Source organism: Adiantum capillus-veneris, chromosome 29 (assembly GCF_014529385.1).
Source record: "Adiantum capillus-veneris isolate H3 chromosome 29, ASM1452938v2, whole genome shotgun sequence".
Lineage (NCBI taxonomy): Eukaryota > Viridiplantae > Streptophyta > Polypodiopsida > Polypodiales > Pteridaceae > Adiantum > Adiantum capillus-veneris.
Window position 1 is genome coordinate 59,939,488 of NC_140959.1, and position 72,089 is coordinate 60,011,576.

The window sequence follows — 72,089 nt, forward strand, 5'->3', positions numbered from 1 at the left end:
GGTGAACAAGAGTGTCCCGAGGTTGGTTTGGAACCAAATATAGAGAATGTTGAAGCACATAAAACATGGCAAGCATGAGTAAAAGCTTACAAGAAGTGGATCGAGAATTCAAGGAAAGTGATGCATTGGATTTCACTATGCATTAGTGACTTCTTTATACCACATGTGAAGAAGGCTCAATCTCCAAAGGAAGAATGGGAGATACTAGCAAGAATGAACAGCTCCAATACAGAACCACGAAAAGTTCACTTGAAGCAAAGGTTACATTGTGTATGGTGAGGAAATAGATCCATATCAGATTATGTGACAGAGAACTATAGAGAAGCAAGTCCTGCAACAAAAGTTCACTTTAACAATTATTTTTTTTGAGTAATGTAGAGAAGCATTGGCTACATCTAAATGTACCTAGATTTTTTGAGATGATAGGGTGGTAGTGAGAAGTTCATTTGTAACTTCTGTCAGCTGATCATCCTTGGCTTTGCATGCATCTGACAGTTTGGTAAGTAGCTCACCCAGATCCCCCATTTGCTTTTGTTGCTAATCTCTAGCAAGATGATGTTGTTCAGCTTCTACTCTCAACTCTTGCATTTGCCTTTGCAGATCGATGATGATATTAAGTCTGTCGTCTAACTCCTCTTGGAGTGCATCGATCACCATCTCTAACTCTTTGGCTCATGTGCTACGACCAAGTGCTGTTGAGTGAAGACTTTCTACCATCTCCTACATTTGCTTAGCATATTTGTTAACTTGCAGGATGACTTCATCATTGGATTACCAGTCTTCATTGCGTGCTAGCTGTCTTGATGTTTCTGCAGCCTCATGTGTGTCTATTGGTTGTGTCAGAACGGCTAGTTGCTGTTGTTGTTGTAGCTGTGGCTGTTCTTTTTCCATGGAGGTAGAGGGTGGTGCCTCAGTCTTCTCTTACTATGCTGTGGTAGAGGGTGGTTCCTCTGTCTTTTGCTCCTTTGGCTGCTCAAACTGTGTGGTGTCCTCTTTTGTTGCAGGACTTGCTGCCTTTTTTTGTCTCTAGCTCTTTCTCTATTGGCTGTTCTTGAGTAGATCCAGCTGCTCTTTGTGTAGATTCAAATTCTTGTGAAGATTCAGTGCCTCTTTGTGTTCTGGTTTTTGCGAAGATTTATCTGCCTTTTCATGTTCATCTTCTGCTTCTTTCGTTGGCTCATTTGTTGTGTCTTTAACTGCCGGTGATGGTGGTGGGTTCGGCATTGGTTGATCTTGGTGTTCAAAGACAGGAGAAGAGATGCGGGGAGACACATCACCTTGGGCATGTTGTGCTTCTCCTTGTGCAGTGGTCTCATCTACATGCTCTTGATGTTCTTCCGCCTCTTTTGCCTTCTTTGTTGCTTCTTTGGCTTCCTTTAGCCTTAAAGATTCTGCTTCTTGGTCCATCCGTTCTAGTACTTCAGTGGGTTCTTCAGCCTGCTTCTTGGTGTGATGCTTGGTCCTTGGTCCCTTAAGTCCACTAGGCACCCATTTTTTTGGGTCCTTTCCTTGTGCTTGTTGGCTGCATTTGTATGCGCATTTCTCTCTTTCAAACCGGGGTTGCTTTTTCACAAGCTCTTCTTGGTGTGCTGCCATGGCTTCTCTCTTCATTTCCTCCCTTCTTGCTCTCTTTTCTTCATTATCTGAGCTTTCACTACTGTGCATTTTCGGCGATCTTTCAGCCCATTCTTCATCAGGTTTGTAGGATCTCTTGGTTGATCTTATAGCTCGAGGAGATGGTTGGGCTGACACTATCCAAGTGTTTTGGTCTGGGGCAGGTGGTAGGTTGTCAGCCATGCTGATGGCATGGTATGCAATTCTTGTCAATACCTTTGGTGCACCCAGGTAAGTAATCTTTTCTTCTTTCTTTGTGCCTTTCAAAGTGGTTAACACATATTGTGCATGGTCCACCGATTGCATGGTTGTTGACTTGAGGACTTGCGTGAAGGTGGTGGCAACCTCATGATTGGATGTGGTATACCTTGGTGACCTTTTAGCAAGGAAATGAAAGTGTTGGTGGTATAACCTGACTGGCTCTTCAACCTGTTTGTGAATAAGGTCAGCAAAGGTGGCTGCGGTGGTTTCTTTGGTGAAAGTACCTTCCATTTTCCTGTCCCTTGTCCTCATTGTCATTCCTTTTGTGGGCAGTTTGAGTGCTTCTGCCACTATTTCCTTGGTTATCACCACTTCAACTTTATTCCCCTGAGGGTCAAAAATCTGTGCAGTTCCATCTTCTTTGATCGTGGATAAAAGCTCGTAAGCTTTTTGGAAATCCACACCGCACGGCTCCTGTTCATAGAAATCTTTGAGTCCTAGCATGCGGCTGGCTTCTTTGGTCTCAGGCTTTGCGGCGATATCATACACTTCTTTTGGTAGGAGTTGCAACTCTACCTAATGTCCCTCCTCACTCTTGAATATGCCGGTGAACACTGTGGTGTGATGCTCTTTGAGCTGTTCTTTTGAAAGATAGGCTGCCTTGGCGGCTTTGACTGAATCTGGATCCAGTTGGTATGCGGGTAGCTCTTGCAACTTTTCTTTCTAGTTGAGCTTCTTTTTGGCCCTCTCTGTTGCTTGCATGGCTCCTGTTCAGTGAATATAGTGTCAAAGTTAGCAAATTTGTTGGAATTTTCTCAAAAGTGTCCTTTAGTCTGAAATGATGACAATTTTACTCCAATTTTTTTCAAATCTATTTTTGAACAAGCATAGATGCATAAAAACATGCAAGGAACAAAAATGCTAAGTTCAAACTAAAAATTGCAACCAAAGTAAATAATTGTGATTATTTATAGTTGAGTAATTTCTTCAACTTTTTGCAAACTTGGCATCATAGGCTTGAAGTATATACCAAACACATGCTCTGAGTGAAATATGGGCTCATTTGGATGCATAGGGTGAAAATGGTACCAGATTTTGGCTTTAGGTCTCTAAAACAATAGATATAATGGAAATTTGAGATTTTGAGCTCCAAATTGGTTCAAACTTGGCTAGTGGACTTAACACATCATGTACTTTGGATGTATGATGGCAAAATATCAAAATTCTCCCATTTTGGCTAGAAAGTAGATAATCGCGATTATTAACATTTCTACCAGAATCAATTTTTTTTTGGGTACAAATTGGTTCTAGGCATTTTATAGACTCTCTGTATGAGATATGAGGTGATTGGAATTAGCAAATGTGGTCCATAACCCAGAAATGGGCTTGCAAAGACTTCTTTGCGTTTTTTGGCAATTTTCCAAGTTATAGGTGCTCATTTTGGCTCATACTTGAATTTTGGCATGTAATAGGTACGTACACATGATATGTGAGGTGATGATACAATTTCCAAGCAAAAATAGTGCAAAAGTAAATAATCGTGATTATTTATAGCAGTCATAAACTTTTTGCAAAACTTAAATTTTTTGACCTAAACACATTCTATACACCTAAAACAAGTCCTAGATTGAATTTGGTCAAGTTTGGTCTTGCTAGCATCACTTTGTGCTTTGTCGGCTCTAAAATGTCTGATTTCTGTGACTATACTACCTGTTGAGTTGGTCAATCAATTTTGAGGCTTTGGACTTGTCCGCAACATAGTCGTGAAGTAACTCATCCAATTCTGGCTCATTTGGAGTTAGTTTGACTCCGTATGTCGAATTTGATGCTTTGTAGCCTTCAAGCCATTTTCTGCTTTTGGAGGGCTTTGCTTGATTGATTTTGCTAAACCAATCATATACATTGTATATGAACCTCGTAGGCAAGCTGTCTGTGGAGTCAAATCCAAATTCTGGGATCTGCCAAAACCCTAGATTTTCTATTGGGGACCCCCTGAACCCCTGTCGAATGGTCAACTGATGATATAGAAAGGTTCTATTATGTTCGGGCATGCTCAATTCAAATCTCATCCGATTTGGTCGAGCTGACAGGCTGCTATGGTCAATTTTTGTTCGTAGGTCTTCTTGCACTTCTCGGATTCTAGGGTTTTTTCTACGGGTTTAGACTGGCTACCGGCCGTACAAAATGGACGATTGATGAGTAAAGAACTTACCCCTCATGTCTCGTGTGAGACGGTGCTGAAAACGGGCAACTGTAGACTCCGAAAAAGACGCGCGAAAGAGATCGAAAAGCTCTCTCTGCAAAGGCCACAAGTGGAAATGAGGTGGTTTTAGCCTACCTTGGATATCTATACCCGGACTTCCGGAACCAATTTCCCCCAGATTGCCTCCTTAGTCTTACTAGGCCATGATATCTATGTTAGACTCAAAAATTTCCTTGATCGGATTTCTGTAGCTCATTCTGCAAGAATTTTGCAAAAGTAGGTTTCGGGCCTAATTTAGGCTTCCTGCTTCCATCTTCTAATTTCATTGAAAATTTTTGTGCTTGTCCACCCTGTCTTTTTGATCACCATGGTGTCTTCCAGTTTTCCATCTGAGCTTCTTTGCTATTTATTATTAATTTTTAACCTATTTATTGAAAAAATCAAAGAAAATAACAAAATGCTCTAAAAAAGTAAAGTGAAAATCCAATAATTAAGAAAATAGATTAAAAAACACAATTTTATTGTTTTTGTTGGATTTCTCTATTTTAAAGTCTTATTATCAATAAAAATGTTGAAAAATAAAAAAGGACTATTTTTTGATAGTATATACACTATTTACACTCATCGAGTAGATATTATCAGTGAATTTTCCCTTGATGATGAATTATAAGGGCATCATTAGGTAATCTTGCAAAAAATTACACGTTAACATCTAACTTTTTTCTCCCTCTTCAGATATTGTCCTTAATTACTTAGTGCCCTTCCACCCCTCCTAGATGGCGTACTCCGGGACGACTGTGTGCATGGGTTGAACAATCGTATCTATGCATAGATGTGGTTGGCTCTACCATGATTTGAAGATCAATGCAATTCAAACCACTATGTTGTGCAAGAGCTGGGTCTTGAGTAATTAAATCAAGGGTTTCGATGTCGAGGATTTCTGATGCTGTCTTCCAAAGAGATAATCTTGTAGCTTGTGTGCTCTCTATTTGATTGTACCATCAGGATGCTTCAGCACGCTGATTGCTTGAGCTGTTGGTGCCACTTTTGATTGTTGTTGAGCTTTTTCCCGCCATTGGTAGCTTGGTTTGCTTGGTGTTGTATGGTGTGGTGGAGTCTTTTGAGACTTAACTCGCCATTGCTTGATTAGTTTTACGGTTTGTCGAGAAGATAAGTGCTCCTTTTTCTTCCAAATCCATTTCAAGTTAGGTTCCTTGCTCAGAGATTCTCGTCCTGTGTTTTTACCCTTGGAACCTTCTTTTGTTTTGTCGGTGATGTTTTGGGCGCCCAAATTTTGAATCGGCTTATCCTTAAGCTGTGCTTTTGGTACCCAAATTTCTTTGACTCCTTGCATGCTACTTGTAGCATTTGCTTGTTGAGGGGATGGAGAAGATTGATTTCTTCGTGGTTTGGTCTGTTGATTTCTCCCTTTTCATTCCTCCTTGCTTGGTGCAATTGGAACAATGAGTTGCACTCCTTTAGGTGTTAGCTTGAGCTAATTTGTATCCCAATCTAGTATTGCTTTGTATGTTCGCATCCAGGGAATTCCAAGAATCATCGTCTCATTCATGTGTTCATCTGGTAAGCATACAAACTGATGGAGACATGAACATCCATGTACTATCACGTTCAAGTTGACTACTCTCAATGTTGGGGTTGGGTTCTTGTTACATCCTTTGATTGTCACTATTGCTGCTGTCAATGCTTGACTTGTTGCCTTCTTGTACGTGGAATAATTGACTGCATTTACTCTAGCTCCTGTGTCAAGCAAAGCATTGGTGCTATGATTGTTGAGCTGTACTTTGATGCACAGGTCCATTCCATCTAACCAGTCATCATCTATTGAAACTGCATCTTTAGGTAATTCCCATTGTCGGTCATCTATTTCCAGAGTGTTGATGGGAATCGATATCTGTTGATTCCTCAGAGCAGCTTTCCGTTTGAGTACCCAAAGCTGAGCTTCCTCTTGGGATTCATCAATACCTGATGTCGTTTAATCCAGCAACTCATTGGTTAGCAACAAATTGTTTTTCTTTAAAAGACATCCACTAATCCAATTAGCCATTGGTTCACCATCTAGGGTGGACAATTTTACTTCTCCAGTTGGAGATACATCTTCAATGATAAACGGTCCGTTTCCCTTTTTCTTAAACTTGGGAATGTGTTGCTTAAGGGAATAGACTAAAACTAAGTCCCCTTTCTTGAATTTTTGTGATTAAGTGGGAATCAAAAAACTGTTTTTGTTTCTGCTTTTGTGCATAGATGTTAGCTATAGCAGTTAGACTTTGCTCATCTAGCTTTTCCAAATCTTCAAGTCTTTTTGACAATTCACATCCAGTCCACTCAAGATTCCTTGCTACCCTTAATGTCGGCAATAGAAATTCTATTGGCAGTATGGCATCAAGACCATAAACAAGGTTAAAGGGTGTAGCATTTAAAGTTGTTTTGAATGAAACTTGATAAGCCCATAGAGCAGCATGGAGATTCATTTCCCAGTCTGTCCTTCCTAAACTAACCACTTTAGCCAGCACCGAGCTAAGAATTTTGTTCGTATGCTCAACTTGTCCGTTTGCTTGTGGGTGATAGGGACCTGATTTGTTATGGATGACCATCAACTCATTAAGCAAATACTCGATTACCTCATTGAGGAAATGAGTTCCCCGATCATTGACAATTTCTATTGGCAGTCCATATCTTGTGAATACATACTCATATAAGAATGTGACAGTGGTTCTGGCATCATTCTTTTGGGTTGCTTTAGCCTCGGCCCACTTGGTCAAATAGTCCGTAGCTACAATGATATATTGAGCCTAGGTTCTATAAGCAGGTGGCTATATCGGCCCAACAAAATCTATACCCCATTTCGCGAAAGCTCTAGACCCCATCATTGGTCTTAAGGGAATGCTATCTACACGTGTTGGCATTTTTGCTTGTTGACAAGCATCACACCTGCAAACATATTCTTTGGCATCTGCAAAAAGTGTTGGCCACCATATGCCTGCCATCAAGATTGCTCTTGCGGTGGTCTCATTAGAAAAGTGACCTCCAACTAATCGAGCATGTGCTTGTTCTATAATCGGAATATACTTGTATTCATTTACACAAAGACGCAAATGCTGATCTTTACCTCTCCCATACAATTGGTTCCCAGTAAGAGCATAGTCTCTTGCTTCAATTTCAATTGCTCTTTGACGGTGTTTACTCATATCCTCAGGAAATGTTTGGCTTGATAAGTAAGTAAACAGATAGTTACTCCACTTAGGGACATGTGACATTTGAAACAATGTTATATGAGGTATGGGTGTTTGTGTTTGATATTGAGGACAGTCCTTTACAAAAGATTGAACATCACTCCTCATAGTCGGCCAAAATACTCCAAGTCTCAAGATTTGTTGCATAGTTTGGTCTTCCGCAAAGTGAAGTCCTACTATGGTAACATGTGCTTGACTTAGGTACTGTTTTTTTTTCCAGGATTAATGAATAAGAGCAATATTCCATGTCGATTTCTTTTGTATAGCCTACCAGCTAGTAATTGATACATAGCTCATTGCTCGATTAATCCGATTGTAATAGGAAGTGGTATTTTTGAATCCACTTGAGCTATTATCATCAATGACACCATGTTTTTTGACCATCCACGGAGAACAAATAGGCATCTAGTAGATCATCATCTACCCCTTTAGGTAATTCTCCTGAAACAATCCTTGACAAATGATCTACTCGTTGATGTGTAGTGCTCTTTTTCCCAACCACAGTGAAATCAAATTCCAGAAGAATGATGAACCATCTCACTATTCTTCCTGTGCTGCATGGCTTGTTGACCAAGTATAACAAAGCTTGGTGGCCCACAAAGAACACAAACTTGTTGGCTAATAGGTAATGTCTATACTTTTTAACGGCATAGATCATTCCTAATCCTTCCCTTTTGGTGGTGATTTAATTATTTTCCGCCATGTTCAAGTGTCGACTAGCATAAGAAATAGGAAAGTCAAATTTTCCGTCTCCTAGTTGAGCTAGTATACAACTGATAGCAAAATTGGAAGCATCTACATGTATATGGAATATCTTATTCCAATCTGGTTCTTTCAATATTGGAGCTGAGGTGAGAGCTTGCTTAAGCTTCATGAAGGATTCTTTACATGCCTCGGTCCACTCAAAGTGTGTAATCAAGCTATACATGGATTTTGCAATTATAGCCTACATGTAGATGAACCATCGGCAATATCCACAATGCCCCATGACTTTTTGGATTTAAGAAAATCCTATAAAGTCTATATTTTTCTGATACCTTTTTGAGGTGTTCAAAATGATCAGCCCGGATTGATGAATGTATGCATAGATCATCCATATATACTTCTAAGAATTTCCTAAGATGTTGTTTAAAAGCATGGCTCATTAACCTATTAATGTGGCTGGAGCATTAATTAACCCAAACGGCATAACCCGATAGACAAAAATACCCCATTCTGTTGCAAAAGCAGTTTTATGCTGATCTTTTGGGTCAACAAAAATTTGATTGTATCCCGAAAATCCATCTAAGAAGGTATAAGCTTCTTTTCTTGAAACTCATTCCAAAACATGCTCTGTAATTGGAAGTGGAAAGTTGTCTCTAATGGTAGCTGCATTCATTTTTTTGAGATTGATACACTCGTAATTTTCCATTCTTCTTGGGTACTACCACGATTGGAGACACCCAATCTGTGTGTTCAATTTTGTAAATGAAATCAACTTCCTTTAGTTTTTCAATCTCTTCTTTTATCTTCCCGGAAAATGTTTTATTATACGTGTATGGCCTTTGTCTACTTGGTTTCGCATCATCTCTCATGGGTATGGTATGTTGACAGATTTCTAGATCAACACCCTTGAGATCCTTGTAGGACCAAGTGAAGATATCTCGGTATTCTTTTAGCAAGCTTAGCAAGAGCTCTTCTTCTTTCTTTGTTAGGTCGTTTGCAATGTAAGCAGGTCTAGGCTCTTCTCTTGGTTCAACCAGGTCTAAATTTTTAGCGTTTTCAGGCCCTTTGTAGGACTCACCCTATTTTCGTAGTTCCCTAACAGGTTGTTTGACTATGATTTTTCAATTTTGGAGAGTATACTTTTTGTAATGGGATGGAACAGTCATTGCATCCTTACCATCCTCTTCCGTGGTTTCCATTTTGGTCGTATATATCTCCTTTAGAGCTTTTTTCAACTCTTGCTATTTTTTTTTCTGCTCAACTCGTGTCATGATTGGCTTCTTATCCTGTTTGTTTGCTTGAGTATCCTTCCTTGTTTTTCTCGATGTTTTAGACATTTTTGGATTTTTGTTTGAAGGATATCTGCCAGTGATTTTGTCCTTGACACAATCATTTGCATCTATCTACATCAAAAATTGTGTTCTACTGGAGACTGATGGCATAGGTCATGTTTTCATGTTTTTGGTGTCTCTTTTTCGCCTATACCATATTTGTCTTCTTGATTTTTGGTTAGGAAAGTCAAAAAACTTTTCCTCCCCTCCTTTCAAGAGTAGTTTAGCCCTCACATGTTGTTTTTCTGACCCCGAATCTTCTGAGGTAGCTGAGTGTTTATCTAACTCATTCGTTGCATCATAGTAGAGGTTTGAAAAGATTTGTTGAGCTTTCATCAAGTCCTTGGGTTCCTCATCTTCATCTTCAATGTTGAGGGTTGAAATCATTTGGATGGGAATTATGTCGTAGCCATCCTCATTGCAAAATTGAGTAGGCATAGACGTATTCACACATACATCCATTTTCGCTAAAATTTGAGTCCACTCGAATGGCTCAAACAAATGCTCTGGAAAGGGTTCAGGTACATAGGCTTCATCTGTGCAATCCCTTTCTAGAATACATTCTTCTCGTTTTAAACTCCCATTCTCTGAAGCACTACACATCCAAATAGAAGTGTCTTTGTTTAACCAGGATGGAAGCTTAGTTTTAGCCGAAGAGATTGAATCAAACTCTTATATGGGTTTTTAAGGTTTTGCGATACTTTGAAGCTTGGGTTTTTGTTTTTCCAGCATTTCTTGCATGATTCTTACCAAATTTTGATAAGCTTCCAGCTTACCTGCTTCCATGTCTAGAGAAGGATAGTTTTTTTATTTGTTTTCCATGTTTTAACTTGCTTTATGTCCTGCTTGGTAGGCTTCCAAGGCTGCATTAATAGGCTCAAAAATTTTATCAACCAAAATGGATCCTCCAGATTTCACAATTGTTTCCTTGATTTCACTTCCAGTTTATTTCACATTTTCTTGGAATAGCTTTTTTGCTTTCTCCTTGATTTAAACCCGTTGTTTTTGTTTTCTCATCTCATATCTTTTGCTTTTGCTTCTTTTGATCCTTTGAGAGGAAACTTTTGTATTTTCCGAATCATAAGAGGAGTTGTGTTTCTTTTTCTTAGCCTGGGCGCTAGTAGGTATCACTTGGACTACATTTACTACTGTTTTACCCTTGTTTAAGAGATTTTTATGACAATCTTTTGGAAAGTGTCCTCCCTTTTTGCAACATTGTATGCAATAGGCTTCAATTGGCTTGAGGTTTTTGTCAGGCTCTGGACATTCATTTTTCCAATGATCATCTACACCACAGTTGTGACAGTTTCCCATTCTTGTTGGCTTAATCATGGGTCTTACCATGGGAGGTCTGACATCTTGATTAGCTACATAACACATTGGTGCGAGCTCTGGTGGAGCATAAGTCACGGTTTCTTTCATTGGTGGTGGATGTGTATTATACCAATCTCCTTCTACCATCAGTGTAGATGGACTAGGCTCCGCATAGGGTGTAACATGCACTAATGCTTGTTCATCTATGACTCCTTTGGAGTGCATGTGCTTTACAGGCACTACATTATGTCCTGGGTATGGAGGTTGTTGACCCAACACAGGTTGAGGTCTTTCCATACCCGTTGGTGGTCTTTGAGCTTGGGCCATATTAGGCTAATATCTGTACATGGGTTGTCCTTGTGGCCTCATAGGCACGTACTGGACATTCCCATCATACTTTGGTCGGAAGAAGCACTTTTGGGTCTCATGGTTGGTCCATTTACCCTCAATTGCACCATTTTTGTGGCCTGATTGGTTGTCCCTGTTGAGGTATCCCTTGTCCTCGTCCCCTCATAAGTGCTTTTTGCATGTTGTTCATCATGTCGTTCATCCTTTTGAGCATATCTTCTATGGCTGAAAGTGGTGCTACAGCAGCCGTTCCCACTTGTGCTGATTTAGCGGATGTTGTTTTCTTGCTTTGGTTATCCTTAGGGACATCTTATTCATTAAAAATATCACAATTGTCTCCTAAGTCAATAGCATCTGACTCACACTCTTCTAGGGTTGTATGCCTTTTACTATAGAGTATAGCATGAAGTTCTTTGTTTAGCACTCCCTCTAGAAACAAAGATATGAGTTGTTCTTTTGAAGGTATCTCTAGCCTTGGGCATCTGGCAATGTATTGTTTCATTCGAGTTGCACAATCCCTAACAGACTCACCATGTTTCTGTTTAAATCTGTAGATTTGAGCTACTGTATTATGTTTGATCCCCGTTTTGGAACAAGCAGCTACAAATCCTTGAGCTAATGTGTTCAAGTCCATGATTGACCTTAGTGGAATGTTTTGGAACCATGTCAATGCTTTTTCTTCTAATGTCATTCCAAACCCCTCGAATTGAGTATGGAAATCGAATATACGTTCTGCTCTTAGCACTTGCTTAAAGCTTGCTAAGTGGTTGTATGGATCCCTTGATACACTGTATTTTTTAATCCATTTCTGAAAATCAGGTGGTCTGACGCGTCTGTTTGGTTCCACTCCTGGTCTCCTGGCAGTTGGTCCTGTTCCGAGTCCTTCAAACCAGTCTGTTGGAAATAGTGACTCATGTAGCCCTGGACTGGCCTTAGTGTCACACGGTTTCTACGTGATGAGGTGGTTCTGGTTTTTTAACATTACTTTCAGATGATCTCTCACGGTGTTCATCTCTTGGAATGGTTTCTGGTCCTTGGCCCAATATCCAATCCCTTATGGGATACCCTTGGTATTTGGTTTGTTCTACCTCCTCAGGAGTCATCATAACAAAGTTTTTGTTATAAAAATCCCTGAACAAGTAGGTTGGTAGATCTGCTGATCCCTTATCTTTGATCTTGAAGATATAGATGATCTTCATGGCGGTTAGTTGTCCTGATTTGGCATGCGAAGTCCATAGAAGATCTTTTACATTTCTATCCTCCCAACAATAGACTCCGATCCTAGGATTATCCATACTAAGCCATTTCAAAGGCTTCAATCTACTTGACCGTATCCCTCGAATTCTAAAGTTGGTGGTCCTTCTTTTGCTAATATATCTGGAATTATGGTGTTTACTTCTAACCCCCATTTGTCTATCATGTCAGGGTTTTCGACTTGCATTAGGAAAAATATGAACCCTCTAGGGGCCCTTTGGGATTAAGGTTAATTAGAGTTCAGCCAATAGGAAGAGGGTGGTGGACACACTCTATACCCTCAAAAAAGTAGGGGGACAAGGTAGCCTTACACCTCTTAATTGTCTCTTACCTAGTGAGAAGGTAAGGGAGGTGGCTAGGGGAAAGAGGGAGGGGGGAGGGGACCACTTTGACCTCTTTTCCTCCACTTTTTGGCCCGGATTTAAAAATACACTAAAAATTTCAAATTTCAAGTTTTCCCTCCTTAAAAGGTCCCCAAACCTATTTCATGGTCAAAAAAGAATTTTTGACCTTCAAAAGTTAAAAACGTGCACTAAAAAATCCAAAAAATTGATTTAAAAAAAAAAAAATCAAAACATCATTTTCACCCTCCAAAGTCTTTCCAAACCTATTCTATAGCTAAAAAGTGTTTTTCTCTCTCTACAAACCTTTTTCCAAGCTCTCCATTGCTGCAACAACCACATGCACCCCCTATAGTCCATCATTATCTCTCCGCTAGCTTTCTCCCACCTCCATTGTAGCACCAAGCAAGCTCCTCCTCCATCTCTTCCCCTTACCCACCACATAGTTTCACACCAAGCTAGCTCCTCTCCCTTCTCTCATCTCCATTACAACATGAAACAAGATTCTACTCCTCCTACTTTCATTCACTCACACTACATGGAAACCTCTACTCCCGAAGGTGAAAAAAGTATGAGCTCACATGAGTTGCATACCACAACAATAGGAGGTGTGAATATCGCGTGGGCATTGCAAGGGTTCATCTCCAACATAAAGATAGAATGGTAAGAAAACTACCCTTGTAGCTTACATTCAAAGCTTAACATCATCTCCATCTTTAAGTTTATCATGCTGGAGAGAATTAACCTCTTTATGGATTTCAGTGTTTATGCTTCACACCTCATAACACTGGGTGGTGCTATTTTGTTAATGACTTTGGTGCGCCATCTATAGTTGTGTAGCATGTGATTTGAGTCTCACAATGTAAGTAAGTTGTGTTATCTATGGAGAGTCGTCAAAGATTTTTCTTGTAATTTATTCTTCGCATAATTGTCATTAGATAATTGGAATGATATCATTTTGTACTTTATAACTTTGTGCTCACATAATCTTTTGTTTACTTACATATTCAACTTTTTTTAAGAGGACATGATCAAGCAACCATGTGCAGAGATGGAAATCACTCTATTTTTGTTCCTTGAGGAACCTTTCACTACCATGTTAAAAGATTTTGATAAGAATAGTAGGTGTTTTTTAGAATCTTGAACCAATAGAGACTCTCTAGGAGCTCTCATAGAAGCCATCCATATAGTACTACTATCTTCCCTAGTGTCATAGACACACAAATACTCAAGTGTATATGAATCTCTAGATGAGGAAGACAAATACTTGTAAGATAAGCCTAACAGCAACAACATTGTCTCCATTTGTAATAATTTTTCATGAGGCTGGATTCCTCTATAAATGCAATATAAATATGTTTTTTTGTTAAGTGGTGTCGCATTGAGTGAGAGTATTTAATTTAGATTACTGAAGTTTCATACAGATCTGAGAAATATTGTTTACTTTTATGGATATTTTGATTTGCCTGTACGATGATTCAAGTCGCAAGTCTTAATCACTTCACCTTGAAGAAATTCAAGCAATATTTTGATTTCAGTTTAATCATTAATGGTTATTCTTATTAAAGTGGATCATAAACTTTGTCAAGATGTCCTCATTTGGGGATGTTGAATATATATCATTAGCAATGTTTCACAAGAACACTAGGTGGACACAAGGAAGTAAAAATTGGCTCCTTGTTTGGTCGATTTCTAGTGTTTAATGTTTAGTGCACAGGATTTGTGAGGCCGTTGACATGGGGAGTTCACTAAAGTATATGTAACATAGCACATGTGTTCAACAGATGGGATTTTATATTCTTGTAAAGTTGCAGAAACATGTGTAGATAAGGCCTATAAGAGGTACTTTTAATCCATTCTAGTGAACGCACGTGATATAGGAAATTTTACATAGTGAATGCTCCGGACCTTTGAACACAAAGAAAGGGGGGGGAGCTCTAATTACATTTGAGTGAAAAGAAGTGGAATTTGTACTGTCATGTTGCATAAAGATTTGCTTTCACTTAATCTAAATAAAAATTGGTATCCTGAGGTACAGACAAGGCCATATAATGCAAAAAAAGGGGTGGCCACAAGAGCGCGTAGTGAGCCATCCAAAACTGCTGGATGGGCCATATGTGGGCCCTTGTGGCCACCGTTTTTTTGCATAATTAGGCTATTGCTGCACTCCAGAATCCTGGAAAAGATGAGATGAACCTAAAATTGAACTTTTCAAGCACATTATGCCTTCCTTCAACTCAACTTACTAGTTCCCTGCACCAAAAGGGCAAATCACATTGGACAGTATAAAAATCTAGTCTCATGCTGTATAAACATCTGGTTTCATCAAATATTAACATTCTTGCTATTATAAGGGGAAAACAAGGCCATATAATGCAAAAAAAAGGGTGGCCACAAGGGCGTGCAGGTGAGCCATCCAAAACTCTTGGATGGGCCATCTGCGCGCCCTTGTGGCCACCCTTTTTTTTGCATAATTAGGCTATTGTTGCACTCCAGGACCTTGGAAAAGGTGAGATGAATGTAAAATTTAACTTTTCAAGCACATTATGCCTTCCTTCAACTCAACTTACTAGTTCCCTGCACCAAAAGGCCAAATCACATTGGACAATATAAAAATCTAGTCTCATGCTACATAAACATCTGGTTTCATCAGCTATTAACATTTTTGCTATCCTAAGGGGCAAAAAAAGCTAGAAAATGCAAAAAAAAAGGGTGGCCACAAGGGCGCGCAGATGAGCCATCCAAAACTGCTGGATGGGCCATCTGCGCGCCCTTGTGGCCACCCTTTTTTTTGCATTTTCTAGCTTTGTTTGCCCCTTAGGATGGCAAAAATGTTAATATTTGATTTAAATTTAACTCTTTATGGCCAAAACCACTTAACTTAAAACACATGGATAAACCGAAAAGCCAAATCACTATGGAGACAGTAGACACAACTCTAATCATTTTGTCATTGCAAAGTCATCTGAAATGATGTGAGCCTCTACAACTTCTTGAATAGCCTCCAACGCTATTGCTTGCATTTTATACTGATTTCCATAGCTTTGAAGCACCTCCTTCACCGTGTGAACATATTTTTGATGCATAGCCATGATTCAAGTGTTAAGTGTTGAGCTTTTCGGTTGTTTTCAACAGCTTCTAGATTTCAATCGGCTTCGAATCTGTCTGGGCTTGTCTCACATGAATTTGTTCATCTCATCGCGTTCTTCGACCATCATGTGATGAGAAAAAATCATGTCTTGCTCGCATTCTCCAAAAATCAATGTGCAAGTTGACAATTTATTTAAAAATGATGTAAAACATACATTTTTTACTTTTTTCTTAATCTACGGGCTCCAACGAGCATTAAAACCATGGAATCTGAAAATACTCAAAGAACCATTGTTTTTTATTGTGTTAAGGACTGTATTTCCTACATACAAAACTTTCCCAAAATCTTGCCCTAACACCTTCAAAAGTGGCTTCCAAGGAGTGTACTCGGTCAAAATTTGAAACTGAAGAAAAACAATCAGAATGAACTCCTAGACTGTGTATAAACTTTAGAATAACCAAAATTTCCTTCAAAAAAAAGTTATGCTAAAAAATTGAAAATAGCCCCCCATTGGACTCCCCACAACGATAGAAGTCAAAGGGTTCAAGGAGAGGTATGGTGTCACAAGTGCATGGTGGGAATCTCATCGAGGTTTATTCCGTCAAGATCTCTTGTACTTTATCATGTCTTCTCATGTACAATCTTACCAAAAAAAAAATGATACTTTAAATGACTACAAATCTTATTTAACTTATCAAACAATCTAAAATATGGTAGACCAAGAGTGCTCTTACACATCAACAAACAAAAAAGTCCAAACTTCTTCTCATTAACTTTGATAAACATACATTTGTGAACAACTTCCAAGGGGTAGTGCAGTCATAGTTCTTACATCCATTCCATGACATGGTATGCTCATGGGGTGACCTATCATATAAAAATATCTTTGATGGGGGTGCCCTCATGTTAGGAAAGGGTGTGCTGCTGATGAAAAGTTGTTGTATTGTCCTACTAGGGATCTCTCCATGTTAGCATAGTGATTTTTGGTGTAGTGGGAGCCACATTGCTTGAGGAGAGCTACGCTTCATGTTATGCTAGTTCCTTGAGCCATTCTTGCATTAGGATGAGATTACCCACCTCTAATAAGGATGGATTTGAAGCACCTACCTGCAAGATGTAACAAAGAAGGCTGTTTTAGAGGAAAAGTGGTGACACTTGACCTCTCTAACCTGCACCCACTGTTTCTTGTAATGCCACTGTTTTGAGCTGAAGAGCTTGACATTCGTGCATCCACGAATGCAAAGAAGCACCTGCACCCATACACAACCAATTGCAATAGCCTAGCAAGCCTACTTCTCCCCTCCTAAGATATTGAAGAACCATACACATTCGTCTCACCGACAGTATGACGATCTTGGGATGACCTCTGCTCACCCTCACGTGCGGCCTTCGGTGCAAACACCGCGGACAAGCAATATGTACACTTTTGTTGTGCGGAGTACATGGTGGTGGAGGGATACAATTTGTGATGTCCGTGAGCACCATGGCGGTTGTTGCGTGAGGAAGCAAAGAATGAAAAGAAAGAGGGGGGAGGGAGAGGGAGGAACATGGGAGGAGAGAAGGGGGCAGAGGGAGAGAGACGGGAGGAGGAGGAGAGAAGGGGGTAGGGAGGGAAAGGAGAGGAACATGGGAGGAGAGAAGGGGGCAGAGGGGGGAGAGGGAGAGAGAGGGGAGGAGGAGGAGAGAAGGGAGTAGGGAGGGAGAGGAGAGGGAGAGAGGAGGAAGAAGGAGGAGAGAACACAGGGTTTTTTTTGGGGGGAGATTTTTTTTTGAAAAAGTGGACTTTTAGTGTTTGTAGGTTTAAAAAAATGTCAAAAAATGATTTTTTGATGTGTATATATGTTGGGAGGGAATTTTAAGTCAAAAATAAGTAAAAATAACTTTTTTAAAAAAAGTCAAATTTTGGCTCTTAGTGACCCACGTTTTTGCTGATGTGGCCACACCCCTTTACTCCCTTCACTTTCCAAAAGCTAGAGAGAGAAAGTGACCTCTTAGGTCCACATCCTACATGTGTCTAAAAAAAAGCTAGAAAAGTCTACTCAAAACTAGCTTCTTGAATGCCCTTGTCCCCTTAACCCTACACAACATTATCCTTAATCCCTAAAAATTAGGATTCCTTACAAGACCCATGCAAGGTTCATATTTCTCCTAATGGTACATACTGAGTCCCGTTTCTGTCCATGTACATTTTTCCTTGTTTGTTTTCCCTAATCTCTTCTTCGAACTCAATACCATGGTCATCAATGCAAATAACATAGTCCTCGTTAGGGTCCAGGTAAACCTGAGCTCCATGGAAGTTAGTCTTATAAAAAGAGAGTATATGCTTATACCGCATTGTCGTTACGATTTTCGAGTGAGTCGAGTAAGAAGACATTTCAGATGTTGAATCTGAAAAAGTGTCTGAGATTTCTTCAAGAATTGTGTACAAGGAATTGCCTTGATTCATGCTGTCTTTGGTGGATACTCTATTGTGTTACCATATACATGTGGTAGTGATGTTTGTGAACACACTAGGACCACCGGGGTATTTTTTCCCTCTTTAGGAGGTTTTTTCCCCTGTGCATTGTATATACGCCCATCACTCTAGGGCTATCTATCTTTCCATTGCATACTAAGTAACACACTCTCTATTGTGTGCCTTGAGCTTCCTTCATCTTCTCCAAGCTGTGTGCGTTTCTCTGCAACCCTAATTCCAACAATTGGTATCAGAGCAGGTTGCATCCTCCCGGGCTTAGTCGCCAGCTGCTCCAGCACATGCCTGCTTACTTTCTCCGATTTCAGTGAGCTTTGGAAAGCGTTCGCAGGTCGACAAAAATTTCGGGATAGCTCGTAGAGTTCACTCTGCTCAGATTTTTGATTCGGGCTCATTTCGGCCTCCGTTTCCACTATAGGCAGTATTGCACAGGCTATTTTGTCATTTTGTGCAAAATTTCTGTCAGCGCCGTTTTTTTCATAACAGGTGCCTCATAGTCTTCTACGGTTTGTGCTATATAGCACGTGTTGTTCCCACTCCATTTCTCCTATTTTCGAGCAATTTTCACATCAGGTGCAGCATTTACCATGGCTGACAACAACACAGATGTCTTCAAGATGTTTGCTGCTGAGGACAGGTTTGATGGGTACAATTACCCTATGTGGGCTCATATGATGCAACATGTTCTTGTGTCCAAGGGCGTTTGGAATATTGTGCAGGGCATTGATGTACGTCCTAGTTCTGAGGATGTAGGTGATGTTGAGGATGTTGCAGGTCTTGCTGCAAGGATTGCTGCTATTAGAGTTGTTTTGCTTACGGTAGAACAAGCTCGTTGGGATGTAAAGGATGCGCAGGCTCATGCATTGATTGCGTTGTCTGTGAAGCGCACCATTGTTCCTCACATTCGTTCAGCAAAATCTGGAAAATAGGCTTGGGATATTCTAGCAGGTCTTTATGCAAGCCGCAATGAAGCTAAAATTTCTTTGCTGTGTAAAGAGCTGGAGTCGAAGATTATGCATGAGGAAGATGATATGGACACTTTCCTTGCTAGTGTCAAGGATATCAATGAGCAGATTATTTCTGCAGGTGAAGTCATTTCAGTCAGTTCCCTTGTGCAGACTGTTCTTAATGCCTTACCAGATTCTTACCAGACTTTTGATAGTACTTGGAGACTTATGACCCAAGGAAATCCAAAAGTTGTCAAGTTTGATGCATTATGCACATTGCTGTTGCAAGAGTCACTTTCCAAAAAAAACAGGACTAGATAGCGTGCAGTTGAACAGGCTTTTATTGCTTCTCAAAGAAAGGGTGGTAACAGCAATGCAGCCACTTCTTATGGTTCTGTTGCTAGTGGAAAAACATATGTTCCCAATGCTTTTGCTGGTAGCACTTCGTCTAGGAATTCTGGTGATAAGGGCAAAAAGAAGATGCGTTGCCATTATTGTAAAGCTAATGATCACTTGATCAAGTTGTGTCCTAAGTTGAAGGCCAAAGAGGCTAAGAAGAAAGAGGGTGGTTCCACTACAAATGTAGCCATTGTTGAGTCTTTAGTGAAAGGAGACTGTGTTGCTGATGTTGATGTAGAATGGGCTTTTAGCGCAGAGTGCACTTACAATTCTGTTGTCCATGATGCATGCTTGTCAGTTGTTGTAGATTCACATGTGTGGTATTTTGATAGTGGTGCTACAAAGCACATCACCTCACATCGTGAATTGTTTACCTCTCTCGAGTCTGTCCCTCGTGGGAATTCAATCACTTGTGCCAACAATGCCTCTTATCCGGTTCAGGGAGTTGGAAAGATTATGCTTACTGCTGCAAATGGCAGTTCCTTCACACTTGTTAATGCACTTTATGTACCTGGGATCAAGAAGAATCTCGTCTTATTCGCACTTTCTAGACTTGGACTTGTAGTCAAATTTGTGGATGACAGATGTACAGTTCATGATATCAGTTTTGGTGATGAAATTATTGCATCTGGCCTTTTGTGCCGTGGTCTGTATAAGATCACTTTGTATGACAAATGTGGACAAAATTTTGCAAATGCTGTTGCAGATTCAAGGGCTATTTCAGATGCAAAACTTTGGCATGCACGTTTTGGTCATCTGAATTTTGTCAGTTTGCTGCGTTTGCAGAAATCTGATATGGTTGCTTTTTTGCCGCCTCTTGAAGCACCTGTCAAACATGTTTGTGAAGGCTGTATTTTGGGTAAGATGTAGCATTCTAAGTTTCCAAAGGATGGTTCAGTTCTGGCCACATGCAGGTTGCAACTTGTGCATAGTGATGTTTGTGGGCCCATGCAAACTCCGTCCTTGGGCAATTATCTTTACTTTGTGACTTTTATTGATGATTACTCCAGGCATGCATGGGTATTTCCACTTAAAGCGAAGTCAGAAGTTTCTATGTGCTTCAATTTTTTTTGGCTATGGCTGAAAATGTCTCGAAATGTACTATGGGCACCCTCCGTTCCGATCGAGGGCGGGAGTATATGTCTCATGAATTGAATGCATTTCTGGCTAGTCGTGGGATAAAACACCAATGTATAATGCCTTATACATCTTAGCAAAATGGTGTTGCTGAGAGGAAAAATAGCTCACTGACGAAAATGGCACGATGTATGGTCAAAAGTCAAGCTTTTTCTCATTCTTTTTGTCTTGAGGCATATCAAGCATGGCATGATAGAAAGCATTCAAATTGAGCACATGCATGTTTTTGGTTGTTTGGCATATGCTTTGGTGCCACAAACACAGCGCAGAAAATTGGATGATAAGGCTGTCAAATGTATTTTTGTTGGTTATAGTGCTAAAAGGAAAGATTACAGGTTGTATCATTCGCAAACAAAACGTATTCTGGTTTCACGGGATGTAGTGTTTGTGGAAGATTCTGTTCAGTCCTTGCTGTCATGTACTAGAGACAATAATGTAAGCTCACGGGACATTTATGACACTTTGTTGCCTCTTTTCAATGGTGGAAATACGAATGTAATTTCCAATGAGGAAAATGTACAGCCTATGGGGGTTTTTGAAAGTGTTACAGATCAGCCTATTACTGATGCAGATGTACATGATGTACTTGATGAGGAAAGGTCTGAAAATGAGCAGGTTAGAGGTATGCCAAAATGGCTGGTGCACACTTTGTGTGACAGTAAATTGGATGCACCTTTGTCTAGTCGTACTCGTTCAGAATCTCGCCATGCATCTTATGCATCAGATTGTTATGCATTGGCTGTGTATAGCTTACATGATGTTGAGGAGCCTCTGTCTTTTGATGAAGCAGAGAATTCAGAAAATTGGATGGCTACCATGCAATCAAAATATGATGCACTTATAGAAAATGACACATGGACTTTATGTGATTTGCCTCCTGGCAAAAAGGCCATTGGTACAAAGTGGGTTTACAAGTTGAAACGCAAGGCGGATGGTGAGATCGATCTCCATAAGGCTTGCCTTGTTGCAAAGGGTTATGCACAACAAAAAGGCATAGATTATGAAGGGACTTTTTCTCCCACTTGTCGTATGACTACTGTGCGTTTTCTATGTGCATTGGCAGCTCATTTTGGTTGGGATGTACATCAATCAGACATTGTTACTGCTTTCTTGAATGGTGACATATTTGAGGAAGTTTATGTAACGCAGCCTCGTGGTTTTGTCATAAAAGAACAAGAGGACAAAGTGTGCAGATGTAAGAAGGCTTTGTATGGGTTGAAGCAATCTCCTCGTGCTTGGTATGAGAAAGCTGACACTCATTTGGTCAAATGAGGCTTTCGTAACAGTCCAACAGAAAGCACATTGTATGTAAAGCGTGAGGATGATGTATTTCTCATTGTGGTTCTTTATGTCGATGATTTGCTGATCACTGGACCAAATGAGAGACATATTGCTAATTTAAGGCTGATTTGAATGCTACTTTCAAGATGAAAGATTTGGGGCTGTTGCATCATTACTTGGGTATACACTTTAAGCAGTGTGATGGTGGTATTGCCTTCTGTCAGAAAAGTTACATAGAGACATTGCTATGTAAGTTTGGACTTGAGGATTGCAAACCTGTTGCCACTCCCATGGAAACAGGTTTGAAGTTGAGTCTACATGATGTTGGCGATCTTGCTGATGTCACTCTTTATCAAACTGCTGTTGGCTGCCTCATTTATGTATGCAACACGAGGCTAGATATTCAGTTTGCAGTCTCACAGGTCATCAGATTTATGCAGAGCCCAGGGTCTAAGCATTGGTAGGATGTCAAGAGGATTTCCGCTACCTTAGTGGCAGTTTAAACCTTGGCTTGTTTTATCCCAAGGGGGGATCATTGCTGCCAGAGTTACATGCTTTTTTGGACTCAGATTGGGCTGGTTGTTTTGACACTAGAGTGTCCATGTGGTTTTTGTTTCATGCTTGGTAGTTCATGTATATCATGGTTGAGCAAGAAGCAACCTACTGTTGCCACTTTGAATTGTGAGGCTGAGTATAGGGCAATCTTCACAACTATGTTGAGTGTGTATGGCTCAAATGCCTAATGGCTGATTTGGGTGTTGGACAGGATACTGCCAACACTATCTACACTGATAGTCAGAGCGCATTGGCAGTTGCAATGAACCCAGTTTTTCATGCTCGCACAAAGCACATTGAGGTGCATTACCACTATTTCAAGGAGAGGCTCTCAGTAAGAGAGATCAGCTTGGCTTATGTGCCAACACAGGACAACCTTGCAGATCCTTTCACAAAGGCATTGTCTTGTGAGAAGCTCGAAGCTTTCCGCAAAGCTTTGGGCTTGCTCCCCTTTGTGGACTGATCATGTCCTCCGGTCATGGCACTTCCCTTTACTCATGTGCCAGCTCTCGTTCACCGCATCACTCCAGGGGGGGATTTGTTACCATATACATGTGGTAGTGATGTGTGTGAACACACTAGGACCGCCGGGGCATTTTTTCCCCCGTGCATTGTATATACGCCCATCACTCTAGGGCTATCTATCTTTCCATTGCATACTAAGTAACACACTCTCTTTTGTGTGCCTTGAGCTTCCTTCGTCTTCTTCAAGCTGTGTGCGTTTCTCTTCAACCCTAATTCCAACATACTGGAGGTTTCTCCGACAAATATGCCTTGATTTCCTTGTACATGACCAGATCTAAGGTTCATAAAGACCGGTGAAGCCCTGGATAGAGTACTTACGTTTGGATTGACTTGTCGTCAATTTCCACGTGACTTGATTGCAACCTCTGCTGAATTGTGGATTCCTCGTCTGCAACCTGATTCCTGTACAAATTTGATCAAGTTAGCTATTCTTCTATAAAGACAATAGAGTTTTTGATAAATGTCATGATTGGTCTATGTGTATCACTTCAAATCGAGCTATGGGAGTCAGCAATTGACTTTCAGATTTGACTTTAGCAAAAAATCAAAGGATTAATCTCTAATATGGAAACTGAGTGAACATGTACCAATTTGGATCCGATTGAACCCACAATTGCCCGGTGGATTTGTATTATGCTGGTCTAACACTTTACAAGTTCAGAAGTCAAAACTGATGTCTGTTAAGGCTACACCTCGGCGGAGTAGGATTTTGACTTTAAAAGTGCCTATGTAATGAACCTTAATATGGGGTGTGTCTTTTGGGATCTTAAGTGTAGGGATGTTTTATTTATGTCAAGAAGTGTTCGGCAATAGGCAATTTTTAGTTACGATGTGGAAGAAGATGTAATGGAAGATTCGTGTGGGATTAAGGAAATGAAAAATGTTTGGTCAACACTGTTGTCTTTTCTCTCGTTTTGTATTCTTGTCAATGTCTTATTCTAAATGCATAAAGGAAGCAGTGAGTCTTTTCAGAGTCTGTTTTTAAGTCGGTACTGAAGTTTGTAGCAATGGCATAATTTTGTGAATGTCAGAGTGTTTGTCAGATTGTTTGTCAGAGTAGGATGATGTTTAAAAGAGTGAGAGAAGGAAAATAATACACTGGCGATCATGGTGTTGGTGACGTATGTTCGAGGATGAAGTTACTCTCTTTTGTGAGAAGGTGGAGTGCCAGGATGAAGTGGAATCGCAAAGGTATTGGCAGTTTTTGTGACAGTTTGGTTTGAGGAGGTCAAGTGCCATTGGGTAATCAGTTCTGGATAATTTACCCCAGCCATCACATTCTTATTTAACAAGGTTGGCTGTTAGGCAGCGAGAGTTGCAGCAACAGGAGGAATAGCGTGAAACGGGCCAGGAGAATTTTAAAGACAGAGGTGTCCAAGTTGACAATTGGGAGGAAGCATCAGAGCCAACTACGGAGGATTTAGAGGTGATTGAGCAGTATGGGGGAATTTTCAATGAAGCTGAGGAGAATAGGCCATTACACCCAAGGTATGTTGGAGGTGAAGTGTTGCAGCAATTGTTTTTGACACGAAGAAGATTAGAATATGACCCTCTGGGCATTGGTGGAAATATTCCACGGCAACCATTAATACCGGGATCATCATCATCATCCTCAGCAGGGCAGTTATCTCCAAATCCGCAAAGGAATATGGCGGCAGCGGCTAGAGAAGATTTACGCGTCAAGTTTGGGACCTTCTCAAGGAAATCCAAACAGGACCTTGATTGCCACGTAGCTCAATTTGAGACAAGATGGCAGGCCAGAGGATTTGACGGAGTATATGATGCAACAGCCAAAATGCGACAATTCCAAGCGATGTTGGAGGGGAAAGCCATGTAGTGGTTGAGTAATTTCAATGTGGGGCATTTTGTGGATTATGATGCATTGAGAAATGTATTTCTGAATAGATTTCAAAAGGAGAAGACACCAAATTATGTGCTTAATAAAGTGAAGGGTATTAAGCAAAAGAAAATGTTTGTTGAGGATTATATTTAGAGGTTTAATCAGTACTTGAATAGGCTTACCTATGCAGAGAGTCCTATGGATGAAATGTTAGCCGGATATTATATGAATGGGTTGCGGAAAGAATTGCAGAATGCAATTGCAGGTGTTGATGTTGGAGCAGGATTGGACAATTTGGTAGCAACTGCCACAAGGGCAGAGAAGAGGTTTGGAGTTGTTAACCCAGGTTCCTCTAAAAAGAAGTCCAAAAAGAGGGAGAAAAAGGGTAAAAAGAAGAAGAGATCAGTAGATGATAGTAGTGAAGATGAGTCAGATTCCGATTCAGATTCGGATACGGATACAGACATAGATTCCGATTCCAATTTTAGTAGCAATTCAGACTCCAATGAGAGTTCAAATTCAGATACTGCTTCAAAGAAGGAGGACAAGAAGAGGAAGCATAAGAAGAAGGGTAAGAAGAAGGCCAAAGGGAAGTCTAAGAGTAGTACAATGGAAATGATGGCAGAGAAGAAATTGAAAGAGTTGGGTGTCAAGCCGGAGTCATCTAGCAGGAAGCTCCATTGTGACATTTGTGGAAAAGATGGTCATGTTACACCTAATTGTTGGTATAATCCAAATTTTTGAGGACCAATCCCAGAGAGGATTCAACAAAATTTGGCACAAGCCAGTGGAGTCTTTCTGGATACAGGTGTACAACAGAAGGTATTTAATAAGCAACCATTCTTGGGATGGAGACCACCTTTTAATCAGAATCGACCATTTCAGGGAAATTTTAATCAAGGATTTCGACCAAGGTTTGGAGGATACCAGAATTTTAGGCCATGGGGAGGAAATTGGAATCAGCAACAAAACTGGCAGCAGCCACAGGGGTGGCAACAACCACAAGTTGGACTCCACTAGGGTGATATCCGCAAATAGGGAATGCGCAGGTACCACAGTTGCCTGTACCACACGCACAACAGGTAGCAACAAAGGAAGAGGCTGAGAGCAATTTAGTTGGTGTTGAGGTTCTTCCGGATCATGAAGCAAATACGGTTTTGGTAGATTGTCCTTTTGAATGTAGTCCTTCAAATGATGTGTGGGAAGATTTGGATAGCTTGGCAGTTACATGTTCCAAAGCACGTCTTAAACCACCTTTGGATTGGGAGGAGCAAAGAGATGTAAGAGATGAAGCAGTAGAGGAAGTTCGGAAGTTGGGTCCTAATGAGACAATTTCTAAAAAGGTGCAAAAGCCGATGCAAAAAGTGGTCAATTCTGAATTACCGTCAGCAACATTGTTTGAAGAACTGCTAAATATTCCTATGCACTTTACATTAAATCAGTTGCTTTCGTTGGTACCAATTTTCCAAGATCGGTCTTATTCTGCAACCACGATGACAAAATTCCCCATGACTTCAAAAGCATTGCAGGAATCAATTGGGAGTTATCAAATCAATCCAGATGATGTGGATTTCACTATACCAACTGTGCGGCTCGAGTTTCATGGCCGTGTGTTTCCAGAAGTTATGTTGGATGGTGGATCCGGGGTGAATATTCTGTCGGAAACTGAATTTCAAAAGTTGACAAATGTGAAGTTGGAGCCTGCACCAAAAAGTCAATGAGGATTCCGATGAGTCCAAGAAGCCGTTGTTGACATCGATGAAACCAACGTTGTCTCAGACTATAAATTTAGCTGAGGAAGTTGAAGATGATAAGGAAGCATGTTTTATAAAGGCTAATCCTACAGTGGTTCCAATGTTTGAAGTGGATGTTGTGAAGATTGTAGAGAAGTATGTGAAGCAGGGAGAGTTGAAGAAGTCAATTAATAAGTTAGAAGCGGCAGATGTAGATCTGAAGTCAGAGAAAGAGTCACAAATTGGTCACAATAGTGAAGAAAAGGATCAGGATAATTCCGAAGGGGATATTGCACCCAAGGAGGCAATCCTCAGAGCGGAGTTTCTTTATGATAAATTGATGGAGAAGGTTTCCAGAGTCAAGGAGGATGAATTGCAGGATCTTGATTTGGGATCTCAAGGGAGTCCTCAAATTGTCAAAATAAGTGTTCATTTGGATGATGCATTTAAGGAAGAATTGAAGCAGTTGTTGACAGAGTTTATTGATGTTTTTTCTTGGGATTATTCTGATTTTAAGGGCATGGATCCGGCTGTGTATAAGCACAGAATCAATTTGAGGGAGGATGGAGTACCAGTAATTCAGCAGAGATATATAATGAACCCAAATTATGCTAAGCAGGTTAAAGAGGAGTTGGACAAGCTTCTCCGAGTGGGATTTATAGTTCCAATTGATCAAGCAGAATGGTTGTCACCCATAGTGGTGGTTCCCAAGAAGTCAGGGAAGATTCGTGTTTGTGTGGATTACAGGAAGCTGAATGCAGCAACCATTGCAGATTCATTTCCATTGCCATTTGTGGATTCAATCTTAGATGATGTAGCAGGACATGAGATGTACAGTTTTCTTGATGGATTTTCAGGGTATAACCAGATTCGGATGGCAGATGAGGATGTAGCTAAGACAACATTTATTACTGAGTGGGGAGCTTTTGCATACAAAGTGATGAGTTTTGGATTGAAGAATGGACCCCTTTCTTACTCCAAAGCAACATTTAAAACATTTGAACCCTATTTGACAAAGTTCATGAGGATTTTTATAGATGATTTTTTGGTATTTGGTGAGAAGATTAACCATTTGGAATATTTGAGGAAATGTTTAGAAAGGTGCCGTTTTTTTTGGATGTCTTTGAATCCATATAAGTGTGCAATTGCATCCAAAGAGGGAAATTGTTAGGGAATATCATTTCTTTAGAAGGGATTTCCATAGATTCAGACAAGATCAGTGCAATTCAGAAGGCAGTAGCACCTGTTAATGTGAAGGAGATTTCCAGGTTCATGTGACAGATTAAGTGGCATAATCGTAATTTGAGGTATTTGGTAGATGTCAGTGCACCTTTGACTCATTTGATAAAGAAGGATGTTGATTTTATCTGGGGAGATGCTCAGGAAAAGGCTTTTCAGTGTTTGAAAAAGATGTTGGTGGTATCACCTATTATTCAACCTCCAGATTGGCAGTTGTCTTTCCATGTGTTTGTTGATGCATCGGATATTGCAGTCGGAGCGGTGCTGATGCAAGAGAAGATCAGCCGATGGTTTAGACCAGTATATTATGCAAGTCGGATGTTGAAACCGGCTGAGAAGAACTATACTGTTACGGAGCATGAGGCTTTAGGGATGCAGTTTGCTTTGGAGAAATTTTGACATTACTTGTTGGGGAATAAAGTGGTCTTCCATGTGGACCATCAAGCACTTATCTTCTTGGTTAAGAAGCCAAAGTTGGAGGGTAGACTTGCCCGATGGATTCTTTTGTTGCAGGAGTTTGATTATACAGTGTTGCATACACCATGAAATCATCATGCAGTGGAGGATTATCTTAGTAGATTGGAGCATTTTTTAGGAGACACCAGGAGTGTCAGATCAATTGCCCAATGCGGATTTTTTTTCTGTAAAGGGGCAGTATTTTGACAATTGGTATGACCAAATGTTGCAGTTTTTGACAGATGGAGTATTGCCTTCTAATATGTCATCAGATCAAAGGAAGAAGTTTGCATTGAGAAGTAGGCCATTTTTTATTATTGCTGGAGCTTTGTATAGAAAGGGAGCAGATCAGATCATCAGGAGATGTGTGCCTGATGAGGAGCAGAAAGCGGTTTTACAGGAAGCCCATTATGGGACAACAGGAGGGCATTTTTCTGGAGAAATAACAGGGAGAAAGATCATGCAAGCTGGCTTGTGGTGGCCCTTGTTGCTTAAGGATGCACATCAATTTGCAAGGGGATGTTTGCAATGTCAAAAGATTGGACAACCTACTTCAATGGATAGGATGCAGGATCACCCAGTTTTACCTCTTGAACCATTTCAAAAGTGGGGATTAGATTTTGTTGGGCCAATCTCACCGAAAGCTAGTAGAACAGGAGCAAGATACATTTTGGTTGCAACAGACTATGCTACCAAATGGGTGGAAGCAATATCTTTGAGGGATAATAAAGCAGCAAGTGTTGCTAGATTTTTGTATACAAATATTATGACGAGATTTGGATGTCCCATTAAGTTGGTGTCAGATCATGGTGTGCATTTTTTGAATTCATTAATTGCAGAGTTGACAGCTACACATATGATTTTGCACAAGAAGTCAACCCCATATCATCCACATGCTAATGGTCAAGTTGAGAGTACAAACAAGGTGCTAGTGAGAATTCTAAAAAAGATTGTCTCAGAAAATAGAAAGGATTGGGATGACAGATTGGATTCAACTTTATGGTCGTTTTGAATAGCATATAAGGTTGCCACAGGGATGACACCTTTTAAATTGGTTTATGGGATTGAGGTTGTTGTTCCCATGGAGTATACGATTCCAAGTCTGAGGTTGGAAGTTCAACATAGGCTGAGTCTTGAGGATTCTGTGCTGCATAGACAGAGGGAGTTTTTGAAGTTGGAAGAGGATCGGATTCATAGTGCATATGCAGCGGATATTGGACAAAAGCGACAGAAATCTTGGATGACAAGGCAGGTCAAGTTCAAAATTTTTGAGAAGGGTGATTGGGTGATGTTGTACAATTCCAAGTTGGGACCACACCCAGGAAAAATGAAGTTAAGATACTTTGGGCCTTATCAAATTGTTGAAGAATTAGGCCAAGGAACATTCAGATTGAGGGATGTTATTGGTACACATGTTGTGAAACCGGTTAATGGTTTTCGGATGAAGAAATTTTATGGCAAGGTCCCTGAGATTCCGAGATGGATGGTAAACAAGGTTGAGGAAATTGGAGTGAAATGGGTACAACCAGTGTTGGGGTTCAAGGTGCACTCTTTGGGGAGTATAGACCGCCATACAATGTCCAACAGTGGGTTTAGGTTGCAGAAGGTTGTCGGATTTTGTTTTGGCAAAAGTGCGGAATTGGCAAATATCCGCAGTGGAATTGCCTTGGACGGTATTGTCCAGGGGTTATGTCATCGAGGAGGTCACCAGTTTGCGACACAGAATGTTTTTAAGAGAGATTCCCTTGAAGTGAATGGTCCAATCACCACACGTGTGCAGGGAATTAACACTCACTTTCAGAATAAGGACCATCATGGGGTGGTTAGCGCCCGGTTTGAGGTGAAAGGCCATACTCATTTTGCATGCATGTATCCCGCGTTCGTCGTCAAAAGGTGTTTTACCACTGTGCGTGCGTTTCCTATCGCCTGCGACGCCATGTCTTTTGAAAGCTTCAGAAAATAAGCAGCGCCTAAATAGCAGGAGCTAGGTGAGGAAGAGATGACGAAGACCCGGTCAATCAAGATGGCCATGGAGGAGTTGTTCCGCCCCCATAGAGAAAGTATTCAAAGCGTGGAGGACATTGAGGGGGTAGAATCCAGTGGAGATGATGCTGTGGAGGAGATGGAGGTCGACGAGATGTTTGATGTTCATGATCATGATACTGAGGTATGGCTGCGCCGGGTTGGTCTTTATGAGTATACATGCTTACCATGGGCTCTTTGGGAGAAGAATGAATTTACAGAGTCGCAGCTTTGCCACCTTAGGGAAAATGCTGGCTGTATTATGGAGGGAAAGGATATTTCCCCAAAGTTAGTGGGCGAGGTTTTCAAGGTTGCTCACAACCTGTTGTACAAGGCAAAGAAGGTGACGGATGCGGTGATGAGGTCTGAATTTGGGCAGCCCAAAGGCAATCGAAGGCAGTCGAGCTTATTACATGGTGCGGAATTGTGGCAAACTCCTCACTACTCACCTATTTTGGTATTTGGATAGGGTTTGTTTTTTTCTTGCAAATACCACATATATGTCCAAAGAGGCGTTTGCTCCAATTCATCATGCAGAGTAAGGGCAGAAGGTGGATTGGGCATCCTTCATTTTTGACATGCTACAACTTTCAGAGCCAAGGGATAAAAGGAGGTCACCGTCTATTTCCAAGGTAGCTCCTTACTTGCATGCAATTTTCTCTTATGTGCTGCAGGTACCTCTCACACCCGCACCATCGAGCTTCATTAAGAGTCTGGATATTCAGAGTTTGTGGGAAGCAAAGCGTTGGAAGTTGGATTGGGATATGCCTAGTGGGGATAGGCTTAAATCTGCATTGGGCCAAGGAAGTAAGTTAGCAGCTGGCATAGATGAAAAGGTGCAGTCATTAGGGAAGGTCACTATTTTCCCTTCTAGGACAGGATTGCAAGAGCCATACTATAACTATGTTTCCGCGGAAAGTTCACGAGGGTTCAAGGGAACAAACCCCGATGACACGGGCCTTTAAAACAACCTCTTTTGCTAAACCTACAAGTGTTAAAGTGGATGGGGTGTTTTCAGTTCAAGATGCTGTTCAGAGTCTGTCCGACTTGAATCGGTTTATCTACAATCAGGAGGCTATGATCCTCACCCTCAAGATGCAAAAGGCAGAGGAGGAACACGTTGATAGCTTGGAGTGTGAAGTCGGTTAGCTACAGAGCCGGGTGGATGAAGTATTGAAGGAGAAGACATTATACAGGAGGAGTTAGCTCGGGTCAGCGCGGATATGCGTAATCGCATTTCTGAGATGGCAGGAACTGCGCAAGAGTTTCAGATATGGGCTAATGGGCTTAAGGAGGCTACACAGAAGCAGTTTCATGAAGTGGAGGATAAGATTGCACATCTCATTGCAGATAAAAATTTCTTGATGAATAGGTTAACTCCATTGGTGGATTTGGAGAGGGCCACTTTGGATGGCCAGGGTGTCACACGGGTTTTGATCTCTGATGCAGATGTGGATGTTTTGAAGAAAGAGGTGTTTGATTACACCAAGGAATTGTGGCACCAAGTAGCAAGGATTTTTCAAGAGTCGAGGTACAAGTCATGGTTTGAAGCTGCTGGAGAGGATAAGGTCCGTGAGGAGAATGTCGTGCTGCGTGAGCGGAATGCTGAGTTGGAAATGCAATTGGAATCAATGCGCAAGCAGGATGGAGCAACATACTAGTGTTGAAAAGGGACCACAAGCTGCAAATGAGCAGGAACAACCTGAGGGTAGCATGGAAACAGTAGCAGAAGGTCCACTTCTAGTGGTTGAGGTGGATGCAGAACCGCTGGCAGTACAATTACCTATGGTAGAGGATGCAATTCTTGCAGTGGAGCAGAAGCAGGGACTAGATGTAGAAAACCAAAGTGGCTGAACATGGATCAAGGGATCATGGGTCCAAGGTCAACCTATGGCTCAAGCCACCGGGCTGTGCCAAGTGTTAAGGCTACACCTCAGCGAAGTAGGATTTTGACTTTAAAAATTTAATGAACCTTAATATGGGGTGTGTCTTTTGGGATCTTAAGTGTAGGGATGTTTTATGTATGTCAAGAAGTGTTCGGCAATAGGCAGTTTTTCAGTTACGATGTGGAAGAAGATGTAATGGTGGATTCCTGTGGGATTAAGGGAATGACAAATGTTTGGTCAACACTATTGTCCTTTCTCTCGTTTTGTATTCTCATCAATGTCTTATTCTGAATGCATAAAGGAAGCAGTGAGTCTTTTCAGAGTCTTTTTGTAAGTCGGTACTGAAGTTTGTAGCAATGGCGGAATTTTGTGAATGTCAGAGTGTTTGTCAGATTGCTTTTGTCAGAGTAGGATGATATTTAAAAGAGTGAGAGAAGGACAATGATACAATGTCCCTAAGTAGCAGTAGTAAATAATCGTGATTATTTACTTTTGCTAGTTTTTGCACTTTTTGGCTTGGTTTGGCAAGTATACAACCTGTTAATGTCCCTGAACAAGTTTCAACAAGTTTGGACAAAATCTGATCAAGTTTATCAACCGTTTTGTGTCCGCAGACTCTGATTTCAAGAATCTGGCTTAAGTCTCACTTTTGTGATCCGAATTTCACCAAAATTGAGTTGTGGGGTCTACTTGATAATGCTTGACCTTGTTGTATACTCAAATTTGCAAAATCTTCAAGTTTTGAAGCAGATGTAAATAATCGCTAGCTCTAGCTAAATTTTTACAAATTTTTGTCCCAAGTTTGACACGGATCTATTAAGCACCTCAAGTTAAGGTCCCTAGACAAGTTTCATCAAGTTTGGACAATTTTTGGTCAAATGGTCATCAAGTTTCTGTCTGTAGACTAACTTTGCAAATTTGGTCACAATTTTCAATCCAGTGATCCAAATCTTATCAAATTTGGTTTGTGGGCTTATTACAACATGGTAAAACTAGTGGTATGCTGACTTGGTCAAAAAAGTTGAAAAATGGGGTAGATGTAAATAATCGTGATTATTTAGAACTGACAACTTTTTACATCTTTTTGGTCAACTGAACATGTATACATGTTTATCACATCAATATAAGCCTATGAAAAATTTCAACAAGTTTGGACAGATGTTTTTCCAATTTAGACTCAAGATTCACAAAGTCAGTACAAACTTTAGTTTTTACCCAGTTTTTGCTAGTTTGGTGATCCAAATCTTTTGTGCCTTTACAAATGTTGTTTGTACACATGCAACCAGTCAATGGTATGAACCTTGGTCAAATCTGATCTAAAAGTTAATAATTACGATTATTAACTTCAGGCTTGAAATGAACCAATTTTTTTCAAATTTTCAATGGACAATCTTTTTATGAGCTATTTTAAGTCTATGAATCAAGTCAAAACTTAATTTGGCCTAAAATGTCAAGAAAAAGTAAATAATCTGAGTCGTGACCAACTCTTGAAATTTTTATCTCAAAGTGTCCTTGAGCTTACCAACTGGTTCAGACAACGTTTTAGCTTACTCTCCAGTCGAATTGAGTGGTTTAAAGTCTTTTCGTGTTATTTCTAGCCGTAAACCTGAAATTCTGCAACTTCCAATAATAACTCACAATGATTCTTTCAGAGATAGCAATGTTTTGAAATCCACCTCGGATCCTACTTACCCTACTCCTAGATTCTCATGCAATGGGGTTGTGGAAAGTATTCACAAACACTCGTTTTCTTGTCTTTTATGGTTTTTTGAGCATTGATCTTAACACTTGTCTCGTCTACCAATCATCCTCAAAATCCTAATCTATTTCTACAATCCTACAATCCTAAAGGCACTCAGCAAGTACAATTACTTCCCAGCTACCTCTACACAGCAAAAGACGACAATCTTAGGCTATGCGGTTTCTAAAAGAAAGTTTTGAACTCTAGGCGATCCTAGAGGAAGTTAAAGGATAACTTCACAAGACGCTCCTGTTTTTCCCTAGTTTAGGTCTCTTCAGTCCCCGGCAACGGTGCCAAATGTGGGACGCATGTCTAACCTCATCATCCTATCTTATTGTAGTATTAGCGAGAACCATGATGAAATTGTCAATCCATGGGACGAAGCTGACTCAACTAGTGCATAGAGGCTACAAGAGGTTGTCAATCTCTTGGGAATCAACTAACAACTCGTATCTAACTTAAGCTACACTCAAATGACTGAAATAACCAAAAGCCAATCGCTCATCGGCAAACAAATCACATCTATTACAGCATTAAATGACATCCAAATGTAATGAAACTTTGAGGACATGTTTATAATACCTAAGCACACATGCTTATGGTCTCAAATCCCACTTTAAGTCAAGTTCCAAAATCTCGATTATTAATAGCAGTGGATTTTTGACCTAGTCGTTTTTGACCCAGAATGCATCTAAATGCTTAGCAATGATGTCCCAATACCCCGTCTATGCTTAGTTTTTTATTTGAAAGTGTAAATTCCTAGTTATGATAAAATTGGGCCATGGGTCGGGGACACCAAAAACTACAAATTATGGTGATGTGTTTACGTCAATGCGTAGAGCTCTTACCTGCGGTTGCAATGCAACAAACGCGATTGCAATGCGACAACCGGGGAGGGAGTAGGAAGCACGAGAAGGAGAGGAGTGAGCACCTTTAGCTCACGCTGTGTATTTCATTATCCAAAACCTAATAATAACTTACAAAAATTGTATTTTATACCTTAGCCAAGGTTTTTGGTGGTTAAAACTAATAATCTAGGAGTTTTACCAAAGATGGGTAATGACAGGTTGATATAATCTAGAAGCTTGTAGCCCCGGCTCATTAATTACAGAGTTTATCCAAGAAAATAGGAGTTACAATATTCCCGATGTATCAAAATAATAAGTGTTTTACAATGAGAACACTGAAAAATGGTATCCGTGTTAGCTTGCTGCTAACAAGTTTCCATCATGAAGCAATTCCTTGCAAGCAATGCAAAGGACAAAGTGTTCACCAAATGGAAAAGTTTTGAGGCTTCTCTCTCATGAGTCTATTCATAAATATGTGGACAAGTTTTGGGATTTACGTCTCAAGGCTACTATCTTTCAAAAGATAGACTTCGCCAAGCAAAAGCAACAATTTTGTGCTAGATTACCTAAAGAGATGGTTGAGTATGTCAACTCTCAACGGCCTAGTTCTATCAGCGAAGTAATCCACCACACCATGGTTCCTTCGCACATCAATTTCCAACAAGGGACTAGACGGAATGTCAAGCCCATAGAAAATAAAGACAAAAGTGACGCGAAGGAAAAAATCAATGCCCAAAATTCTCTCCAAGGCCATTCCAACAACAACAACAACAATCGGTCCAAGGAGAAAGGAGTTTACAAAGGTAAAAATAAATTCTCTCTTGAAGAGTTTGAAACTTTTTGCAAGGATCACAAATGTTTTAAGTGTGGGGAGCAAGGACATGGTTATCATTCTTGCCCCAAAAGAAATGCTCGTAATGAGACTTCTAGAGCTTCCACTATCGAAGCTCCAAAAGAGGAGATGCTCATTGCAAAGGATCACCTCTCTCCTATGCTTGGGGAAAGGTAAGGGAGCATGATGCCTTCATCTTGTTTGACCCTAGCTCTACTCACAACTTCATGTCAATGAAGTTGGCCACCAAGTTGGGCATTCAAGATTTCGGGATGGAAGATATTGTAATGGCTGACACAGCTTTCAAGGGATAGCAAGCCTCCGTTACTCCCTTGATTGGGAATTTGAGGCTTCATGTCCAAAGCTATGTCGACAAAGAAAACTTTTTCATCTCTTCCTCTCCAACATGAGGATGCTATCCTAGGGGCACCATGGTTTGATCTCATGGCTGCCAACATGAAGTTCCCTAAAAGGAGACTCTACTTCACCTATAGGGGAAAAAACATGTATAGATGCTAATGAGTGTGGTCGTACTATACCACTTGTAAATCCACCAGCTTTTGATAAGTCAATGAAAAGCTCAATTTTTGCGTACATGTTTTTTGTCAAAGAATCCACTAATGACACTAATGGTTTATCAAGTGAAAATGGCAGGAATCAAGAAGAGTTAATCTTGTCTAACTTTCTAAAAGGATTCCAAGATGTGTTCATCAATGATATCCGTATGGACTTACCTCCAAAATGAAGGGATGATGACCATCGGATTGAGCTCCTATCAGGAAGCTCACCGCCTAACAAACCTCCTTATTGAGTTTCCCAAGCTCAACAAGAGGAGATCATGAGGCAAGTACAAGAATTGGTAGACAAAGGGATGGTGAGTTCTATCTCCTCTCCCTTTGTTCTCCAATCCTTTTAGTGCAAAAGAAAGATGGTACATATCGCATGTGTATGGACTATCGCGCACTAAACCATACCACTATTAAAAACAGATTTCCTGTACCTCGGGTAGAAGATCTGTTTGATAAGCTACAAGGCTCTACCTACTTCAGTAGGATTGACCTTAAAAGTGGCTACCATCAAATAAGGATAGTGAATGAAGATATCCTAAAGACCGCGTTTCATACAACGTTTGGTCTTTATGAATATCTAGTCATGCCTTTTGGCTTGACCAATGCACCTACCACATTCAATCGTTTGATGGAGAGAATATTTAGACCCTATCGCAAGCTCACTGGAGTGTTCTTTGATGATATCATCATCTATTCTATGTCCTTGGAGGAACACAAGCAGCATCTCCAAGTGATTTTCCAAGCATTGAGGGAGAACAAGCTTTTTCTCAACCAAAAGAAAAGCAATATTTTTCTTCAAGAGATTCAATACTTAGGTCATATTATCTCTCAAGATGGTATCCATATGGATCCATCAAAGTTAGAGGTAATAAAAGCATGGCCTAATCCAAGGAATCTACATGAGCTAAGAAGCTTTATTGGTATGTGTGCATACTATAGATGCTTCATAGCAAAATGTTCTCAAATAGAAGGACCATATCATGACTTAACAAAGAGGAACATTAAGTATTCATGGACTGCTAAGGAGAAAAAAGCTTTTGACAAGCTCAAAGAGAAGCTTACCTCTCAACTAGTTCTCATGCTTCCGGATCTCTCAAAGCCATTTGAGGTCCAATGTGATGCTTGTGGTGATTGCCTTGGAGCAGTCTTGCTTCAAGAAGGGCATGCCATAGCATATGAGAGCCGAAGGCTCAATACGAATGAACAGGTCTTGGGAATTTATGAGAAAGAGCTTTTAGCTCTTCTACATGCCCTAGACACATGGAAGCACTATCTATTGGGGACTCCATTCATTCTACGAACAGACCATCAAAATCTCAAGTACTTCATGGTGCAAACAAAGCTTTCCGCCAAACAAATGAGGTGGGCAAATTTTCTTTCAAAATTTAATTTCCACATTGCTCACATTGCTGGTAAGCACAATCAAGTGGCTCATGCACTTTCAGGACGACCAAAAGTTAATCTTGTGTCCATAGAAACTCACAATGATATATCTTCTATGATAGATGAGTATGCTACTGGCCCTAACTTTAAAGACATAATGTCAGCCCTTGCTTTGGGGAATAAAGAGGAACCATTCACCTTGCAGGATGGTTATCTTCTCCATGGCAATAGGATATGTTTTACCCACTCCCTTCGTGAGAAAGTCATGTATGAATCCCATACTCCTCACTATGCAGGCATAGAGGCATTCAACCTACTCTTCGAGGAGTAGAGACGTACTTTTGTTTGAAAGTGGGCATACAAGAGTATGTGTCAAAATGTGTGGTCTGCCAAAAGACCAAGTATGATAGAGGGAAGCAACCTGGATTAATCCAGTCATTGCCAATCCCTAATTCACCATGGGAGAGTATATCCATGGATTTTATCTTTGGATTACCCAAGTCTATCCATGGGAATACGAGAATATGGACAATAGTTGACAGGTTTAGCAAGCAAGCACACTTTATCCTCGTCAAGAAGACTATTAAGACACACCAAATGGAAACTCTCTTCATATCTCAGATTTTCAAACGCCATGGATTGCCAACATCCATCGTGTCAGATAGATATCCTAGAATTACCAGTATTTTCTGGAAAGGTCTCTTCAAAAATCTAGGTACAAGATTGAATTTCTCTTTGGCTTAGCACCCACAAATAGATGGCCAAAGTTAGATAGCCAATCTTACGATTCTTGATCTACTAAAGACCTATGTTACAGAAGTAGATCAATGCTCACAATGGAAAAAGTAATTACCTCTTGTAGAGTATGCATATAATTATACTATCCATACTTCTACGGGAAAAGAACCTTTTGAAATCATAGAGGGAAGACCTAAAAGTCCCTTGCTACTCAAAGTACATGGGAAGATCTTCGCTGCCAATGAGTATAGCCATGAACTGCAAGCATCTTTTCAAAAGATTAAGGAGGCTATATCCATCTCTCAACTAAGGCCAAAAGCTGTTGTTGACAACAAGCACACAAGGGCCTTAGCATTCAAAGAAAATGATTGGGTCTTACTTAAGTTTCCTAAGGCTCGATTGAGGCAAACGACGGGCAAAAATCCTACAGGCCATCAAAAGTATTATGCTAAACTAGCAAAAAGATACTATGGTCCTTTTCAAATTTTGAAGCCAATCAATGAGGTGGATCATCAACTCAAGTTTCCTAACCATTGGCTCATACACAATGCTTTTCATGTGAGCCTACTTAAGCCCTACAAAGGGGAGCCTCCGAATGTATTATGCTAAACTAGCAAAAAGATACTATGGTCCTTTTCAAATTTTGAAGCCAATCAATGAGGTGGCTCATCAACTCAAGTTGCCTAACCATTGGCTCATACACAATGCTTTTCATGTGAGCCTACTTAAGCCCTACAAAGGGGAGCCTCCAAATGAACCAATTATTGAAGACCCTCTCGAAATTGAAGACCAAGAAGAGGTGCTACAACCCGAAGCTATCCTTCGGCATGAAGAGAAGGTACTACGACATGGTAAGATTATCCGCCGGTATCTTATTAAGTTCAAAAATTATCCTGTTGAAGATGCTAGATGGATGCAAGGAATCCAGCTTAAGGATAGTATGAACCTTGTCAATGCTTACAATGCTACATTAGAGTAAGCAAATGTACATGTTTCTTTTAAATGATCAATGCTTTTGTCTTTTAAGAATAATTCTCTCTTTATTGTGCACAAATTTAAGTAGTATGCATACTAAGAATCATGTTTGTGATGACGATGTCTCTCAAATACCATGTAGAATTTGTCACTCTTCTTGGGAGGTTGAAATGGACTAAAGAGCAGACATGCTTGCGGCAGCTATGTCTCCCAAGCACCAAATGGATTATTCATCCATCTTGGAATGATGTCGTAGGGTAAAAAGGGATCCTCTACCCGTTAATACAAATTGACTAATGACTATGGATTTATCTCTTTTACCTCATAGTTGAGGACGACTATGATTTCAAGAGAGAGGTAATGTCATAAAATCTAATATCTAGCCAACCCAAATGATTTTCTCATATTAAATTGATCATTCAATGTAGGATAATAAATGGGAACAAGGGTTAGAATATAGACATGTGCTTACCGATCTATCTCAACACGAGGCCAATGGTAAAGGGGTCCAAATGAGAGATGGTTTTTCAAAGAGCAATGCTACCTAATGGAGCTTAAAAGACCTTAGGGTCAGCTTCATTAAATACCTCCAAAAGTTAGTGTTAAAAATTCCTTTGACCTTACGCAAGCTAGGGCTAACCTCGAGGTGGGAATCATACCCAAGCATGAGGTGCTAAGACGCTTAAAGTGGTTGTGGGAACCTTGCCCAAAGCTTGAGGTAATTTTTATGCTCAAATAACTAAGGTTTTTGAAATGTTAAATTCAAAGATAAATTCTCAAGAGGCATGAACGTCCTCACAAAATACAACATCTCTAGGTCCTCTAAAGCTAGGACCTACCCTCATAGGCCTAATTGTTTTTGGGTAGACTATGATGGTTACTTGATCAAATACCCATCGGTTTTGTGACACTAAAACACTATTATCTATTGCTATCTTTTCATTTGGATCTTCTGTTCCTGTGAACAAGTATACTACTTCAAGTACTCGAAGCTCCTCTGCCCATTTGAGTCTTTTGAGATTTAAACCAAATCCTTCCACTCCCCTCGCATCTATGAGAAAAACTCCACCAAACCTTCCCCAGCTAATTCCCCAAGTGGGTGGGGAAAACATGTAATCCAATAGCTTCATTACACTCTTCCGTATTATGTATTTTTGGAATGTGCATGCTCTTATAAACTTGCGAGACGGAAGGCTTGATGGAATTCTTCCTGCACAGATGGGGACAATGTTTCTCTTTTCTCTTTTCTCTTTCTCTTTCATATTTCAATTACACTCTTTTAATCACTTTTTTTATCAAAACCCAATTTTTTTATAGTACCTTAATGTTTTTTCTCTAGGTCCAAGACCTTAATGAACCTTGCTATGATACACACTTGTGAGATCCCTAACCCACCAAGACCAAGATTGGGATGGGGTCCTTGACAGTTCTCTAGGCCTATTGAAAGTCAGAGTCTCTCAATAGGAAAATCCAGGGAATAGACCTTTACCATTGACAATGGCTTGGGTCTATAGCCCTAGAAAAAAGACCTAGTCCTGTCTCACAGCAGAAACGGGACAATATTTAAAGATCTAAGTCTGTTTTAGCCCTATAACTTCAACAATTTGGGCTAAGGTATTCTCAACCAGCACTTTTTTTTCCCTAACAGATATGAGGGCACAACCACTAGTGAATTCCTCTTCCAACTGGAGAAGTTTACTAAATACTTTTAGTGCATGGGAATGGATAGTTACTTGACTAATCAGGTCCATCCGTCCATGATTGACAACCTTAGTCAATCCCCACTTACCACCCCACACTCACACATGATCCTTTTGTTTCCTAATTACTACCACATGTGTTTTAACATTTAAAATCATGGATCCTTTTTAACTTCTCATCACAATTATTCATTAAGACAAGTCATTGAAATCAACATTGAAAACAGTCTTTTAGAAAACAAACATATTTAGACTTAACACAAGGTATGATCACTTATAATATATCTTGAAAGATCTTGACATGTACTCCACTTGTCTCAAGCACACCTATACATGGGTGAACAAAGAACACCCTTCCTTATTTATAAACAGGGTGGAAACCCATCACCCAAAAGTTCGGGACACCCATACGCCAGTACCAGTTGCCCATACAACCGGACGGTTTCCCTAGGATAACAACGGTATCCTAATCAGTATCCACAAACATACATGTGTAGGAGGTACAGACTCCACGTACATGGGGGAAACCGATTCATCCATGGCTAACCAGCCATCATTACTCATCACCTGAAGTGAAAATATTACAAGGAATCAGAGGTGTCTTGAGACAAGCTATCTTAAGGATGACCAATCATTTCTTTCCTGAATCAACCAGCCTTACCCCAAGAATTTTCTTCCTTATTTACAAACAAATGCTCGTAGATTTCTTGGAGAAGATCTTCCGTTTCAACCAGCTTTTCTTTTTCTAATTCCTTACTCCCTCTTTATGTATGCAATGGTAATAGTTAAAGAAAGTTGAATTAACTAAATTTAATTATAACAAAGACACACCTGGAATCGATCTGGAATTTTTTGTAGTACTAGGGCTTGTACACTCTCATCAATAGACCTACTACTCAGCTCGGCTTCGTCCTTGTGTGGTGCTCTAGTTCTTTTTGGAGCTCCGCCCTCATCATCAGATGTAGGATTTGCTCAGGTCTTTTTAGGTGCCATAACTTCATACCTTTATAAAAAAGGACGTCTAATCATTAGGTAAATTATCCAAAAGCTAGACTTAACCTTTGTATTCAATCTTAATCCAATCAAGGTTAAATTTGTAATCTTAATTGGTAGATTCTTGACCTAGCAATTTCTTATTTGCCTATATAGATATGATTACTTTTTCCAAAGTTTTCGTAAGGGTTTTGTAAGCTCTCCTAATTTTCTCATAATTTTTTATATCTTTTTCCTAATTTTCCCATCGAATTTTAAGCTTAAAATCTGCTTATTTTGAGCTTAATATTTATTCTATTTATTTTATCTTAAAGATTTAATTTCCTCAACTTCATATCACTCATTTACACTTAGTATAATTTTTCAAAAAACTTTTGATCGTAAAGTCTATTTATGTTAATTAATCTTTAGCTAAAAATAGGTCTTTTAATCAATTATAATTTCCTAACTAGCTAATTAACTATGGTATAATTATCATAAGTAGATAATGAATTTTTTTATCTCTAGTAATTATCTTTTAGTTTTCCAACTTAATTATCTAATTTTCCTCTTTCTTTTTTAGCTAGAATTAGTATGATTTGACTTAAATAAATAGCTATATTGATTTTCTAACATAAGATAACTATCATAGCTTCTTTTTATATAAACTAACTCTGATAAATAGCACCTAGTTATCTAACATGATTTAGTAATTTCCCACTTTAATTTTTAGCTAGAATTAGTCTAATTTGACATAGATAAATAACTATATCAATTTTCTAACCTTACAATAATTATCAAGGCTTCTTTATCATGTCAACTAACTTTGATACATAGCACCTAATTATCTAACATGATTTACTAATTTCCTCCTTTATTTTTTGGCTAAAAATAGCTAATTTTAGCTTAATTAAATACTTAGATTAGTTATCTATTAATGAATAATTTGCCCCATTTTTTTAACGATATTTTCTAGTTGTGATAATTAACTTACAAATATTTGAAGTAATTAAGTAGGTTTTCCATCAGTTTTTTGATTGAAAATAGCTAATTTATGCCTAATTAATTACAAAAGTTTTTTAGAAAATTATGATATAATTTTCCTAGCTTTGTAATAGTTTGATACAGCTCTAATCATTATCTTTTACTAATCTAAGTTTAACTAGTATAATTACCCTTAATTTAAGACCAAAAAGATTAATTTCAACCTTAATATGGCTTAATAATTAATTAATTTAATATCCCTAATCTTAATCTAAGTAATCAATAGAATATTAAGAATTAAGAGAGTAATTTAGATTGTAAATAAGTTTGATTCTCTTAATTAATTAAATTAGTTAAGAATATAGAGAAAAATTAGCATAATTTTGCAAATTAAAAAGCGATTAGGCTAATTATCATGGATAATCAACTAGAGTTTTTGCTCTCTAGTGATTTTTGAGTAGAGTTCTCTCTATGTGAGAGAAAAATGGCCAGGACTCCGAGTCTGAGTCGGAATGAGAGGCCTAGGACCCTATTTATACTTTTTATGGGCCTTCTCAACATTCCCTGGCTGGAACAGCCAGCTGCTTGTAGCTGAAGCAATCCCCAAGCTCAAGAAGGTGCCATTTACTGCTATTCCTATCCCTGGTAGGTCCTGCAACCTCCTCCCATAGTCTGCATGATTTAAAAAATCAACCCTGCTAATTTTTTGTTATTTTCTGCTAATTTTATAAATATCTAGGGAAAATATCTGGGAGGCCTTAGTAAAAGTCTATGCTTAAATGATTATTGCAACCATTAAGTCCATGCTTAAATGATTACTACAACCATCCAATTTTTCTTAACAATTTATTTTACATCGAACCTTCCGATGGAACTAGAGAGTCAGTTTTTGTCTGATTTTAATTCTGAAAATTCCTAGCCCGGGGTTTGTTGTGCTTATGATTCCAAAAATACCATTTTTAATTGCTTTTGAGATAGTTCTTTTACCTGATGGTAAGACCAATGCTTTCTCCTTAAGCTTTGAGTTTATCCTTGGCTGCTAGAAAGGTGGAGACGAAACAAATCATTGCCTAACATAATCAAGAAAAGCCGGGCAAACGTTGGAAAACCAATGGAAAAACTATCCAACACCTGAAATGGAAGCAGCTCTCGCAAATTACACAAGCCTTGATGGAGAAAAAAATCTTCAGCAAAAAAAAAAAGGATAATCGAAAGAAGATGAGACAAAAGTCCTAAAATTAAAAAGGCCAAGAAAAGGAAAGGTCAAAAAACTGGACAAATGATGAAATACAACCACTTAAAGTGGAAGTTTCTGATAGTGAAGAAGGATGGGATGGTGTGCTGATAGTTGAAGATGATTGGCCAAACTATTGTTGGAATTAGTGTTGCAAGAAAACACACACAGCTTGGAGAAGAAGAAGTAAGCTCAAGGCGCACAATAAAGAGTGTATTACTTAGTGTGCAATGGAAAGATAAATAGCCCTAGAGTGATGGGCGTATATACAATGCACAAGGGAAAAAACCTCCTAAAAGAGGGAAAAAATGCCCAGTCTTCCTTTGGAGTGATGCGGTGAACGAGAACTGGCACATGAGTAAAGGGAAGTGCCATGCCCTAAGGACATGATCAGTCCACAAAGGGGAGTAATCCCAAAGCTTTACGGAAGGCTTCAAGCGCTTCACGAGACAATGCCTTTGTGAAAAGATCTGCAAGGTTGTCCTGCGTTCGCAAATAAGCCAAGCTGATCTCTCCTGTTGAGAGTGTCTCCCTGGCATAGTGGTAATGCACCTCAATATGCTTTGTGCGAGCATGAAAAATTGGGTTCCTCGCAACTGCCAATGCGCTCTGATTGTCCAGTGTAGATAGTGCTGGCAGTGTCCTATCCAACACCCAAATCAGCCATAAGGCGTCTAGGCCATACACACTCAACCGCAGCTGTGAAGACTGCCCTGTACTCAGCCTCACAACTCAAAGTTTCCACATTAGGTTGCTTCTTGATCAACCATGATATACATGAACTGCCAAGCATGAAACAAAAACCGCTTGTGGACACTTGCGTGTCAAAACAACTAGCCGAATCTGATTCCAAAAAAGCATGTAAGTCTGGCGGAAATGATCCCCCCTTCGGATAAAACAAGCCAAGATGTAAAGTGCCACTAAGGTAGTGGAAAATCCTCTTGACACTCTACCAATGCTTAGAACCTGGGCTATGCATAAATTTGTTGACCTGTGAGACTACAAACTGAATATCTGGCCTCGTGTTGCATACATAAATGAGGCATCCAACAGTAGTTTGGTAAAGAGTGACATCTATAGGATCACCAGCATCATGAAAACTCAATTTTAAGCCTGTTTCCATGGGAGTGGCAATAGGTTTGCAATCCTCAAGTCCAAACTTACATAGCAATGTCTCTATGTAGCTTTTCTGACACAAGGAAATACCGCCATCACACTGCTTAAACTGTATGCCCAAGTAATCATGCAACAGACCCAAATCTTTTATTTTGAAAGTAGCAATCAAATTAGCCTTAAATTCAGCAATATGTGCCTCATTGGGACTAGTGATTAGCAAATCATCCACATATAGAACAACAATGAGAAGTACATCGCCCTCACGCTTGACATACAATGTGATTTCTCTTGGACTATTACAAAAGCCTCGTTTGACCAAATGAGTGTCAGCTTTCTCATACCAAGCACGAGGAGATTTCTTCAACCCATACAAATCCTTCTTACATCTACACGCTTTGTCCTCTTGTCCTTTCTTGACAAAGTTGTGAGGTTGCATTACATAAACTTCCTCAAATACGTCACCATTCAAGAAAGCAGTAACAATGTCTAATTGATGTACATCCCAACCAAAATGAGTTGCCAATGCACATAGAAAACGCCAGTAGCCAATACGACAAGTGGAAGAAAAAGTCTCTTCATAATCTATGCCTTTGTGATGTGCATAACCCTTTGCAACAAGTCGAGCCTTATGGCAATCGAGCTCACCATCCGGCTTGCGTTTCAACTTGTAAACCCACTTTGTACTAATGGCCTTTTTGCCAATCACATAAATTCCATGTGTCATTTCCTATAAGTGCATCATATTTTGATTGCATGGCAGCCATTCAATTTTTTGAATTCTCTCCTTCATCAAAAGACAGAGGTTCCTCAACATCATGTAAGCTAGACATAGCCAAAGCATAAAAATCTGATGCATAAGATGCATGGTGAGAGCTTGAACGAGTACAACTAGACAAAGGTGCAGCCAATTTATTGTCACACACTTTATGCACCATCCATTTTGGCATACCTCTAGCATGCTCATTTTCAGCCCTTACCCCATCAAGTACATCATTTTCAGCCCTTTCCCCATCAAGTACATCATGTACATTTGCATCAGTGATAGGCTGATCTGGAACATTTTTGGAAACCCCCATAGGCTGTACATTTGCCTCATTGGAATTTACATTTGAACTTCCACCACTAAAAAGAGGCAACAAAGTGTCATAAATGTCCTGTGAGCTTACATTATTGTCTCTAGTACATGACAGCAAGGACTGAACAGAATCTTCCACAAACACTACATCTCGTGAAACCAAAATATGCTTTGTTTGTGGATGATACAACTTGTAACCTTTGCTTTCAGCACTATAACCAACAAAAATACATTTGACAGCCTTATCATCCAATTGTCTACGTTGTGTTTGTGGCACCAAAGCATATGCCAAACAACCAAAAATACGGATGTGCTCAATAGAAGGCTTTGTATCATGCCATGCTTCATATGGAGTAATAGACTGCAAAGCTTTCGTAGGACACCTTCTAAGTACATAAGTGGCACACATGATGGCCTCAAGCCAAAAAGAATGCGGCAAAGCTTGACTTTTGACCATACATCATGCCATTTCTATAAGTGACTTGCTTTTCCTCTTAGCTACACCATTTTGCGAAGGCGTATAAGGCACTGTACATTGGTGTTTTATCCCATGACTAGCCAGAAATGCATTAAATTCATGAGACAAAAACTCCCCCCCTCGATCGAAACGGAGGGTGCCCATAGTACATTTTGAGACTAGCCAAAAATTGTTTGAAGCACATAAAAAATTTGGACTTCGCTTTAAGCGGAAATACCCATGCATGTCTGGAGTAGTCATCAATGAAAGTCATGTAGTACAGGTAATTTCCCAAGGACGGAGTTTGCATGGGCCTACAAACATCACTATGCACAAGCTGCAACCTGCATGTGTCCCTAACTGAACCATCCCTTGGAAACTTACAACGCTGCATTTTACCCAAAATACAGCCTTCAACAAGTGTGAAAGAACTGCCATTTGTAGCAGTAAGCACAATCTTTCCAACTCCTTGAACCGGATAAGAGGTATTGTTGGCACAAGTGACTAAACTCCCATGAGGGGCAGACTCGAGAGAGGTGAACAATTCACGATGTGAGGTAATGTGCTTTGTAGCACCACTGTCAAAATACCACACATGTGAATCTGCAGCAATTGACATGCATGCATCATGGATAGCACGATTGTAAGTGCACTCCGCACTAAAAACCAATTCTGCATCAACATCAACATCACAGTCTCCTTTCACAAAAGACTCAACAATGGCTGCATTTGTAGTGGAACTAGCATTTGCAGTGGTACCACCCTCTTTCTTCTTAGCCTCTTTGGCCTTCAACTTAGGACACTGCTTGATCAAGTGATCGATAGCTTTACAATAATGGCAACACATCTTCTTTTTGCCCTTATCACCAGAATTTCTAGACGAATTGTTGATAGTAGAAGCATTAGGAACATGTGATTTTCCACTTGCAGACGAACCATAAGAAGTGGTTGCATTATTGTTACCACCCTTTCTTTGAGAAGCAATAAACGCCTGTTCAACTGCATGCTGTCTAGTCTTGTTTTTGTTAGAAAGTGACTCTTGTAACAGCAATGTGCACAATGCATCAACTTGACAACTTCAGGATTTCCTTGGGTCATAAGTCTCCAAGTACTAGCAAAAATCTGGTAAGAATCTTGTAAGGCATAAAGAACAGTCTGTCATAATAACTAATATCTAATTCTCCTAAATGATTTTCTCATGTTAAACTGATCATTTAATATGGGGAAGTACCAGGGGAGAAAAAGCTAGAATATTGGTTAAGCTAGCAGACTGGCCACAGTAGGGATCCAAAGGAGAGAAAATAGGGATCCAAAGAGGGGGACATCTACAAAAGATCAATGTGCAACAATGGGATTCAAAGACCCTAAGGTTCAGCCCATTAAGACTTCGAAAATGCTAAGGTTCCAATTTTCAATGTAAAGTCCAATGGTCAAACCTTAGGGATATTGGATGCTTTGTAGTGTACAAAAAGTCTTCCTAGATCCCTACATAGGAAGCGGCAAGCCCTTTTAGTAGGGGATGAGAGAGAAACACACACACACACACACACACACACTCTTGCAAGCCCTTTACACAAAGGGAATAGGGGACACATGTCAGGTCCCTAGCCCAGTTGCCCCCAAGTCCTATTGGATGGCCATAGAGGTGGACCAATGAGAATAAGGCTAGAGTAAATCTATTTTAATTCATTTAAAAACACTTGATAAAAGAACCAATAAGAATTAAGCTCTCTAGAAGACTATTGGACAGTCTCCTAAGGGGTCCAATGAACATTCAACAACCAAATGGCTTGCCTGATTCCTATTGGCCAGAAGACAAAGGGGTCCAATGAGAGTTTAGTTACATTATTTAATTACCTAAATCTCTCACAAAAGGGGAAAGGGGGACCTGTCACAAGGATATCACTTATGCTTCTCAATCATGATTGGCTAAGCTTTGTAGGGTCCAATGGGGTGCCAGCATGAGTAAATTGCAAGAGGGGTCGACCAAGAGAGAGAGGGGGCTGATTTTGGCAAGGAATTATCACACACACACTTACACAATCTCATGTGTGAAGCAATAAGACTCTCTCTCTCTCCTTCTCAAAATTTAATGGAAAGCTCATCATCTACTCCAAGCTTGTGAGAAGGGATGCCTACACCAACAACTCTTGGCTTTGTGATGCAAATCCAACCAAGAGCCAAGCTTCAATGCATGCTCATCTCCTCTACCATGCTAATTACTAAGCTATGCTAAGCTTTTATGAGTGATTATGAGAGGAGATATCCTTCTTTCTTGTAAGACTACTCCTTCCTCTCAATCTACTCCCATATCCCGCTAGCTCTCACCATATTTGAAGGTGTGTGAGGTCTTGGGTCTGAGACCGTGAGGGAATTGATGTTGTGTTTTATAAGTGTTTGCTTAGTGCTTGAAGTTTCCATCTTCATTGCACTAGCTAGTTATTGAAGGAACACAAAGGATTGTATTGTAAAATGTCTCCCTTGATGGGGGAAACCTATAATACAAAGCCTTTTGGAGGGGGGACCGGCTCCATGTAAATCCGGTCCTCAACTAATGTCAATAGCTTAATTTCTCTCTCTTTTGAAGTATTGTTCATGCCTATCTAACTAGGTGTTATGCTTTTTGTTGCTCTCTCCATCCAAGCACTCTTGCTATGCTCATTAGGAATTTATTCTAATGAAATTCTCACTATGTCTATGCTATTTTCCGCTACACACAAGTTACTAGGCCATTAAATGCTACATTGGTATTAGAGCACAAGGTTTTTCTTTTCTTGCTCAAGAAGGGAGGTCCTCAAGCTAGCTATAAATGGTTGGTATTATTAATTTCAACTGACTAAGTAGAATATGGATTTTTCAGCCTTGCAGTGTGCATGCGTTCTTGCAAATTACGGAGCATCACTGTCGAGAGCTATGGTTTTAATAGTGGAGTCCTACGGGGCTTGCCTATGGCTTCACCACTATTGAGCTATTAGAAGCTTGACAAGAGCCGGTACTGTTTTGGTGTTAAAAGAACCTCTCTTCTATTCCTTGCTATTAATGATATTCAAGCCACGTGTATACTATCTTGAGTGCTTTTCTAAAGGGGTAGAGAGGAGCAGCAACTAGGGCTTGAAGTCCTAGATTACACCTACAAATATTGAACATAAAAAAATTGTTAGAATGTCTGACAATAGTAAGAGAGTGAAATTAATGTTGATAGCTTTGATTTTGCTAATGAGCAGGCTACTAATGATGCCCCTATGCTTGTTAACTACCTTGTTTCTAGGCTTCAACAAGCCATGGGCAATCCATCCCTCCAAAGTGAAGTGCAACGGCAGCTTCATACTCATGGGATTCTCCAAGCTCCCCAGCATGAAGAGAGAGTACCTAGGAAGCCTCCTTACGAGACTTCCAAAAGAGGCCTCTCTCCGATTTGGGAAGAAGGAGATGGCTCCACAAAGACGGCGGGCAAAATGCTCTCCATCACCTCCTAAACGGAGAAGACCATCGCACACCTCTCCACACCATAATTCAAAGAGGGATGATAAAAAAGAAGAGAAGAAAAATTCAAGAAAGAGGTCACCCTCTTCTCCATCTTCTTCCTCTTATGAAGAAAGTGATGGTGCCGACAAGGAAGACCAAGGCAAGAAAAAGGCAAGAAAGAGGTCACCTTGTTCTCCATCTTCCTCAAATTCTTCATCCTCTGAAGAAAGTGATGGTGCAACTTTTGAACCACCAAAAAGAAGAGGCCATAGGAAATCCTATGCCGCGTGGAAAAGGTCGTCCAAGCTCAAGAAATTCAAAGAGGGAGGAAATAATATCTATTTCCTTACCTACGATGGCACCTTTGGTGCTACGGACGAAGTCTTGGCTTTCATCCAACAATTTGATGCGGCGTTTGCAGATGAGGGCTTCACGGAGTCCTCTAAGCTACGCCATGTAGCTATGCATTTTCAAAAGTTCACAACGAAATGGTGGTCTAGCCTACAGGCAAACGGTGAAGCCCCACAAACATGGAAAGCTTTAAGAGTATCCAATTTACCTAAGCTTTGACCTTTGGACACAACCTTTGAATTTTGGAACCTTAGCATTTTGGAAGTCTTAATGGGCTGAACCTTAGGGTCTTTAAAGCCCATTGTTGTACATTGCTCTTTTGCAGATGGCCCCCCCTTTGGATCCCTATTGTGTCCGGTCTTCCAGCTTGACCAATATTCTAGCTTTTTGTCCCCTGGCACTTCCCCATATTAAATGGTCAGTTTAACATGAAAAAATCATTTTGGAGAATTAGATATTACTTATTATGACATTACCTCTCTATTGAAATCATAGTCGTCCTCGACTGTGGGGTAGAGAAGATAAATCCTATTCATTAGTCCTTTTTCTAGCAGGTAGAGGATCCCTATGTTACCCTACGACATCGTTCCATAATGGATGACTAATCCATTTGGCGCTTGAGAGCCTAAGCTTCCACAAGCATGTCTGCACATTAGTCCTATCAATCTTCCATAGTAGAGTGACAAGCTCTACTTGGTGTTTGGGAGACGTCGTCTCCGCAAATGTTAACTGAGTCAACGTCACTTAACAGAAACTGCTAAAGACCGAAGACGTACGAATGCACATCAAGGATGAATACGAAGAAGTAGTAAAGATTGGAGTTACACATTTTCCACGTTTCTCCAAAATGGTTAGGTATTGTAAATTCTCGACTTATTTCAAGCCATTGTAATATTTTAATGTGTTATGGGCTCAATGGGAGTTCCAAGTTGTAAAGAATACGTCAGTTACTATGCCTAGGTTGCAGATGGTGGAAATGGTGGAGTCCTAAAGGCCTTGGGCGCCCAAACATTGCATAGTTTTACCCTAGGTACATAAGGTAGTGTGTAAAAGAAATTAGGGTTCTCAAGCTCATTTGTTGAGAGCACTCTTTGGTGAGATCTCTTGATGTGTGTGGCTATGGAGTCCTTGAGCTTCTCCTTGCTCATGAGACTTCATTAACACTAATCAATGATTCATTCGCTCTCACTATGCCTCTCTCTTACTTTTTACGATTGCCTATGATGCTTAGATTTACTAGATCTTAACTAATTAGTGGTTAATCCCTCTCTAATCTTGTGTGATTTCCCTCTTTTGCTTGTGTGTGCATGTAGGTTTGATTGGAGTGTGGTGCTCGAAAGATCTATGTGTGTGTGCTTGCGATTAGTGTGTTGCATGATAGGATTAGTGTTGTGTGCATCTTGCAATTGTATTGTGTGTGATTGGGTTGATTAGAGGTGAAGAGAAGTGGATATGGAGATTGACCTTCATTGCGGCTTAGCTCCTCCATAGGCCGAGAAGCTCGCCTCGTAGAGTTAACCATTTGTGTTGCCACGATTAGCTCACTAACCATGTGAGTGTTTTCATGCCCTAGCCGGGTAGCTCATCCCTCAGAATTGATAATTTTGTTAGTCATTGGAGCTATGCAACGATGGGACCCCAACATTTGGTGCCTTTTCCGGGGACGATGGCCTAATTGTGGAATAATCGAATGCGTTCCCTCACTAATTTCACTTGTGTGTTTATGTTTTTGTGGATTTTGGATGTGTGTACATGAAGCAATGTGTTCATAATTCCCTAATGTGTTATTGTATCTTGCCAATTGTGTGTTTATACACTCTAATTTCACACTAACCCCTTGCTAATTTGATTAATTTTTTCCAACTTACTATTTTGCTATGAAGGATTGGAGCATTCGACCATTCAATTGATCTTCAACGGAAAGGTAATCAAGCTGGTATTCTCACTCTCCCTAGAATCTAGAGCTGTGTAGAATTGTGTAGAGATCCCACCATGATGATGCAATGTAATGCTACGCTATGTTGACCCAATGTAATGTAATGCAATGTGGATTGAAAATTTTGTGATTTTTCGTTTTCACGCGTCGTAATGCCGAAATTTTTAAGATTTGATGGTGTATGATTTGACAACTTTCAATTGCTAATTGGTGATTGTGTTGCTAGTTGGGTGCATAATTGAGTTAATTGCATACTTGGATGGTCAATTTCACGTGTGTGTGCACTAAAATCAAGTGTATGTGCATTCTAATTGAGTGTGTGTATGTTAATTTTAGGTGTGTGTGCACTATTTTGCCCATGTTTGAGCACCTAGAAATCAATGTGTGTGTTATGATTTTTCAATTGTGATGATTGATGTGTGTTGTGCTCATGCCCAACTAATGATTTGTAAAGTCACATTGCAAATTCGACAAATTTAACCCTTTTGTATGCGTACCTAAAGACTGATAAAAACTGCCAATTTTTTAGTGTGTGTGTGCCAAAAAAGTGTTTACTTTGCATGGTTAATTCAATGTTTGATTGCATAAATGATGTGTGTAATGATTAAATGCTGCATTTTTGTGCTCAAAACAAGGATTACACACTCTAATTGCGTCAATTTTTAACCTAATTATGTCGATTTAATTACCTAGTCTTGATTTTATTGATAAAATTGTTGACAATTGAATTGATGTGATTTGTGTGATTTGATTTGGCTGCACTATTCCCCAACGTGTGGCAATTTTTGCTAATTTTTGCATTAATTTTTCGGTTCATTCCATAAAAATTAATATTTTGCGATCTTTACGAGCTATTTTGTGTGTGCATATTTATGAAATCATTTTGTTTGCATTTGTGCCGTCCGTGGTCGAGTTTTGAGCTTTTGCTATTTCCGGGGACCAAGTGGACAATTTTGTCGAAATTAGCATTTTTGAAAAAAATCTGCTATTTTCAGTGTGTTTTTGCGTGTCATAAATGCTCAATTTGGAATTCCGGTGATTTTCTAAGATTCCTAGAATTTTCCAAGAATTTTTGAACTTTTATGACAAATTTTGGGATTTTCTGGTGATTTTCTGGTGATTTTTTGGAGTTTTGACTAATTTTTGATTAAATTCTGGCATTTTTGAAATTTGAAAATTTAAATAAAAAACAAAAACTAGAAAGGCCGGTTCGAGCTCGATGCCCGTGCCTTGCAGCGCATAAAATACTTCTCTTCTTCTTTCTCCCGCTCCGTGTGAACCAACCCCACACCCCCACTCTCTCTCTCTTCCCGTCACACTTCCGCTCTTATCTCACTGCCAACGCGTGATCAATGTGTATTTTTACCGTCTAAGATCATAAAATCTCGGTTAGATTGTGAGCTTGCCTTGAAGAAAACCGGGCAAATTTTCACAATTTTTTGTGTAAATATCGGCAAAAGCTTCAAATTTTGACCTAAAAACCGGTAGAATTTCAAGTTGCCCTTATTTTCTTTGAAAAAATGTATTTTTCTAGCCCTGTCTCTCTCTAACCTCTCTCTCAAACTTATTCTCTCCCCCTCTATCTCTACTTTTCTCTCTTCCCCTCTATCTCTAACTTTCTCTCTCTCCTCTCACTAACAATCTCAGACTTTCTTTCTCTTTCCCCCGCTGCCCCTAACCCTGCGTGAACCCTTCTCTCCACTCTCTCCCTTTTCCGCTTTAACTCTCTCTCTCTCTTCCATTGTCGCATCCCCACACACACACAACCACGCTCTTTGACGCGCTGCCCGCCACGCGCTGACACTCTCCCTCTCTGCCTCGGTGCGTGAGCCACTGCCATGTGACTGCAGCCTGTACCACGCTCCCATCTCTCTCTACTCTCTGTCTATGTGCCCCGCACGAGGCGCTGCCAGCCCGAGAAGCCTTGTCGTTTACTGCTACGCGCCTGCTCGATTCCACCTAGCCTCGCAATCAACAGTGAGTCGTTGTCCTCGCTGTCCCGCACGCTCGCCAAGGCCCAGGTTAGTGAGCCTTAGTTAGTTAGATTAGATTAGTGAAAATCCATTTAATTTTTTAAAAAAACAAAATAAATAAATAGAAAATCACAAAAATCAAACAAAAAATTTTTAAAAAAAGAAAAAAGCTCATAAAATGGAATAAAAAATAAAAAAAGAATAATAATATTAATATAGAAAAACAATAAACAAACTCACAAACATTTAAAAAAGGGTTTTTTTTTAATCACAAAAAATAGGAAAAAACTTCAGAGAAAATAAAAAACCTCATAAAAAATCTACAAAAAAATCAAAACTTCACAGATAGAAAACTCATTAAAAGATAATAAAAGGGATAAAAAATTTCACAAAAAAATAAAAAACACATAGAAAAATCAATAGAAATTCAAAAACTCACAAAAGAAAAAAAAACACTCACAGATAGATCATAAAAAAACATAAAAATTTTCAAAAAGTCATTGAAAAATGAAACACCGGATGAATGCGAGAATGTGAAGGTAGTAATAATTTGTAGGCACGATCACCTACTTGCTTGAGTATTTTGAAAGGCCCACAATATCAAGGTGATAATTTAGGTGTTGGCCCAGTTTTCAGACTTTTTGAATGTTCTGGCACACGTAAAAAGACTTCCTTCCCTTCTTCGAAGGTAACTTGCTCGACGTTTCTCATCAGCGTACTTCTTATACCGATCCTATGCTTGTCAAACATTCTGACGAGAGCAAGTTTCAACATATTCATGTGGTCTTGGAGAAAATCCTTAACCTGTTGGAGTTTTTTGGTTGCCAACCCCACCGTAATTGGTGACCTAGGTTGAAACCCATATATGAGCATGAAAGGACTAAAGCCTGTTGTGACATGCTTAGCATTGTTGTAGGCAAACTCAAGAATAGGTAAGTGTTCTTCCCAGTCTGAATGTTTTTTGTTGACATATGCTCTTAGCATATCCTCTACCACCTGGTTAACTCGTTCCGTCTGACCATCTGTTTCTGGATGATCAGCTGTACTGAGGTTCAGTTGTGTACCCGATCGTTTAAACACAGCTCTCCAAAAGTTGTTGTAAACTTGGGATCACGGTCACTGACAATGTTACTTGGCAAACCATATAGTTTGTATAGATTGTCCACAAATAACTTGGCTAGTTCTGGTGTCTTAACCGTTGATTTGGTCGAAATAAACTTACATAGCTTAGTCAACCTGTCTACGACCACCCATACTGAGTCATGACCTCGTATAGTGGTTGGTAAACCTACAATAAAATCCATAGAGATGCTTTCCCATTTTCCGTTGGGGATCTCCAAAGGATGTAAGAGTCCTCTTGCTTTCAGGCGCTCTGATTTGTTAGCTTGACATTTTTGGCAATGCAAGACATAAGCTTAAACAAAGCCCTGTATACCTGGCCAGTAAAACTGTCGTCGTACAAGAGCATAAGTTTTTATAATCCCCAGGTGCCCTGCACTTGGACTATCATGACATTCAAGAATTTGGTGCCGAACGTCGGTGTCCGTCGGTACACAAACTCTCCCCTTATGGACTAGGTACCCCTTGTCAATGGTAAAATGCTTCCATCGCTGTAGTTCATCACTTGATAAAGGAGAACTAGGTGTGGAGGTTAATTGTACACTACCATCATTGGAGTGAGAAGGATCCCTCTTTTGAACATGGCTCCACACTTTGGAATATGCTTCATCATGCTCATATTTGCCTTTGAGAGAATCTAAAAATTCACTACGAAGTTCCGTGAACAAGAGCGAATTCATCTCTGGAATTCGACTTAGGGCGTCCACTACTACATTGTACCGGCCTTTGCGATACCTTAGCTTGGCGTCATATTCCTGAAGAATCTTGGTCCACCTGGCTTTTTGACCCTTCAAATCCATTTGTTGTGTAAACCATTTGATTCTTTCATGGTCAAACACAATCGCAAACTGAGAACTATATAGGTAATGCCACCATGTTTTTAAGGCAGACACTATTGCATAGAGTTCGCGTTCGTAAGCAGAATAGTTCTACTGAGCTGCATCAAGCTTCTTACTTTCAAATGCAATCAGTCGTCCGTCTTGTAACAGGACTGCTGCAATAGCACGGTCACTGGAATCCGTTCCAAAATGAATGGTTTCAAAGGATCTACAATAGCCAGTATAGAAGTTGTAGCTAATGCATCCTTGAGCATATCGAAACTGTGCTGTTGAGCGGATCCCCATTGAAAAGCTTTACCTTTGCCTTTTAGTTGATCCATCATGGGAACAACAATTTGAGCATAGTTTTTAACGAACCTTCGATAAAAACCTCAAATCCCAAAATATCTGTAAGTCTTCCAGATTGTTAGGAGAAGGCCAGTTCCGGATGGTATCCACTTTGGATTGATCCATATATAGCCCATTAGCTAAAATAACATGCCCTAAATAGTTAATTTTGTCTTTTAGAAAATCACATTTAGATTCCTTGGCATATAATTTGTTTGTGCATAACAACTCAAACACCTGCCTGAGATGTTGTAAGTGTTCTTCTTCGGAAGCACTATAGACTAGGATGTCATCGAGGAAAACAATGACACATTTTCCCAAATAGTGCTTGAAGACACTATCCATGAGTGTCATGAATGTTGTGGGCGCATTGGTTAACCCAAAGGGCATCACCAAGAACTCTTAGTGTCCAAACCATGTTCGGAATGCAGTTTTGGGTATATCAGCAAGTTGAATACGGACTTGGTGATATCCTGACCGCAAGTCTATTTTTGTAAAAATACGAGCATGAGTGATCTTGTCAAACAACTCATCTACTCTGAACAATGGATATTTGTTCTTAATTGTAATTGCATTTAAGCCACGGTAGTCTACGCACATATGCATATTGCCGTCTTTTTTCTTCACTAATAGGATAGGCAAAGCCCATGGTGAAGAACTGGGTTGTATAAACCCTCTGCTAAGGTAGTCAGCAAGCTAACGTTCCACCTCAACAGCTTCTGAATAACTCATGCGGTAAGGTGGTTTACTAACAGGTTTACAGCCTATAGACATGTCAATGCTATGTTGCACGGATCGTGTCGGCGATAATCCTGATGGCAAATCATTAGGAAATACATCTTGAAATTCCTTTAATAATTTTTGTAATTGACTAGCAACGTTTGCTTGTTTAGAATGTGCAATTGGTGGAACAGAGGAGAGAGAAGCATGCGGCGTTGAGGAATGTTCAACAGACTCAATGTTAGAAAGAAAATGAGACAGTGAGTAACACAAGAAAACCTGATCTATTTCATTATCAGAAACAAGCTACATAAGCTCAACGGTACAAATCACTGGTGATGAAGGTATATCTGTTTCTCCTAACAACAACACATGTGCGCCATGGGATTCAAACATCAAGCTGTTGTGCTCATAGCTACGCTTCAGTGATGGTCCTAGGCTATGCAACCACTCCCTACCAAGAACCACATCAGCCCTTTCCATGTTCATAACCTGAAAATCCAAGCATGTGGAGTACCCTTGTACTTACAATGGAATAGCTCGGCATTGAGTATCCCAGATTTCAGTATCATGTCCATTCATCATTGCTACCTTATAGTGGTGCGTACTCGGAGTTTGAGGCAATTTGAGTTTTTTCACCAATCCGAAATTGATGAAATTGTGAGTAGCACCGTCATCTACCAAGATGCACACCTTGTGCCCTTGCAGATATCCGTGCATACGTACTAACTCATGTGGTACAAAGGTTGGTTTCCACATGGAAGATGTGAGACATCATTCATGCACCACCTCAGTGTGTGTTAGTTCCACTGTAGAGAATCGTGAGGAAGATTCAAGAGGCAGCAGTTGCACCATGTGCATTGCTTTCTCCTTGCCCTGAGTAGCAGATTTCCCCTTGGGACAATCCTTTTTGCCATGGCCTCTTCCTAAACATTGAAAACATAATTTTTCTTTCTTGGGTTTATCAAAGTCCTCAGGAGAGAGAGGATTCCTGGACCCCTTGGGTTTTTTAGATGCATCCAAATTGGCAACTATAGATTCTGTTTTATTATGCCCATACTGAGTGCGTGTATTACCATGTGTATTAGCAGGCATGTGACTATTATGTGTTTTCTTTTCATCTGGATCATCATGAATATGTGCTTTCACTATGGCTTCCTCAAGTGTTTTAGGGTCTTGGGTCTTGACATACTTCTTAAGCTCGGGTGTCAGACCTCGTATGGACCCTCGTACTTGTTGAAAAGTATCTAAGCCTTCCAAATTGAGGATAACATCCCGATAGTGAGAGATATATTCAAGTAGTGATGGGTATTGGCGCATGGAACATGTGTCCCAAGCCGTCCAATTCCAATCGGCCTCGTTTGTAGGAAAAATTTCTTTGCTAAAGGGTTGCTTGGGTTAAGCTCGTAAGGGCTTTGACTGCGTCCGGAGTATGCCATAAAGCGTGAATTCCATCCCACTTGCTGAGAAAGATATTCGCTGCATCCTTATTGCGGTCTCGGTCTTCTCCCTTAAAAATCGGTGGTTTGGTGTTTTTCAACAATTCATCCACCTTTTTGTAGTGAGAGTATGCAACGTATCAGCATTTGGGCCTTGCCCTAGATTAGAAGTGCCTTGCCCTTGTGTAGCAACATGCTCATGCATGTGCGTGTCAGCAGGACTCTTGGACTGCTGTCGCATTAATTGAGTTACTAATGTGGATAGTTTAGTAACATTTTCATTTAAAGCTTTAAAATTTTCATCCATGACTGTCATGCGTGTCTGAAGTGCACGAAATTCTTGAATATCGAGCAATTCGTAAGTATCATCACTTGCCGTAGCATCGCAGGATCAGGCATGCTCAAAATCAAATGTCATATTGATATCCGAAGCCATGGCGAAACAGTGCGGTGCAAGGAGTAGTAAAAAAAAAAACCTGATATTGAGAGCACTCGCAAAGTGTAATTAGCCTTGCTAATTCTGTCAAAATCGATAGTATCCTGGTGGAGAGTGATTCGAATTGTCTGCCATATATTTAATTCAACAAGTTTTGAACTCCGTCAAAGTGGTGTTCTGGACATCTCTGAGTTTTTGCGTAATACGTAGAAAGTTTGGCTCGAAATTGTATGTGCCCGGACCGCACATAGCTGCACATGACCACATTAAATCACATCGGGAATGTCCGGCATGTCTTCGTGTACCTTCATGTGGGAATAAGCCTTTCGAAGGAGGGGATCTCAAGAGGCATAATCAGGAAGGGTTACGGGGATATGAAAGGGTGCTCATTATTTCTACATAAGGAAGGGTTTCCTTTGTACGCTGTATCAGGCTTTCTCATAATCAAAGGCTATGGAATCTGATGTATTCTTATTCTCTCTCTCTCTAATGTTGTGTTGTGCTTCTCTCTCGCTGCATTTCTATGAGCACAGTCTCGTAATAGGCAGCCATGTCTATTACAAAAATTTGTGCCGGGCTCGTCGATGCTCTGCCACACCTTCCGGCCTTGCCGAATCTGCACGTGGAGTAGGGGGTGGGGTACCCCACTGTGGGTACCGCCCCTTATGTTTTAACTTTTGTGTATGGCCACTAACCCCTAAGGGGGTTGGGCGCCCTCAAGTAGGAAAAAGAATGCCACAGTCTGCTATGGCCGCTTCAAAGCAGCGCGTAGAAGGTCTCCCCCGCCATGGAGCTCACTGTGTTGAGGTAGGGGTTCCGGCCCAGTGACATGAAGTCCCACCCTGCCCGGCGCATAGTCATAGAGCCCACAAACGGCACATTTTGGTGCAAGTCCATCTCGGCGGCTCCTCTATGCAAGGGGGTTTCCCACGGCGTGCTTGCCTTGTCGTCCTCCTCACAGGAGGGATGCTCCACGTCCCCTTGACCCCAACATGCACAAAAGCATGCACAATGGCTCCCCTCCTCCACGGCTGTGCCTTTCACAAAAAAGGAACCTTGCTCTTGATACCAATGTACGACAAGGGGACCACCACCCAACCACCCACTATATAGCATAGCCCCTGGCCCTTTACCCTAGTTAAACTCCCTTTCCACACTACCTAGCCCAGCCCTGCCCTTGTCTAGTCTGACCTTGCCGGTGTCCTAACAAAGGAGAAGCTCAAGGACTCCATAGCCACACATCTCAAGAGCTCTCACCAAAGAGTGCTCTCAACAAATGAGCTTGAGAACCCTAATTTCTTTTACACATTGCCTTATGTGCCTAAGGTAAAAATATGCACTGTCCGGGCACCCAAGGCCTTAAGAACTCCACCATTTACTGAATCTGCAACCTAGGCACAATAACTGACCTATTCTTTACAACTTGGAACTCCCATTGAGCCCGTAACACATTAAAATATTACAATGGCTTGAAATAAATTGGGAATTTACAATACGTGACCATTTTGGAAAAATGTGGAAAATGTGTAACTCGGATCTTTACTGCTTCTTCGTATTCATCCTTGATGTTCATTCGTCTGTCTTCGATTTTTAGCAGCTTTTGTTAACTGGCATCGACTCAGTTAACATTCCCCCCTTCCGATTTTAGTGCATGTTTCCTCGGGCACTGTTGAAAAGTGTCCGTGGAGGTTGTGGAAGGTTCTTGATTGGTTGTTGATGGGGTCATTGTCTTCTTTTGTTGTTGGATTTGTTGGCGAGGTTCAGTTTGCTGCAACATCTTAATGAAAAGTATGTACAAGGGAAGTAGAATGATGAAGTTCTAAATTAGGGTCTAATACCTGGATGACCAAAGGGAAAAAACCCAGCGGGAAAAATGTGCCTTTGGGATACGCGCATTATTTGGGTACTTATTAGCATGGAAATTAATAAGATACTGAAGGGATTATTCAGGAATAGATATGGAATTAACAAATGTGATATCTGTGGAAGTGTACTGGGCCGATGCCAATTTGCCAAGGTCAGCACCAAGCGATGGGGAGCGTTGGGCAGTCACCAAGTCTCCTATTTGCTTGGTGCTGACTCCACTGTCACATGTAATGATTTTAACCCCAAGGTTAGTACCAAGCGATAGGGAATGTTGGGTAGTCCCCGAGCGTCCTATTCGCCCTATATTGACTCAACTATTGTATGTAATGACTTCAAGAGCAAGGTCAACACCAATCAATAGGGAACGTTGGGCGGTCCCCAAGGTTCCTATTTTCCTAGTAGTGACTCAACTGTATTTTGGTAATCACATCACCATGGTCTTCATTGTCGGTTACACCAAGGTCAGCACCAAGCGATAGGGAGCGTTGGGAAATCCCCAAGCTTCCTATTTGCTCAGTATTGACTTTACCGAATTTTGTCTTTCCGTTGTCGCTTATCATGCCCCAAGGTCTTGACCGTCACTTGTTATGGTTTTTAACAACAAGGTCAACACCAAGCGATAGGGAACGTTGGACAGTTCCCAAGCATCCTATTTGCTCACTAGTGACTCCACTACATGACTTGTTGGTTAGCATGACATTGGTTTACATGTTGTAGTCCACTCAAGGTGCATAGGTGGAAGCAAAAAGAGTGTCTAATGCATATGCCCAATGAAGGGACATTCTATTTATGCATCCACAGAAATGCATGGAAAACAATATGCTGCGCAAGAAAGATTTTGAGGGGTTCTTCAGAAAGATGGTGTAGCTATAAAAGCATATGACATGGCTTTGCAAGTTGGCACCCCTTTAAGAATGGTTTTTGTTGATGAGGATATGTGCTCTCATCCTACTCTGCACCGTGCATGAGTGTTGGACTCTACGAAACTCCACCAATTGTAAGTTAATAGACTTTGACTCTTATGCTCATCTCATCCAGCATGAGCGACATGACTTTAGATATGCTCAACTCTTCCAGATTGAGCGTAAGAGTTGAGCCAGATTGAGCGTAAGTCTAATAACTATGACTCTTAGCACACATTTTAATATGACTTGAAGCTTTGGGACGAATGCTTTGCTCATTTTATTGCTCAACAGCCCGACTCTGACTATGCCAAAGAGTGTTTTTTGCACCATGGCGACTTGACGTTTTACATTCTTGAGCTTACTACAAAAAAAATTTCAAGTAAAAGTAAGCTCAAATCCTCAAAAAGAGGATTACTGAAGGACCAAGTTGGCATTGAAGGTTTCTTTTTCCATACTTGGTTTATCATCTTTGAATCTGCATCGTTGGTTGGGTTGTCCTTCTTTGATTGTGAAGACTCCATTATTCGTTTGATTATCCAAGTAGGCCTGTTGATAGGAGTCTTTGATGTTGTTGAAGGCCTTTGTTGGTTGTCGGCATCTGGATTTTGACTAGGAGCATTGGAAGACTTAGGAATCAAAATCTCTTGATGACCTTGTATCTCCATTGTTGACTTTGCTTCGCTCTAGGTCTTGTTGATTTCTTGAGATTTTCATGCAGGTTTGATGTAGTTGCAGTTGTCTTGTATAGCCTGCGTAGAATCCTTGTCCAAGAGGAAGATTCTTTGAGATCCGTCTTTTTTCTGTATCCTCTTGAGAGTTGTGGTTGACTTTAGAATCTTTTGATGTTGTTCCATTGTATACCTGCTTCTTAGGTATCCTACAACATTGTTGAGGTTGATACCTTGTGGGCCTTCTTTCTTGGGAGGGACTTGACATTACTTCATATGCTCTAACCTGCGGTTTTGGTACCCATACCTGTCTGTTACCTCTATAGTACTCTTGTTTTTTTAAGATCCATTGTGATGTTATCCATCCCATGCATTTGTGTCTCTGTGTTGATTTCCTGCTTTAATCCAAATCGGATCATCACTTTGACTAAACTACTTGGAACAAACACTTGCTTGACTTTCCTTTGCTTTCTTGAGTACTTTGGCTGAAATATCTTTTCTTTTTTAGGTGTCTCCTTAGAGGTTTTAGTTGGTTCAACAATTGACTTGAAGTTTTGAAAGCCTGAATTGCTTGAAGAAGCGTATCCATGAGGGTTCTTTGATGTAGAGGCATCTGATTTCACTCCGTTTGTGCTAATCAGTGGAAGGTCCACTTTAGCTTTACCTTTGTCTGCAAGATTTGTCTTTGATTCTTGTGACTTCTGCAACTCTGAATCTAGCATTAACGGTACCTGTAAATGTTGTTGGCTACCTCTTGGAAAAGAGAGTATTAGCATTGTATCTTCTTTGTAGGCCTTGTGTTGGTCTAACCACTGATGTCCAAGGATGACATCTGCAAGCATTTCTTTTGAAGGCTTCACCTGAAACTTTACCTACTCTTCATGATTTTGGATGCTAAGGGTAGCAACCATCTCTTTTTGACCTATATGCATACCTAGCATTGTTTTGCTACCATGTTTGCATGGAGTAATCTCTAGAATGCTCTGGATGTGCTCTGCAATCATATTGAAATTTGCTTCTTTATATAGTAGAGCACTACATCTGACACTTGCTCCTTTTGTACTGCTAAGGACTATAGCTATTCTCCTTGGAGGTTCTATTGAAGATCTTTGTCCTACCTTTGTCATGATCTCATCTTGATCTAGATGTGTCTCTATGGAGGGTGACTTGAGAAGTGATGCATCAGGTTCAAGGTCAACAGAAGATGTGAATCAGGTTTGCATGAAAGTCTCAAAATGCTGGCAGGAAGCAACAAAAGGCATGACTTGCGATGCTAAGAAAACCGCCTTTCAATGTCTTCTAGGACTGCCAGCTTTTAGACGTTTGCATCATGCATCTGAGAAGTCAATACTATCCAATATTCGAGGCACAATTACTAAAGTCAAAGCATCCATGTCTGAAGAGGAGCTGAAGATTAAAAGAGTTGTTTGCATGATGTTGGTGAATAGTGAAGGAGATCCATCAAGGTCTATTAGCAACTCCAAGATGGCCAGATTTAGTGGATTGCATTGGCGAAACTTTGCAGCAGCCAATTCAAGGTTAAAACAGGCTGAGGTTGGCGCATTTCCTTTGCGATTATGTAGTCATCAAGTACCTCAAAGTTCCACCATCACACAAGCGACAAAAGACCTTGTTTTTTCCTTTTGGCAGACAGAGACAAGAGTGTCTCCAAACTAAAAAGATGTGTGTTGAAAACGATTGGGCAAAAAATCTTACATAAAGCATCCAATACATTTGCTTGATGATTCACAGGTATGCTCCTAAATTTTCATAGGTATGAACTTTGGATGTAGAGAAAAGTCATAGAGTTACTTTCAAAGGTAGTCATGGAAGTACCATGATAGTATAAAATTCTCTTTAGGTACTCTGGATCTTTGAAAGAGTCTAGAATACCTTGCAAAGGTAGTCTTGAAAGTACCATGCGAGTCTAAATGGGTCCTCTAGGTACTTTGGAGGTAGAAAAAGTTCATAGAGTTCCTTTCAAAGGTAGTCATGGAAGTACCATGACAGTAAAGAGGCTCTTTAGGTACTCTGGACCTTTGAAATAGTCTAGAATACCTCACAAAGGTAGTCTTGAAAGTACCATAGAGTTATTTTCAAAGGTAGTTATTTACCATGAGATTGAAGAGGTTCTCTAGGAAATTTGGAGGCAGAGAAAAGTCACATAGTTCCTTTCAAAGGTAGTCATGGAAGTACCATGATAGTATAAAGGCTCTTTAGGTACTCTCGATCTTTGAAAGAGTCTAGAATACCTCACAAAGGTAGTCTTGAACGTACCATGTGAGTTTACATGGGTTCTCTAGGTACTTTGGAGGTAGAAAAAGTTCATAGAGTTCCTTTCAAAGGTAGTCATGGAAGTACCATGACAGTAAAGAGGATCTTTAGGTACTCTGGATCTCTAAAAGAGTCTAAAATACCTCACAACGGTATTCTTGAAAGTACCATAAATTTCATTTCAAAGGTAGTCATGGAAGTACCATGATAGTAAAGTGGTGCTCTAGGTACTTTGGAGGTAGAAAAAATCATTGAATACCTCACAGAGCTTTTACTTTGATGGTTTTTACTTTGAAAAAATTCTAAGCCTCTGATGGGTTTTATTTTTTCTTGCACAGGGTGAGCTTTACATGAGGTTCCAAATGCAATATCCACACATCAAGATCTCACTCAGATGTTTTGAGGGATTGAAACCTTGGTTTGTTTGTAAGTTGAAGGACCGTTACACGTGTTGCTATATTGCTCATATTCAGATGATATATCTCAAGGAAGCATTCAACCACATGAGACACAGTAAGACGGGCATGCACGGCGATGGGTGTGGTTGCATGTGTGCTATATGCTTGCCAAAAGAGGCTCCAAGTAAGTGTGAAGCTGCCACGTACACATACACCAGTGTAAGCACATTGACTGAAATTGTGTTATGTGAAAAACCAATGGACTCCGCATTTCATAAGTTGACTTGCTTGAAGGGAGAATGTCCTCAATGTGGGTCAAAGAGATTATTGCTTTGTCCAAACGAAACACTTGAAAGTGCAGCCCAAATTTATGTTAAGGTGTTTGAAGATGTTGCCTCAACCCATTCTCAAGGCAAGAAGCGCAAGGATCTTCTGGTGAAGGAAATGGGATGCAAGGATTTCACAACTTTTCTTCAAAAGCATCTGACCACTTACATCCGACACAATTTTATTGCCCGGTGGCAATCTCAGCAGTTCAAAGATTGCATTCATAGGTTTCCTAGAGATGTAGTGGTCCCTGTTATTGACTTTGCGGAAAATTACTCATTTAAGAAGCAAAATGAAATCCAGTCAATGCATTGGTACTCTTCACAAGTCACCATCTTGGTGCACATTACATACATTTGAGACGAGAAAGACCAGGTGTTAAAATATACACATTTTTACATTTCTGATGACAAAGATCATGACACACTCTTTGTGCAACATTGCTTGCAACTGCATAGTGTTTGGCTTCAAAATCAAGGATTCAACTTCTTGAAGCAGCACTGGGTGTGGTCAGATGGATGTGCTGCTCAATTCAAGTCATCTAGACCGTTCTTCTTTGTGTCAAGGTACGCCAGGTTTTATTCCACCTCTGATGAAAAGTTTCCAAAAATTTGTTTCTACCCAGCATTGAAGGTGGGTCATTGTTTTAGGTACTATGGTTTGACTGGCATTGAAATGCCGTGGAGTTTCTTTGCCTCGGGCCACGGCAAAGGGGAGCATGATGGGGCAGGGGCAGTTGTTAAGAGGGCTTTAACACATGAGCAGTTAAAGGCTGATGCATGGCACATGAAGTGTGCCAAGGATGTTGTTGGCTTCTTGAAGCATAAATTTAATGATGAAAGTGTTCACACAGGGGTGAATAGGATTTTTTGGGAGGTCCAAGCAACTGAGGTGCCAAGTGTTAAGGCGGTTACGCCGCTAGCGGAAGCTAAATAGCGAGAACTCAACCAACAACAGAATTTGTCAGACGAGGACGGAGCTTGACCCGCAGGCGCATGGAAACAACTAGGTGGGTGTCAAATCACCTACTCGACCTTCTAATGACAATCACTACTAAGGAAATCAAATCTAAGTTCTAAAATACGCAAGTGACTGAAATCCGTACTACGAACGAATGCTATACGAAACAAGATCTAGAATCATTGAATCGATCTCAAACTCAAGGGGAAGTCTATACACTAGGTAAGAACAACACCCTAAAGACTTGAACTGCAAACTCAACCTATAACCACTCCGTGCGGTAAACATGTATCAAGACAGGCCGAAATATACAAGTGACCGAAACTTGACCCCGATGGTACTAATGTGTAGCTCTACTCGTTGTGGTTCTATAGATATGCTGCACGCTCAATTCCGACACACGAGTTGGAAGAAAACTCACACCGAAGCTCGTAGGAACTTACCACACATAGAAGCCGAAAGCGCGCACTCTTGGTATCTGTGCCTAGCTCTCGCCGTTGCTAACAAAATGGCGGTGTCGCTTCTCCAATGGCGGCTCCGTAGCTCACGTAGCAAGTAGATAAGACTCTCTCTCTCTCTCTCTCTCTCTCTCTCTCTCTCTCTCTCTCTCTCTCTCTCTCTCTCTCTCTCTCTCTCTCTCTCTCTCTCTCTCTCTCTCTCTCTCTCAGACACAGTCACGGCGCTCAAAAACTCACTTTGATTAATAATGTCCCCCTTAGGTTACAAAAACTTTGGCTTATATACCTCAGCCTTGGAGGTGAGAACATCTCTAACTAATTACATCAGCAAGTGAAATTACTTCGGGGTTACAAGCTGGAAACTCAATTGAGTCCCGTTACTTAATGAATGGCTCAAATCAAAATTAATGTCGGAAAGACATTTATTACAATCAACGGTTACAAAATGATGAGTGTGAGCAAAAATGTGGGTGTGATCCTCTACTGGCTCAACACTCCCCCCCCCCACGTTCATGTCGTCCCTGACATGACTTTTATGCTTGGTCAATAAAGTCCTGTCGTCTTGAGCATCTGCAAATGTGATTCGTATCGTAGGTTGCCGATGGTCAAGGTTGGGCCGAATATTTTGCTTTCGTGGGTGAAAAAGCCGGTGTAGAAAGCTTCTTCGAATGTTTGCATGTGGAAGCTAGGCAAAAACATAATCCTTTGGTATAGGAGGTGTAACACTTTTGGAGAAGGCTGCAATGAAAGATCGTACATCATATCAGACACCGTGTTGGCCGTCGATAGTAGACTCGAGTTCGTGGCTTTATCTGGCGCGAACACATCAATGCAAGCTAAGAGAGTCCTGCAGATTTTCTTGAGCATCTGACATGAAAGGTCAGGAGAGCCAGTAAAGAGCTTGATGGTGCCCGTTAGGGTTTTCACCATGTAGGCTTTACCTATTCTCTCTCTTGCCTTTGGTCCTGGCATCCTGGGATAATTAAGCCAATTTGGCTTCTTTTCTGCAATCCTGCCATGCTCTTTCCAGTTTCTGACTCTTGGCACCGGGCAGAAGGTTGCATCCTCCCGGATCTCCTTTGGTGCCTCCACCAAGTAGATGAGGTAGGCTAGGTATTTGTTCAGCCAACCTTTCCTCCATCTAGGTTGTGAATCTACTATCTTCTTTGATTGTTCCTCCTTTGTGATGTCGCCTTCGTAAAGAGCGACATACTGCTCTCCTTCTAGTCTCTTTTTCGTCTTTAGCACTTCAAATTTCATCAAAGGGAAAGGCAAGCTGGGTTGCATCCACTGTTCATGGAGCACTTTTGTGTCTAGTCCCTGAAGTCGAATGGAGATTAGGAGTCTCCTCTCCCATTCGATTTCCGCCTTGGCACTCTCCTCTGCTGACTTTTCTATTTGGTCATGGAGCCTTTGTTCTTCTTCTTCAGAGATTCTTGAAGTCGAGGCCACCTCTTGAACTGGGGCTGGATCTTCAATTGTGGTTGCCTCTCCAGTTTCTGGTAGCTCTATGGCTGCTCCACCTGATTCTTCGTGTGGTGTCTCTGTCTCTCTTCTTTGTTGCTCTTGTAGATCTTGGAGCTGTTTGCGGAGGGCCTCATTCTCTGTCCGTAGTGTTTGATTTTCTAATGTGAGCCTCTCCTCTGCGGCCAATGATCCCTCCGCAATGTGCAACCTTTGCACTTACTCTAATCTTAGCTCTCTTTGTAAGCTTCGGACCTGGTCTTCCAAAACTGGTACGATAGCTCCCTCTTGTTCGGTTCCTGCTCTGCTAGCTCTAGGGGTAGACCTGAGTCTAGTGATTGTTCTTTCTTGGAGCTCAACTCTTTCCCTTAGCTCAATGAGCTCATCCTTATCCGCCTCCAACTCATCCTCTATCCTCTCCCTTGCTTCCTGTGCACTTGTTACTTCTCTTGAAGCCTCGGCTAGTTGGAGTATCAAGCCGTCTCTCTCGTTTTCCGCGTCATAGAGTGATGCTTTATGACTTTCAGATTCAGTCATAGCATTCTCTAAATTTCTCTGCAACTCCGCTTCCCTTTGTTTGGCTGTCTCAATCTCTACTTCCTTTGCCTTGGACCTTTCTTTTATCTTGCTGAGCAGTTCATGCACCATGTGCATGTCTTTTTCATCATCATCTGTCAACTCTAAAGCTCTTTCCGCCACCACCTCCACTAGATTTGGCTCTTCTAGTATTTTCGGTTCGTCCAGTTTCTCTTCACTTTCTTTTTTACTCTTTGTCTTTTTCTCCGTCCCTCTCCGTTCATCTTGTTTTTGTAGGGTGATCCCATAAACTGCCTGAAGGGCATCTTCTTCGGTGTATCCTATCTCTACCAGATCCTTATAATCATTTCTCTTTTGCTGAACTGGATCTATCTTCTTTTCTTTGGTCTCGGCTTCTGGCTTTTCCAAAACATCTGTGTCCACCTCTACTGTGGTCTCTTCCACAATTTTTTCCGTCTTCTTCGGGCTTGGTACATCAGTCATAGAGGGATGTTTGTCCTCGGCTTCCTTGGCTTTCCCTTTGTCGGCTTGCCCATCTTTCTCTTGAGGCTTAGTAGACCCATCTACTTTCCTTTTCCCCTTGTCGTCCTTTTTCAGCTCATCTTTTAATTGTTGTACCTCCTCTTCACTGTATGGCTGTCAATGTGGCTTTTCCATCCTTCTGAATGGATGTTGCCAACTCGTACACTCTTCTTGTATCCACACCTGATGGTCTCGAGGTGAAGAAACTGTGCAAGCCTGCCCTTTCCAGGTACCTACTGATGTCTTCTGACCTGCTATAATCTACCAATTCCTGTGGGATCATCGGTGCATCCACCGCTTGCCCTTGAGGATCTCTGAAAGTCCCCTGGTAGATCTTTATTCCCTCTTTCTCCAATACTGCTTCCTCCACCCAAGTTTTGGTTGGCTTGAGGGTTTCTGCTGGAATGTCAAATGGTTCCGCTTCTGCAATAGCATCGTTAATTGTCGGTCTTTTTCTCTTCGTTGCTGATGACTTGGTGGAATCCATGGATCCTGTAACTCCAATTTCAGAAGTTAGCGTCTTTTTAGTACTGAAAGCCGAAATGAAGCTTTTAACTATTCAAATGACTTGAAAATTGAAACATGAGCTATTCAGGGCCTACGGATGCAAGGTAGGTGAAAAAATATGCAAAATGGGCTCAAAATCATGCTGGAGACATCATACACGTATGATGTCTTTTGTGTCAAAATGACTTCATATTGGTTGTGCTTGTAGCTGATAGTGTATACATGATTATCATATGCTTGGATTTGAGTTTGGATCCCATTTGGTCAAGTTTTGGCCAATTTAGTCCAGTTTCGGCTCTTGGAAAAATTTTGAAAGGGAATTGGATTTTATGATCCAAATTGGATAAAACTTGGTGGTTCACTTTCAAATGGCATGTAGATCACTTCTGTTTGGTGGTTGAAGCCCTGAGGTGCCAAAATCACATAGTGAGACGTCATACGCGTATGATGTCTTTTAGTGTATTTTTAGACCAAATTTCTCTATAAGCTTGGATTTGGCTTTAGATAGGCTTATTCAGTGGATTTATGAAGTTTGGATAGATTTTGGGCTAAAAATGGCTCTGGAGACATCATACGCGTATGATGTCTTTTTCATCAATTTTGCATGGGATTGGTTCTGTGGACTCCCCATGTACTAGTGAAGGACTGTTCTTACTCAAATCTTGGTTTGGACTTGAGTATGTTGGATTTGGGCCAAAAATAGGCTTTAGGTGAAGGATTTTCCCTCAATTGGGCTAATGGGGTGATCCTCTTGACCAAATGGTTCCAAATTTCATATGTAGCATGTATTAGATATATATAATGGATGTATGATGACAAATGAGCAGTTTTGGCTCTGTAAGTGCAAATAGACATCATACGCGTATGATGTCTTTTGTGTCAAAATGGTGCTTTTTGGTTCCAGATAGCTTGTAGATGTGTTTAACAACAATCCTACAAGGTTTCAATGAGTTTGGAGTTATTTTGACAAAATTAGGACCAAAAATCAATTTTATGGCCTACTTTGCGTCTTTTTGGTTTTCCTTGGGTTTTCTAACTCCAATTCTCATGATACTTGGTTCATAGGATGTGATTAACATGTGGAATGAGGCTATGCACTCAAATATTGAAATGGATGTGAAATTCATGCTGTGAGACATCATACGCGTATGATGTCTTTTCTTGAAATGTTGGTCTTTTTGTGCAAAGAATGCTTTGTGCTACTGCCCTAAGCCCTGCTAACTAGTTTTCAACTTAAAAAGTCATCAGTTTCGCTAAAAATCCCCCTTATAGGCATTTCAGTCTCCGAAGTCGTCTTTTTGCCTTGGAGTTGAATTTCTTCAACTTTTCTTCTCGAGAGTTGCATTTCCAGCTCATTGGATATGTTGTGAAGCCATCTATTTGGTTGAACTTGACTTTGGCTCCATGTTCTCCATCTTTCTCCCTTTGGTTTCCCGAAAGCGTCTTTTTCACCATCGGTAAGTGAATCAGCTTTCTTTTGGGTTTTGCTTGCAAACATAAGTCATCGATAGTTACTTGAAGCTGCTTGTGAAGCTTCATTTCATTCGGTCGTCAATTTCAGCCGTTATGCCAAAATGACGCTTTGTGTGTCCGCAGCCAAATCGGTTGTTCCGACCTACTTTTTGTGATTCAAACTTGGAGATATTCTATGGTTGCATTGTCCTTGATGTGGTTGAACTTCCTATGAAGTTTCGTGTTGTTTCGACAACTTTTTCCTGTTTGCCTCTTGCAGGCTCTGTTGACCTAGGGTTTTTCCAGTCGTTCTTTATCGAGCTTTGAGTGTTAGAAACCCATCTTCTATACTAGGGTAACCCACCTATAAGTTCTT

At 40.4% G+C, this 72,089-nt stretch overlaps 1 pseudogene; it reads left to right on the forward strand.

Moving 5' to 3' along the window:
• The first annotated feature begins 29,679 nt into the window (after positions 1 to 29,679).
• Positions 29,680 to 30,226, forward strand: LOC147419276 (uncharacterized; annotated as a pseudogene).
• The last annotated feature ends 41,863 nt before the right edge of the window (positions 30,227 to 72,089 follow it).